Here is a 71,573-nt window from a genome sequence, read left to right as displayed (position 1 = left end):
ACATCACCACTACTACCATCACCATCATCACCCTCACCCTCACCATCATCATCACCATCACCACCATCATTATTGTAACTATTACCATTATCATTATCATATTCACAATGAACATCTATTGGACACTTTAATTTAGAGGATGCTAAGTTAAGAACTTTGCATGCATCATCTTATTTAATCTTTCCAATAATCACTTGTTGAATGAATCAATTCATCAAACCACCAGACATCAATAGGGACCTTAAGAGTTATTTATCTTAGGCTGGGCGTGGTGGCTCACGCCTTCAATCCCAGCACTTTGGGAGGCTGAGGCAGGCGGATCACGAGGTCAGGAGATCGAGACTATTCTGGCTAACATGGTGAAACCCCATCTCTACTAAAAATAGAAAAAATTAGCCAGGCATGGTGGTGGGCACCTGTAGTCCCAGCTACTCGGGAGGCTGAGGCAGGAGAATTGTATGAACCCAGGAGGCGGAGCTTGCAGTGAGCCGAGATCATGCCACTGCACTTTAGCCTGGGTGACAGAGCGAGACTCTGCCTCAAAAAAAAAAAAAAAAAAAAAGTTATTTATCTTAAATACTGTATCTATGATAAAACTTTTCCTCCTCCTTCATCATCCTCCCACTAGCATTCATTGAGTTCGTATTGTGAACTAAGAATGATAGGTAACTTATTTCGTTTCCTCAATAATGATTTGCTGTAAGGACTGTTGTCATTCCATTTTATAAATAAGGCAGCTAAATCTCAGAGAGGTAAACTCACTCATCCCAACATCACCCAGCTATGGAGTGGTAGAGCTTGGATTTGAACCAGGGAGTCTTGCCTCACAGTCTGGGACCAAATAGGATCATGTCACTGCCTCCCGAACACACACGCCACTAACATTCTGGCCTGGCCATTCATCCTTACAAAGATTATCTTTCAGTGTGTCTGCAGACCCCGAATTAGGAAGACAGTGGGGAAAATTCATGGTCATGAAATCCTCATATGAAAGACTGTTCTTTTCCATCTTTACCTTTAATCTCTGTGGCTAGAGCTTGGGAAATGTGTATGGGCTGCACACATTTTCTGATCTGGCACTAAGTTGGCTTATTACGCAGACAACTCAGGTTTTAGCTCCAGACATTTTAGCATCTTGCCGGGAATCTCTGCATTTCATTTTCCTCTTTATTACAATTCCGTATTTTAAATCAAGGTAGGACTTGAGAGGGCCTAAAAATTTCCTTGCTACACAGGATGGATGGTGTTTTAGACAGAGAGAACAGAGTAAATTCCTGGAAAAGATGGAAACAAAAAAATAAGCCACATGTGAGCAGCTCAGGGTGGTCTCTCTGATCCTTGTCACGTTCACAGTGGTGAGACCTGCAGCTGTAGTCTGCGAGCATGTGGTCCTGTTCCACGCCTGTCTTCTATGCCCTGAGGGTCTGGAGGTCCCGTACTCAGTCTCCAGAGAGGGTCAAGCTTAGAGACTCTGCAGGACTCGAACCCATTAGAGTCCCTAGTTAAATGGAGGCTTAATGTCTGTACTCGTCAAGAACGGGTGCTGGCTGACTCCCACGGTCTGCTTTGCTCTGCAGAGGGAGACCTCTGTGCTCTCAGGGATTATCTGCAGTATTTCCAGAGCCTGTCACTGGTGCCAGGCTGCATGTGTGAAATCCTGGAGTGTGTTCACAATGGACTTCAGGGGCTGGGTTATCCAAGAACAGGGCCTCAGGGGCATCAGCGTCCTCCTGATGAGGCAAACTTGTGGGCTCAGCTGTTTGCACCTGCCCAGGTACCCGCTCTGCACCTGAAACCAGTTTCCTCACACTGCGCCATGGCTGCAGCCGTAGGTCTACTCTAGACCCTGTGCTGGGACTCCTGAGCCTTCCACTGGCCATCAAGTTGGAGAAGTTATTTATCAAGTTATTTACTAATGATTTCCTGAGATGGGGTGACACCAGTTCATTGAACTGACAGGCACTCATTAATCATGCTGCTGTTAAAACAATAAAATTGAAAATGGTTTCATGTCAAGCAGTTAGAAAAGTTGCCACATTTTTGAAAAACAGGACGGCAATCATAAAACACTTGTACCCTGGAAGGCAATAAGCAAGATGACATTTTATTGTGTTATGCTGCTGGTATTTGGGTACCATTTCCCCTCTGTTCCGTAGACTTTCTGTAATGTAGTTGTTCCATTCAACAATTAAAGCAAGCACATTTTTCAGGCCAGGAAAGCTCCAGGAAGCTTCTTTTCCAGGTAATTAAATCTAATACTCAAGAGGTTGCCTGAAGCTGACTCTGCCACCAGAAGCCCCTGGAGAACTCCAGCTTTGAGGCCTCCAGGTCCTGGAGCCAGGAGCAACCTTCCTGTCTCCTCACTTTCCTCCTGCCACCTGGAGGGGCCAGGCTGAGGCTTCTGCCAGGGTGAGTGCCCTTGGGTTGGCAGGACCCTTGGTCAGGGGTGGCAACCAGAGCTGCACGGCCTGTGGCCATGCTCAGTTGGTTTCTTCTGCTCCCCTCTTTATTCCAGGAAGCCAAGATGTGCAATTTCCTCATTGGGAGCTGCTTTTCTGGAGCATCCCCCTGGGGGAGAGGCTCTGTGGGTAGAGAAAGGAGCTGGTCCTTTGCCATCTCTCCACCTCACTCCTGGCCTTCCTTGATGGGAGGAGCAGAGAGCAGAGGCTCAGGGTGGCAGCACCACACACAGACCCTGTGGACGATGCCCCACTTCCAAAGCAGCCAGGAGTGTGTTTTCAGATTTAGAATCAGATTCATGAGGGGTCGGCCTCAAAGTTCATAATGGTGAGGGGAAGCGGGCAGGGCTGTGTTTCCGTGTGTGTGCCAGATCAAGCGCCCCCAGCACCTGTGGTGGGAAACGCCACCTTCTTATGCCCTTGAGAGTCATGAGACACATCAGCCCATAAACAAGCTACACAGTGTTCTCTGGTGGAGAAAGTGGTCCCCCGTGGTTAGGCCCAGTCCATAAACACCTCCAAGCTACACGGTGTTCTCTGGAAGAGAAAGCGGCCCCTGTGGTTAGGCCAGAGTTCCCAGAGCTGTTTTTAAATGTGGAGCCTTTTCTTGGGGGTGATCCAGATCAAGTTTGGAAAAGTTTATTCTTAATACTAGAACTTTCTTCCAACTCTCAATCCTCAAACAGACTCTTACATGGCATTGCAAAGTATCAGGCAGATTTATTTGGTTTTAATTCAATCTGAAGTGGCAGAAACAAAACACAAAGCAGCTTTTGCAAAAACTATAATTTACTGGCTCATATAACAAAAATATCCGAAGAGATGGCCTCAGGGATGGCTAGATCTAGGGGCTCAAGTGACAGTATTAAGATGTTGTCTTGTTCCATCTCACAGATCTGATTTCTCATTTGTGCCTTGGCTGTCCCCAGTGATACCAAGATAGCTGCCTGGATCTGAGTTTCACTAATACAGCTGTCCCTCAGTATCCTCAGGCGATTGGTTCCAGGAGCCCCCAAGGATGCCAGAATCCATGGATGTTCAAGTCCCTTTTATAAATGGCATAGTATCAGCATAGAATGCACACACATCCTCCTGGCATAGGATCTGCATAGAATACACACACATCTTCCTGTATACTTTAAATCATCTCCAGATTATGTATAGTACCTAATACAATGTAAATGCTACATCAATAGTTATTACACTGTAGTTTAAAAATTTGTGATTTTTATTGTTGTATTATTATTTTTTCTTTTTTGAAAATTTTCTGCCTGTGGTTGGTTGAATCCACAGATGCAGACTCTTGCAGACACAGAAGGCCAACTGTATTTGCATCTTCCTAGAAAGCCCAGAATTCTTCTTTTTTGACAGTTTCAATGAAATTCAGGACAGACATGTCTGTCCCTGAGTCTATCTCTGGTAAGGACTTTGATGATGCAGTTAGCCAGGTGTGAGTCACATGACCATCTTAGATCCAGGAAAATGATCAGCCCTGCTAAACACATAGAATGATGAGATGGGTGACTCATCAAGGAAAATGAGGCTCAGTTGTAGGAGAAGGGGGACTGCATGCGGTTCCAGCCACACCAACAGACACTCATCGTTTTTCAAGTTCCAGATAATCTTGTCTTCTCCAACCTCCTCCTCATGTCTTTAGACCAGCTGGTCTCCCTCCTCCATCACCCCAGGGCCACACCTGGCCCAGGTCGTTCATTGTCATGCACATTATCCCTTGTGTTGTGTGGGGCTGTGTCTTTCTTATCTATCTGATTAGATTCTAAGCTCTTTGGAGAGCCGTATCTTACTTCACATTTGCTCTGTGCACATAGTGTATTAGCACTTAGTGTCTATATCTATCAAGTGTTAAGTTCATTCTCAACACAGAATGAGAAAAAAGGAGAATGATTGAAAGGCAACTTGAAACAAACCAACATAATTTTCTGTTCTGTTTTTTTTACAGATTCTCATCTTTCAGTCTGTATCATTTCAATGTCATCTGCTACAGAGAGGCAATTAGATAAGGAAACAGGAGTTTTCTGATCACCCCCACCCCCCGATGGCCGTGACTTCCACAGGTAAGATCACATCAGGGTCTGAATATTCATGACCTTGGTCCAGTGCATTGTTCCCGTGTGGGAGTGGGGGTGGCGTATAAGGCTGGTTTTTCCCGGGCCCTGGACAATAAGGACGAGAAGGATTGAGAAACAACTCCAGCTCTGCTCTTCCCAGAAACAGATGTGGTCACACATGGAGCCCAATATCATGATCCTGTAGCCCTTTTTTGGGCAGTCAGCATAGTGCCTAGTACAAAAAAGCTGCCCAGTAAATCACAGTCGTGTGACTATATGAATGCACAGATGATACGGTCTCTTGTGCACCAGGCAGGTGGTTACTGTTACTTGGTTAGGAGGGGAGGGAATCTATGGGGTCTGGGGTCTGTACTTGGTTAGAAGGGAAGGGAATCTATGGGTCTGCGGTCTGTGCTGCCATTTTGAAACTGCAGCTGATAGGGCCATAGTTGAATCAGGAAAGGAATGAGAAGGTGGGGGTAAGGCCAGGTCAGGTGTTCAAGCTCTTAAAAGATTACTTCCCTTCCTTTTTGGAAAATTAAAAGAAGCTTTAGCTCAAATGTCTTTAGGAAGCTGCTGCTGGTTTCAGCCAAGCTGAGGAACCACTGAGTGGAAGCATGAAAGGACTCATTGAGAGTGCCTTTGAGACGAGAAAGGAAGTTGGGCATTTTCACAGCTTCAGGATGAGACAACGTTTCAGCTGAATAATGAAACTGGGAGAAATCTAGTCTTTTCTGCATTGGTGCAGGCTGCCGGAAGGCGAAGCATTTACAGAAGGCAGCGTTTGAGTGCGCACTGAAACAAGCGTGGTTACGCAGACCACTGTTCTGGCCTGTTCTTTTCATTCTGGATGCTGTTAGAAGTTGAGGGACTAATTATGAGAAGAATGTTCTCCTCAAACACAGCTCGACAGCATTTGTTCCCTTTTATCCCATCTGGAGCGTGGGGATGCTGGGCTCACCCACAGTCCTGAGTCCCAGGGTCTGACTCTAATATAAGCCTTTCCCCATACTCAGCATGAAAGCCAGGCAGCACCAGCTGGGTTCAGGAAGCTCACTGGGTTTCTGAACAGGATAGAGTATCCATCAGAAGCCCCTCGTTGACTTAAAATTCTGCATGAAATGCTGGAAAGCACAATCTCTCTCATTGCAGAAGCATCCCATTCTCTAGAGAGCCTGGTTTGAATTGCACGTTTGCAGAGGTACCGTTCAGACTTGCGGTGCATTTTCCTTTTCAACGGTGCATCCTCAGATGAGAGGTTTCTTCTCTCCTGCTCTGGGTGTCTTACAGGTGCTGTCATCTGTTTGGAGGCACTTAGTGACTCCTGGTCTGGGAGGTGTCATGGGAGGAATGCGGGCAGAGAGGCAGCCATGCCCATGAGTGCTCCTGGCAGCCACTTGAGCTTTCTGGGCCTCAGCTTCCTCTGCAGGATGGAGTGGTCACAGCGCCCACTTTGGGGGCAGCAGGGGATGAGGTGAGATGATGCAGCACCTGGGGTTGAAGTGACATGAACAGGCCCGCTGCTCAGTGAGCGGTCACTGGGGGAATAAACTAAGGCAGCCCCGTGGAGACACCACCTCGTGTGCTAGTGAGGACTGCGCCACACACCTGTCCAAAGCCCAGGCACCCGGAAGCTATTCCCAGATCCAGGGAGATGAGATGTCCTTAGGGAACCCCAGGCTCTTGGCAGTTCTGATGCTCTGGAAATGAAATTGTAAGGAGCTGGCGTTTTTGCCTGAGTTCCAGGAGTCACATCCCATCAACTCTTGCTGGTTAATTTCACTTCAAACTAAATCTGCCATCCATCCTCCCCCAGTTCCAGAAACCTCTTTCAGAGTATCTGGGAAGCTCCCCTCACTGGAGCCACAAAATCCCATCTCCACATGCAGTTTTGTCCCGGCGTGTTTGATGGGGCTGAATCGCTGGTCACGGCCTCGCAGGAAGCCCTCCTGGAGTGCAGACAGTTGTTAAAGGGCCTGAATAAATCTGTCCTTGGACAACTATTAGATTATTTCTGGCGGACGGTAGTTACATCCAGAGAATTTGAAGTGGTGACTGTTACATGTTTGCATACAAATCTATGATAAGGCAACTCTGGACCAATTCTGCCACATATACACGGACATTCATTAGGAGGCAAACACGGAATGGCCCATATCAAACTCTTCTGTAAGCCCAGGAAGATCCTGATCTCCTTCTTTAAACCTGACCCAGCGTCACCCTGCCGGAAGGGTTTACTAGAGGAAGGAAAAGGGAAGTCCTGGGGCAGGGTCTTTTCTTCTTAGGCAGCACCATGCTCAGCCATCCTCTGATCCACAGGCTGAACAGGGCCATGTGGGGACTGTGGACACAGGCCAGCAGGCCTGTTGTTTCCTCTACCTGTACATTCAGGGTTGGGGGCATATCCCAAAATATATTAGAAAGTCCCCTCATCGCTAACAGAAATGCTTTTCTAAGACCTGTAATGGTTTGTAATAAGTTAGCAACTTCACCCATAGATACCCAGTTCTAGTATTCATTACGCAAGTAACAACACATCTGGTATTGATCACACTTAGCATTGGTAATGGCTGCTCTATAAACTCACCAACCCAGGGTGCAAACTCCTGGGGGCAATAGACTCACCCAGGATAGAGGAGAAACAATCCTCCTCTGCAGTCCTTCTTTGTGTCTAGGGGAGGCAGATGGCAGCTCACAGGTAGAAGATGGAGGGAGGACGTCTGAGTGTGGTTGGGTGTGAGGGAGACAAGTCAGATGGGCTGGGGCTAAATATGGGTTTGGCCTCTGAGATTCCAGTCATGAACTGCCTCTTATTCTAGGTGGGGGGTTTCAGAAAACCTGAGTCCAGAAGGTTCAATAAACACACATCCAGAGCCAGTGAAACCTGCTCTACCTGTGAATTTTAACTTCAGAGAATGGTAACTTGAGATTTAAGGAGAGTTCTTCATAGGATGGAAAGACTGGGAGCAATATCACCCCCACCTCCCTAAGGAAAGACAGGTGTTTCCAAGGAAAGGCATGATGTGAGCATGTACTTTCTGGGGGGCCTGGGGGTGCCAGATGCCCTAAAAGCCAGTGAGGAGAATTCTTCTCAAACACTGTTCAGATCGCTGAGAGCCTGGATGAGGATGCAGAACCCCAGGGGCCAGAGACACAAAGGGGTCACATGCTAGTGGGCTGTCTTCCCTGGACCCTTACTTGGTGCTCCCAAGAGAGATGGAGGCAGGATGTGAGTGTGGGAGAGCCCCTTGGTGTGTATTTTAATAAACTCAGTTTATTGATGTGGTGAGGGAGAACACATACCTTGGGGAAGTGTGGACTTCTCAGTAGGAGAGCATCAGAAGGACTTAGCGTAGGACTTGGACCTGTGTTAAGTGACTTGCGAAGTGGAATTTCTCTGAATTAGATGCTGTGAGGAAGTGGGGGGTATTTCTGTGATTAAGCATTGCTATGGTTTGAATGTTTGCCCCCGTCAAATCTCACGTGAGAGCGTTGGGAAGTGGGACTGTTAAGAGGTGTTCAGCTTATGAATGGATTCATGCTATTATGGTGGTTTACCTCCTCTCTGTCTCTCTGCCATGTTATGATACAGCAAGAAAGTCCTCACCACATGCCAGCAACTTGATATTGGACTTCCTAGACTCTAGAACTGTGAGCCAATATGCTTCTGTTTATTATAAATTTCCTCGTTTGTGGTATTCCTTTTTTGTTGTTGTTGTTGAGACGGAGTCTCACTCTGTCACTCAGGCTGGAGTGCAGTGGCATAATCTCAGCTCACTGCAACCTCCACCTCCTGGGTTCAAGCTATTCTCCCACCTCAGCCTCCCTAGTAGCTGGGATTATAGGCACCCATCATTATGCTTGGCTATTTTTTTTTTTTTTAAGTAGAGACAGGGTTTTGCCATGTTGGCCAGGCTGGTCTTGAACTCCTGGCCTCAAGTGATCCGCCCGCCTCATCCTCCGAAAGTGCTGAGATTACAGGTGCGAGCCACTGTAGGTCCCAATCTGTGGTATTCTGTTATAGCAGCAGAAAATGGATGAAGACAGGCATCTTAACAATTCTTAGATAGAAGCTAAGAAGAGCAGAGCAAGGCTGCAGCTGTGCTTGGTGCTGAGGCTGCGGTCTCTCACACTGGCCAAGATAGAGGGAATGTTGATTGTTTTGTGGTTTGGAACATGCTCGTGTTTTGTCTGTCATCTGATATGATCACAGTTGTTCTTGTTTTTGTCTTGCTTCATCATGTCACAGATGGCTCTGTGTGATTCAGGTGTTCCGTAAAGTGTGGGTTCACCAGGAGAACAGCTTCGCCTGACTGTGAGCACCAGGACGGCTCCCATCTGATGACATAACGACTTGGACAGATTGCAAGAGAATAGTGCAAAAGGCTGGTCTCAAAAGGCTGGTCTCAAAATGCTCCAGGCTGAATGCTTCCATTTGTGTAATATTCTTCAAATGACACAGTTACAGAGAGGAAGCTTTTAAAGAACAGCAGATCAGCTTCAACTCCATAAGTAAAACGGACTTAAGTTCCGAGAAGGTGGGGGATCAGGGGCGGCTGGCTCCAGGCTCAGTGGAGGTAGCAGGTATTTCTGCTCAGCCTCGGCTGATCTGCATTGGCTTGGTCTTGTGACCCCATACCCCCACTTTGTGGCACCTCCTGTCCTGGCTCTGACCCGCTGCCCAGCCCCCATCTGGGCCCTGATCCATCCCGGGTCTCTCCCAGCATGGACACCTGAGGGCGACTGGTACCCACTTGCAGCTCTGAGGGTCCTGGATAGAGACGGTCCTGGATAGAGCCACTCTCTGGGGGAGCCACAAACAAGGACAGCTTCCTCCACTAGAGGAATTTCTGATTAGCTGGACGTGGTCATGACCCAAATGCGTGGAGTGTGCACGTCCAGGGCAAGGCGCACACCTGCGCTGAGGCGAGATCTGCCTGCCAGGCAGTGACTGTTTCCCAGCACTCCCTGTGCAACTCCCAGCCTGGTTCTGATTGGCCACAGTGGGTCACATGTTTGTCCCAGAACCAATCGCTGGCAATGGGATGGCGTCGCTTGATTGGTCAGACCTGCATCACATGACCCCCTTATGAGGTCAGCACCTAACCACAGAAAAGTGGGGGGTGGTCGCTGTGCAGAGAAGAGGTGCCTGCAGCAGAGCCTGCAGCGTCTCCCCTTTGTGGTTCCACATCCCTGCCTCTGAGGACCTTGGACTCCCAGAGCGAGGCCGCAGGGTGCGGAGAATGCCTGACAGGCTCCCTTGCCCTGCCTGTGGCCTGCGGAGGACCCCCAGGGACAGTGAGGAGGGCGCCTTGCCAGTCCTGACGTCCTCCTTATTGTGGGTCTTGTGTTCCTGACCCCATTTCTTTTCTGATTTTCAAATTAAAGTTTTTTCTTTCAACTCCCACCCAAACCAAAATATTTTATTTTTAATTGACAAATAATAATAGTATATACATACGGGCTGACAGATACATGAAAAATGTTGATCATCCCAGCCCCTCCAGTCAGGGCAGAGCTGAGGTTAGCCTGGGGCTGTGTCAGAGCGAGGGGCGTCTCTGGGCTGTGCCTGAAACCAAAACCTTCCACAGCAACCCTGCATCAGGGCCAGAGTGGCTGTACCGGGAGCTAGACACTGGTCCACAGGAAAAGCCGCCTTTGATGTGTCCCTGCCAGTGGGTGAACTGATCACCAGCACAAAGTCGTGGGCCATAGGGCAGGACCCCAGCCTGTGCTTGTGGCCTAGACTGAGGCATGGCACAGTTGGGTTTTCTGGAGGTCTTGCCCTTTGACCTGCTGCTTTTGAAGAGTGATGCTTTCAAGAGGGGATGAGGTCATGGGCATTTGCCCTCTGAATGGGATCTGTGGCCTTAGAAAAGGGGCCTGATTTGGTTTGGATCTGTGTCCCCTCCCAAATCTCATGTCAAATTATTAATCCCCCCCGTGTTGGAGGTGGGGCCTGGTGGGAGGTGATTGGATCATGGCGTGGATTGTTCATAAGTGGTTTAGCACCGGCCCTTTGCTGCTGCTGTCGTGACAGAGTTCTCATGAGATCTGGTTGTTTAAAAATGTGTGGCACCTCCCATCCCTTGGTGTTCCATTCGTGTGATATGCCGGCTTCCCCTTCGCCTTCCGCCACGATTGTGAGTTTCCTGAGGCCTCCCCAGAAGCCAAGCAGAAGCCACTATGCTTCCTCTACATCTGTGGAACCGTGAGCCAATTAAACCTCTTTTCTTTATAAATTACCCAATCTTAGGTATTTCCTTACAGCAGCGTGAGAACGGCCTAATACAAAACCCACTGAAGCTGCCTGTCCCTTCTCCCTGTGAGGACGCAGTGAGAGGGTGCGCCAGAGAGCCCTCACCAGATATGGAGTCCTCTGGCCCCTTGACCTTGGCCTTCCCGGCCTCCAGCACTGTGAGCAACACGTCTCTGTTGTTGCCAATGACTCAGTCTGAGGTTGTTTCCAATGACTCAGTCTAAGGGATTTCGTTATGGCAGCCCAAATGGACTGAGACGCCTCCTCCACGTGTGTATTTCATAAATGTTATAAAACCAGCCCTGCCTCTCCTACCTCCCCTGCTCCTTTCCCAGCTCTAACAGGAAAGCTCGTCTGCCGCTGCTCCCAGCTGGTGGCGCTGACTGAGGCCATGGGCCCTGGTGGTTGATGAGGCGCGAAGCAGGGGCAGGCGCTTAGGGACTGGGTTTACTCCCTCTTCCCTGAAGTTCTCCTCAGACACACGAGGGGCCACGTCTGGCTCATTGGCATCTTCTGGGCTGAGGAGTTAGCAGGGGGACAGAGGATGAGAGGCCATCATTGCTGCTGTTCGGGATGTGGGCAGGTTGGGGTGGTGCCAGCTGTGTGCATATGACCCCCACCATCCTGGCCACATTGACTGGGCTCCCTTCCATGCCCTGTCTCCTGCTGGGAGCCCTGTGTTCTGAGGGTCCACAGGCAGCAGTGGGCTGTGTGGGAGGGGACCCTGAACAGCACTGAGGTCACCAGCTGGGCGGGGTCCTGGCTGCAGCCGTCTCTTAGCCCAGGTTCCCTCTTACACATCAGTCAGGGCCTGGCCACACCCTCCAGGGCTGAGCCACTCTCTGGGGGAGCCACAAACAAGGACAGCTTCCTCCACTAGAGGAATTTCTGATTAGCTGGACGTGGTCATGACCCAAATGGGTGGAGTGCGCACGTCCATTGCAAGGCGCACACCTGCTCTGAGGCGAGATCTGCCTGCGAGGCAGTGACTGTTGCAAAGGGAAAGGATTGTGGAATTTGAGCTTCCATCAGTGGCGTCTATGAAGAGCTCTGAGCAAGGCTGGTCTTTCTTTTTAAAATTTTTAAAGTATTATTTTTTAGAGTCAGGGTCTTGCTCTGTCACTCAGGCTGGAGTGCAGTGGTGCCATCACAGCTCACTGCAGCTTTGCCTTCCTGGGCTTAGGGGGTCCTCCCACCTCAACCTCCCAAGTAGCTGGGACCACAGGCGCGTGCCACCCCACCTGGCTAAGTTTTGTATTTTTTATAGACAGAGTCCTGCCATGTTGCCCAGGCTGGTCTCGAACTCCAGGCTTCAAACTATCCTCCTGCTTCACCGTCTTAAAGTTCTGGGATTACAGGTGTGAGTGATTTTTCTTTCAGTGAATCGCTGTCAGCTGCGGGGAGGAGATGCCTTTGGGGCTGTGCGGTTGAGCTCCTCCGGTTCAGGGGCCGCAGCACCTCCCGGGGGCTGTGTGAGGATCACCTGCCATCACTTTACCAACCCAGCCCTTTAAAGAGTGTCAGAGGCTTCAGTGAGAGGTCCTCGCGCTTCCTGGAGGTTTGGGAGGACCATTCATCTTGTCAACCAAAATGCAGGAACGAAATGTCTTCAGAACAGACTCCAGGCCCCTCGGTCACCAAACTCCTGGCTGAAGCATGGTCAGTTGGGAGGGGGTTTAAGGGATGTTCAGTGACAGAGGGTGGGAAGCAGAAGTTGTATTCAAGTCTGCTGTTCCTTGTTCTCCCTTTCTCCCTGCTGACTTAAACCTTCTAGAACCTCAGGGCCTGGGCAGAACAGGCCCCTGTCTCAGACGTTGCCCTGGTCATCTGGCTTTTACTTGTGACCGTGGTCAGTGACAGCTGGGGTTCCGAGGTGGCTCTGCCTGGCTCCTTCACCACCCACACGGCGTGGGGCCCGGCGCCAAGAACCCAGCACCCCTGTGTCTCCCAGCCTTTCTAGAGCCCCTGTTGTCATTCCTGTGGAGATATTACTTCCAGGGTAATGGGGGCTCTCACCCCCGGAGCCCCTGGTCACGCTGTGTTAATATCCATCAACCCTGGGACAATGGTTGTGGGGCTCGTGTGCAGAGGGCATCACCAGGGAGATTTAAAATTTGAAGGCAGGCTGGGCGTGGTGGCTCACGCCTGTAATCCCAGCACTTTGGGAGGTTGAGGCAGGTGGATTGCTTGAACTTGGGAGTTTGAGATCAGCCTAGCAACTTTTAAGAATCAGGTTTCAGGTCAAAACCTGGATTTTTGGCTTTGCTTGAACATTCAGAAACCTGACAGCGCCAAGCCTGCAAGGAGCGGAATGAACCTTCCAAGACAGGTTATTCCTCCTTAAAGATGAAGAGTGTGTTTCACTCAGCCCTGTTGGGGAGTTTTAATTACTAGCCTTTCTTGGGTTTGTGTGTCTGAGGCACCACAAGTGGCCCCGGAATGTTCTATGCAGTGACAACCATTTGTTGGGGAAGGCCAGCAAAGCCAGAAAATCTAAGGGTGTCCTTCCACAGCCAGAGTCCAGCTGGGACAGATCAATCCCACCCCATGCTCTAGCGGGAGGAGTGCTGGCTGCTTAGGAATCACATCCTTGTTTATTTACAAAAAAAAAAAAAAATTCAATTCCATAGTAAGCCATTCAGAGAAGAAAATGTACTAACTGTCCAAACCCAGACTCTACCTGTGGGCACATCAGATGTGGTTTGCTTTGTTGAGGACGGCAGGTTGCCACTGAAAAGTGGACTGTGTGCTCTCTCGAAGGTCTACCTGAGAAGATGAAGTGATTCTGAAGTTCTGCTTCGGGAGAATAAATGACTGCCACATCTTCCTTCGAGGTACAGTGAAGCTGAGAAGGTAGTTAAGTTTGCAGCCTTGGTGAATAATGGTACAGTTTCTTCTTTTAAGTCTGTGCTTGTGATGGTCTAAAAGTCCAGTACTGCTTTAAACGCAACTCACATATTTTCATGTTTTATGTTTTTATTTATATATTTACTTATTATGTATATTTATGTGCTTAATTTTTTTGAGACTTCCTCTTTGATTTTAGATTATTTAGACATGTGTTGTTCAATTTCCAAATATTTGGGGATTTTCCAGATGTCTTGCTGTTACTGATTTCCACTTGAATTCCATTATGCCTCAAGAACACACTTTCATGAGTTACATGTTTCCATTGGATGGCCTGACTTCGCGAGTGCCTCTGTGCACTGGAGAACGATGCTCACTCTGCAGTTACCGACTGCAGTGTCCTGGAATGTCTGTGAAGTCAAGGTGGTCAGTTGATATTGCTGCTCAGGTCATCAATAGCCTTACTGATTTTCTGCCTACTTGTTTTATCAATTTCCGAGAGTGCAGAATAGAGGAGTCCTCCTCCAATTGTGAATTTGTCAGTTTTCCCTTTCAGTCCTGGCAGTTTTTGCCTCATGTAATTTGAAGCTCTGTTGTTGGGCAGTGGATATTTAGGATCGTCCTGTCTTCCTGGCATGTGTACCTGTTTGTCAGTGTAGAATCTCCTTGTTCCGAAGTCCACTTAGCCTGAAATCAATGTTTCACTCCAGCTTTCTTTCAGGTGGTGTTAGCATAGTATTCCTTCTCCTTGGTTTACTCCTGGCAGATGTATGTTTTCATGTTTAAAATGGGTTTCTTGTAAACAGCCTGTATTTGATGCTTGCCTATTTCTGACCAGTCTGGCATTCTCTGCATGTTAACTGGTGGCTTTGACCACCCACATTTAAAGGATTATTGATGGAATGAGAGTAGTAACTGCCATCTTGTCAGTTGTCTTGTATTTTTCCATTTGTTCTGTTTTTTCCCTTTCTTTCTGCCTTGCCTGAGTTTAATGGTACATTTGTTATTATTCCATTTCATCTTCTCAGTTGATATTATGTAAAACCTGTTTTAAAACATTTGGTTGTGAATTGTGGTTTGTAATATTCATTTTTTAAGGAATCCGAGTCCACCTCCAAGTAATATACTATTGCTTCACTGGAAGCATGCAGACCTGGTAGCGGGATGTCCCCACTCCCCTCTGCCACCGTGCGGACCTCGTAGCGGGATGTCCCCAACCCCTCTGCCATCGTGCAGACCTTATGGCAGGATGTCCCCACCCTGCTCTGCCATCCCCGTGCCACTGTCGTTCCTGTGCATTTCCATTTTCCATGTTGTACACACAATTCATTGGTGCTATTTGTCATAATCTGTTTGGGCTGCTCTAACAAAATACCATCAGCTTGGTGGCTTCTAAACACAAACGCTTATTTCTTGCAGTTTTGGAGGCTGGGAAGTCCCAGATCAAGGCATGGGCAGATTTGGCATCTGGCAAGAGCCCAGCTCCTGGCTTACCAGCAGCAACTTCGCACTGTGTCCGCAGTGGTGGGAGGGGAGGCAGCTCTCTGGGTACCTTTCATGAGGCACTAATCCCACTCATGAAGCCTCCTCTACCCTCATGACCTCATCACCTGCCGAAGACCCCACCTCCTAATGACACCACTTCAGGGGTTAGGATTTCAAAAAATGAGGTGTACAGGGGACACCAGCATTCCAACCATAGCACTATTATTGCTTAGTCGTTGATCTTTCAGAGCAATTAAAAATAGAAAAAATATGTTATCTTCGTTTTTTCCGTTCTTATGATATTTATACCTGTTTCGCTCTAAGTTTCTGACCTATATCATACTCCCTTTGCTTGGAGAACTTCTTTCGCCATTTCTCACAGGGCAGGTCTGCTGAGTGCGTGCCCTCCGTTTTGTTCACCTGGGAGAGTCTTTCTTTCTCCTTCACTTTTGAAGGATACTTTCAATAGATGTAGAATTCTGAGAACTTTTTCTTCTGTTAGCACTTTAAAGATGTTACTTGTCTTTTTGCTTGCATAACTTCTTTTTTTTCTTCAGCTTTTCAGTTTGGGGGTACATGTGCAGGATGTGCAGTTTTGTTACATTGGTAAATGTGTGCCATGGTGGTTTACTGCACAGATCGTCCCATCATCTGGATATTGAGCCCAGCATGCATTAGTGATTCTTCCGGATGCTCTCCCTCCCCCTTCACCCCTTCTTCTTCCGGATGCTCTCCCTCCCCCTTCACCCCTTCTTCTGGATGCTCTCCCTCCCCCTTCACCCCTTCTCCAGCAGGACCCAGTGTTTGTGGTTCCCTCAGGTGTCCATGTGTTCTCATCGTTCAGCTCCCACTTACAAGTGAGAACACGCAGCAGCTGGTTTTCTGTTCCTGCGTTAGTTTGCTGAGGATAATGGCTTCCAACTCCATCCATGTCCCTGCAAAGGACATGATCTCGTTCCTTCTTATGACTGCATAGTGTTCCATAGTGTATATGTACCACATTTTCTTTATCTAGTCTATCACTGATGGGCATTTAGATTGATTTCATGTCTTGGCTATTGTGAATAGTGCCGTGGTGAACATACACATGCATGTATCTTTAAAATAGAATGATTTATATTCCTTTAGGTGCATACCCAGCAATGGGATTGCTGGGTCAAATGGCGTTTGTGCCTCGAGGTCTTTGAGGGATCGCCACACTGTCTTCTACAATGGCTGAACTAATTTTCACTCTCACCAACTGCATGAAAGTGTTCCTTTTTCTCTGCAACCTCGCCAGCATCTGTTGTTTATTGACTTTTTAATAGTAGTCATTCTGACTGGTCTGAGATGGTATCTCATTGTGGCTTTGATTTGCGTTTCTCTAATGATCAGTGATGTTGAGTTTTAAAGACTTAAATGTAAAACCCGAAACTATGAAATCCCTAGAAGAAAATCTAGGCAGTACCATTTAGGACATAGGCATGGGCAAAGACTTCATGACAAAAATGCCAAAAGCAATTGCAGCAAAAGCAAAAACTGACAAATGGGATCTAATTAAACGAAAGGGCTTCTGCACAGCAAAAGAAACTAACATCAGAGTGAACAGGCAACTGACAGAATGGGAGAAAATGTTTGCAGTTTATTCATCTGACAAAGGTCTAATATTCAGAGTCTGCAAGGAACTTAAACACATTTACCAGAATAAACCAAACAACCCCATTAAAAAGTGGGCCAAGGACGTGAACAGACACTTCACAAGAAGACGTACACGTGGCCAACAAACATATGAAAAAAAGCTTGCATAATTTCTCTGAGAAGTATTCCATAACTTTTATCCCTGTTTCTCCAGGGGGAATGCTTCCCGTTCGCCCCCTTTCTGGTTGTGTTCAGGATTTTCTTTCTGTCTGGTTTTCAGCAGTTTGAGTGTGGTGTGCCTCGGTGTTGTTTTTGGTGCTGTCATTGTTCATCCTTCTTGCTGTTCTTTAGTTTCTTAGGTTTGTGATTTGTTCTCGCTAATTTTGGTAAATTCGCAGTGATCATTCTTTCAAATATTCTTTTTGTCCCATTCTCTCTTCTCCATCTACAATTCCAATTACAGCCATTTTAGACTTGCTGATTTTGTTTCACTATGTGTGGAATTTTTTCCTTCTGGGCGCCTAGGGTGAGGGCCTGTGCTGACCTAGTTGGGAACCCGGTTGGGTTTGAAGTTTGTTGTTGCTATGGTTACTGTGCTCCACTGGGGACTTCCCACTCCTCTAGAGACCAGAGACACCTTGCATTTTCTCTCTTTGCCTTGGGTCCCCCTTCCATGCTGCCCTTCAGAGCAGCTGCCATCCACTGATCATCTTATTCATGGCTTCTTATCACGGTGGTGGGATGTGGGGGCACATTCTGTGATGCTCTGGTCAGGCCTTACGGGGGTGGGGAGCTGTAAAATGGGATCTGGGGTCTGGCATCCCAAGTGACCCTTCCCCTCTCTCAGGGCAGAGCTGCTTTTGTTTCCTTGTTCCCCTCCCTTTCTGCAGTGGGATCCCTGGGGTCCCCAGCACTGGTGCCGTGGTCCCATCCGCCCTGGGTGGTGTCTCCACAGCAGCCCAGCCCTCCCCACTGCAGCGCTGCTTTGGGATGGGTCCCAGTTCTCCCTGTGGGCCCAGGCTGGGTTTCCCAGAGAAAAGGCCTGGAACCTGCAGGTGTGGAGCCCCAGGTCTGCTGCTGTGTGTGCCTCTGAGTCTCCCACCAGCCCGCAGTCCATGGCTAGCACGTTTCCAGTTTCACTTCGGCCTCCTAGGCAGGTGCTCGGGCCTCTTCTCCCTGCAGGCGCCGATCTCTTTCCCCCTCTAGGTTCCGGGTCAGTCTCAGGTCCCACAGACTCAAGGAGAGCAGTCCTGCAGCTTTCTTCTTGTTGTCGGGGTGGGAGCAACACCCTTTCCTACTTTCTGCTTCCCTAAACTTCAGCCATAGTTCAGGACAAGCTTCTAAAATAGCTTCTGCTGAGATGTAAAACAAAACAAAAGACGAGAATTCCATCCAGCTTCAATCACCAGCTGAAATACAACATCACATTGTGTTCATGCTCCAGCATCCAGAGAAGTGCAGCCTCCGTTTTCACCTGAGCTGAAATGAGGATCCTGAGTGGCCCCTCAAGCCGTTTCTTCCACATCTGGGTAAGTAGCTTGTGGCTGTTCTGAGGAGATGAGGAAAGGCCCTGGTGTTTGGCTCACGCACTCCTCGCCGCCAGGGCCTCTTCCGACTTGTAGTAGGATGAGCCCGCACTGTCCAGCCAGGCAAGGGTGAGGACAAGGGAAGAGCGGCCAGGCCTGCTGTTTGGCATTTTCCGGAAATGCCAGATTTGTGCCACTCTCAGCTGCTGTCTCCCACTTAACTGCGCTGATGCAGGAACAGAGGCCGTGGTGAGCCGCCACTCCTCCCGTGATGCCACAGCTGGTGTGATTGTCCTGGTGAGGTGGAAGACACGTGCACGTCGAATGAGACCAGACGGACCCAGGCTGGTGAGCAGGGGGATAAATACCCTCAGCAAAGTCTCTAGAGAATTCGAAGGGATGATGGATTGTAACAGCGCACAATGCGAGCAGCACCAGCGTTATGGAAATGCTTCCTTCTGGGTCTTAAATACAGAGGGCCAGAAACAACAAAGGGTCCACTGTCCCTCGTTCATCACTCGGACACACTCTGGAGTTTCTGGAATGTGCAGCCAGCATTTATTATTCCCACAGAAGTCGGGAACCCATTGGCTTCCATTCCAGTTGTCCAGACAGCAGCAGGGTCGTCTTTGCCAGGGGTCTGATTTGCTCTCTCTTCTCCCACCGTCTTCTGTCCAGCCCAGGCAGCAGGGCCATGGATGCTGTTGGTCCAGGTTTCCCAGGGCCGGCGGGAGGTCCACTCTGCCCTGTTGCTCCAGAAACTTCCAGTGTCTTTGAGACTATGCTGCTGCTGGCAGGAGGGCGGTAGGCATGAGTCGGGACTTCCTGTGGCAGGTGCTGGAAATCCCGGCAGGTTCGCTTAGGGGGAACTGCAGAAGACAGTGGGACAGACAGGGTCCTGCCCTCTGGAGTTGACATTCTAGCTGCAAAGATGGTCCTTAAGCCAGGCGATCCACAGAGAGGCCCATCATCACAGAGGGAGGTGGGAGTGATGAGCGGAGGCCCAACGCAAGGGCCTGCACTGTGTTCCCAGGGCATCTGGGGACGAGACAGTTACCCTGAGACCCAAGGAATGAAACAGGGAAGGAGGGCTTCCTAGGCAGAGGACAGTGAGCACAAGGACCCTGAGGTTCAAGCCCCCAGAAGGAGGCCTCTGAGGCTGCAGCAGAGTGAGCTGGGGTGAGGGGTGCGAGGGGAGGCTGGTGTGGGCTCGGCTGTATCTTACGTGGTCTCTGGGAAGTGGTGTGGGCTCGGCCGTGGCTGACCTGGCCCCTGGGAGGTGGTGTGGGCTCGGCCGTGGCTGACCTGGCCCCTGGGAGGTGATGTGGGCTCGGCCGTGGCTGACCTGGTCTCTGGGAGGTGGTGTGGGCTCGGCCGTGGCTGATCCGGTCTCTGGGAGGTGATGGGTGAGGACTTCTTCCCTGCCGTTCCAACCTCCAGACCCATCTACTCCAGAGGAGACCTCTGTTTCCCACACTTGCTCATCTCCCCGGACCCCTGACTTTCAGGTTCCTTGGGACACACCTGGGCCTGCCTTCCTGCTTCAGGGGCAGGTGTGGGGAAAGCAGACGCTCAGCCCTGCTGCCCTGTCCTGCAGTGTAGTCTTTTGGTGAGAGTCATAGGAACTGATTCTGAAATGGTAGGAATTGGGACCCTGACCAGTTGAGGGAGACACCAGGAGCAACTTTAAAGTACCATCATCCTCATTTAAATATGTCCCTTTCATTTTGAGTTCCTGACAATTTAGGCATAACCTGAATTGAATCTGACCCTCGCATTAGAGACAAACAAAGGTACCAGGCAGATGCCTGCCTGATTTAAGAGAACTGCCATCCCCAGGCATCATAAACACTGATTTTCTTGTTGTTGTATTAAATTTTCATTATAAATTGGTTTTATTCACTAAAGCAATGATCCTGTTAGTAATCCTAGCTCTGGTTACCACTGCACGACTTGGGAGTGAGGAAGCCAGGCTTTTAGGAACAGCGAGTATCTTTATTGTGGTTGTACCATAGTGTTCCAGTGGGAGGGTCGGGAGGGTACCAGTGTTACTGACACTCACCACGTGCAGACACCCTATGGCGGCGATGCCTGGGACCTCGTCTCACTCGCTCAAGATCCTGGGAGAGGTGTCATTATCCTCATCTTACAAACACAGAACAGGCAAATAAGGCCATTCAGATTTTCCAGAGGACCTCAGAATTTTTAAAAGAGGAAGAAAAGGGCCCTGGCCACAGCACAGCCCCTGAACACAGCTGTGGACCCCGTAGCAGAAGGAAATTACTGGGCCTTCACTTCCCCTTGCTGTCTGTTGCCTTGCAACCCCCGCCCCCATTCAGGACGCTGTGGTGCTAACCCCCCCAAGGGAGCAAGGGACAGGATGTACTGGAGCCTCTGCCAGAGACGCCCTCAGTGCTCAGCCCAGCCCCAGCACGTTCCCAGCAAGCAGGGGGCATTGGCAGGAGATGATGTCCTCTCTGCCATGGCTCACACAGCCGAAGGCCCAGGGTGGGGCAGGAGGTGAGAGCCAGGCACTGTGCTGGGGTACACACACGAGCACCCACGCACACACACACACACACGAGCACACGCACACATATATGCATTCTTAACCCTTTCAACAACGAGAATAACGTCCTGGCGTGCTCTGGGCTGCCCACCTGGAGAAGGGGCAGGGGCCTCTGAGAGGGATTCCACCGACACAACTCACTGCCGTCGGGGTGTCCTGACCCACATCTGTAAGGGCCCAGCCAATTGCGGGTGACAGAAATCCCAGCATGCACTGGCTTAAGCAGAAGGGGGACTTACTGACGCAGGTGACTGTAAAGTCCAGAACTGAGAAGCTTTGGCGTGGCAGGAATTGTTTGGTAATTGCAGCACCAGGGCCCAGCTTCTCCTTCATGTCCTCCGTGTTGGCTTCAGACTGAGGTCGACTCTGCCCCCTCAGTGGCAGAATGGCTGTGGCAGGGGTTCAGGCCCATGGGAGAGTCCCTGTCCCACCTGCTTAGACAGAGGCCTGCTCCTGGAGGAGGAGGGGGACTCAGGCTGGGCCTGTGCCCTACCTGAGCCAGACCCTGTAGAGGGGGATTCACTCATCACCCTGACCTGAATCTCATCTTCCACGTTGGCTCTGGGGTGCAGCCAGCACCCCTAAACCACAGGGCCTGAAACCTGGGACACTGTTCCTCACAGGGAATTTGGAGCAGTTACGAACTTTTTGGCCTGAACGCTGGGTAGCCATGACCAATAAATGGACGTCACACTTGGGATGAGGCCTTCACTTCTGGAGCAAGAGGGAGCGTCAGGCAAGCCTACCCTGGAGGCGTTGATGGAGCACAGGTGACCCCCGTCCTGGGGTCGGGACACAGAGCGGGGCTGAAATGTGAAGACAGAGCATGTGACTTCCACTGACCCCACCGTACTGAAATTTTGTTGTGGATGGTCATTTCCATCTTACAGAATTTAAACTAAAACTATTTAAAGTGCCAGCAACTTTCAGGTCTCCCAGGTCTGACATAAAGTTACTTTTGCATCTCCATATCTTTCCTAATCTGAAAAGAAAAACAGTAAATATGTCAGCAGCAAATCGATGAGAGAATTATTCTGTAATGAATTCAAAACACTGTAAATTAAATAGACAAGTGACTCCAGCCTTCCTGGGCTTGTTCAGCCCCTGGAAACCTTTGAGGGCTGTGCCCTGTGTGAGAAAAGATGCTCGTGGGGTCAGAAGCCTTGTCCTTCCCTCTTCCATCGGCCACAGGGGCTGGTCCCCTGGCCCTCTGGCGACCTGGCCAGGGAGGAGCCTGACCCTTGCTCACTCCAACCCTCAACTCCTGAGGCCCTCATTCCAGCATTCAAGATTGGCCAGTCTGTCCCTAGCTCTTTGTTGTTGTTGTTAATGTTTAAAATTTTTAATCTTTTAAATTGATACATAATAGATGTACATATTTTGGGGATACATGTGATAATTTCATACATTCATATAATCAAATCAAGGTAATTGGGATGTCCATCACCTGAAATATTTATCTTTTCTTTATGCTGGGGACATTCAAATTGTTCTCTTCTGGCTATTTGGAAATGTAGAACAGATTAATGTTAACGGTAGCCACCCTACTGATCTACCAGACACCAGCTCTTCCTGCTTATATTACACTGCAGATTGTACCAACTCATCCACCTCTCTTCCCTACCGTTTCCTCCCTCTGGAATTTGTACTCACTCATTCACCTCTCTTCCCTACCCTTCCCACCCTCTGGTAACCACCAGTCTACTCTCCGTCTTCATGAGATCCACTGTTTTAGCTCCCACAAAGGAGTGAGAACATATGTGACATTTGTCTTTCTGTGCTTGGCTTGTTTCACGTAACATAATGACCTCCAGTTCCATCTGTGTTGCTGCAAATGACAGGATCTCATTCTTGTTTCTGGCTGAATAGCACTCCACTGTGTATGTATGCTGCCTTCCCTCTCTGCTTCAGCTACCTAAAAGGGAAGGGCCCCCTGTCCCATGATCATGTGACTTGCTTGACCTTCTCAATCACTTGGACAACTCACCCTCCTTACCCTGCCCCCTTGTCTTGTATGCAATAAATATCAGCACGCCTAGTCATTTGGGGCCACTACCGGTCTCTGCGTCTTGGTGGTAGTGGTCCCCTGGGCCCAGCTGTTTTCTCTTTATCTCTTTGTCTTGTGTCTTTATTTCTTACAGTCTCACATCTCCACACATGAGGAGAACAGCTGCAAAGCCCCATAGGGCTGGACCCTACATATACCTTGAGGTAGTTTTATTTGGGTCAAATCTGTTTGGTGTTCTTTGATCTTCCTGAATATGGATATGTATTAGTCCATTCTCACGCTACTATAAAGAATTGCATGAGACTGGGTAATTTATTTAATGGACTCACAGTTCCACCTGGCTGGGGAGAGCGCAGGAAACTTACATTTATGGTGGAAGGCAAAAGGGAACTTGGGCATCTCCTTCACAAGGGAGAACAAACACAGCAGAAACTACCACACACTTCTAAAACCATCAGATCTCATGAGAACCCCCTCGCTGTAATGAGAACAGCATGGAGGAAACTGTCCCCTTGGTCCAATGACCTGTACCTCATCTCTCCACTGACACATGGGGATTGTAGGGATTATAATTCAAGATAAGATTTGGGTGGGGACGCAAAGCCTAGCCATATCAGGATATTTATGTCTTTCTCAAGTTTTGAAAAGCTTTTTGTAGTATTTCTTTGAATAATCTTTCCACTCCTTGCTTTTGCTCAACTTCCTCTTGAACACCAATAATTCTTAGATTTGAGCCAGGTGTGGTTGCTCAAATCTGTAATTCTGGTACTTTGGGAGGCTGAGGTGGGAGTGAGAGGATCGCTTGAGCCCAGGAGTTCGGGATCAGCCTGGGCAACATAATGTGACCTGGTCTCTACAAAAATCTAAATAAATTAGCTGGGCATGGTGGTTGCATGCCTGTGGTTCCAGCTATTCAGCATGCTGAGGTGGGAGGGTCCTTTCAGCCTGGGTGGTCAAGGCTGCAGTAAGCCGTGATTGCACTACTGCACTCCAGCCCGAGCAACGAAGGTGAGACCTGTCTCTCAAATTCTTAGATTTGGTCTTTTGAGGTAATTTTCTGTATCTTGTAGGCGGTCTTCATTTCTTTTCATCCTTTTTTTCTCCTCTATAATTTCAAATAGCCTGTCTTCAAGCTCACTGATTATTTTCTCTGCTTGACTCATTCTGCTGTTGAGAGCCTCTAATAAATTTTTCAGTTCAGTAAATGTATTTCTCAGTTTTAAGATTTCTGTTTGATTTTTAAAATTATTTCAATGTTTTAGTTCAATTTCTCTGACAGATGTCGTAAGTGTTATGTTGGAGGTCACTGAGTTTCCTTAAGACTGTAATTTTGAATTCTTGGTAAGAGAGCTTGTATCACTCACTGTCTCGTATGGAGCCAGTCACTGGTTTCTTGCTTTGTCCATTTAGGGAGACCATGGTTCCCTGTTTGCTGTTGTTTCTTGTGAATGTATATTTATGTCTTTGCACTGAAGATTATTTATTCCAGTGTTCTCTATCTGGCTTGGCTTGTGCTTTTATTGCGTATGTTTGCAATTTACCTGTTGAATTTCTGATTTTTTTTTCCTGCTAGGTTGCTGCCCCTTTTTAGTAGTACATGATCCCTTAACCTCAGGTTTGCCTTGGCTCTAGCAAATTATCAGAGTGCTCCCTGTCTGAATGGGGAAGGTTCCAAAAGGGATATCCCAGTAGTGTGGGAAGGCTGGCTCGGGGTCGTGCCCAGGGGTCCTGTGGAACATACCTCCTACGGCGTTGTGCGGTTGAATAGTAACTCTGGCTTGGTGTCTCCTTTGATGAGTTACAGAGCAGAGTTTCCGGGGCTGGGATGGTAGTCCCACCTCCACGCTTTGTCTCTGGCTGTCCTCAGGAATATTTCTGCCTTCAGGCACTCTCTCAATGCTTCCATGGACTGAGACAGACAAGTTTCCTGCCAGGGACTCTAAGGTGGGGGGAAGGTAATTGCCCACCTCAAGTTCACTTTTTCCAGTGCAGAAACTGAGACGGGAAGTTTTTCATGTGCTTAGTGCTGGGTCATGGAAGGCAGGGGCTCATGGATATGAAAATTTGATTCTCTTACCATCTTCTCAGAGTCTTGTCACTTCTCTGTGGCCCTGGGAAGTGGCCCATCCTCACATTTGAGTTCTAGGATATTGCTGGGGATCATCTTGGCTCTGTATGTTCGTTTTTAGTTTTCTGTGGCAGTGGGTGGGGTTGGGGGATAGTGAAGCCAGCTTGCTTCTATGTCACCACTTTTTAAAAAAATTGAGACAGAGTCTCACTCTGTCACCCAGCCTGGAGTGCAGTGGCATGATCTCACTGCAGCCTCCACCTCCTGGGTTCAAGCAATTCTCCTGCTTCAGCCTCCCAAGTAGCTGGGATTACAGGTGTGAGCCCTTGGACCTGGCTCTATGCCACCATTTTGGAACCAGAAGTCTGTCCCCAGCTCTTGTCTGCAGCAAAGTCTCTCACTCTCCTTTCTAAACCTGCCACCCTTGAGACCACTACTTTCACTGTCTCCAGAGAGACATACCTGTGTGTCCACCCTGCACCTGTGTGCCACCTGTCTCTAACCTGCTGCTCCCTCCCTCTCTGCCGTCAGTGCCCACCTGCTCCTCAGGTCCAGTTCAGACCTTGTTTGTACAAGGTCATTCGGAACTCCTGGGGTGCTCAGTGTCAGCTAATGTAGGTAATGGGTGGCAGGTGTGCAGAACACCCCAGGCAGGCACTGAGCTAAGCCTTTGATCTACCGTCGTCTCAGTTAATCCTCTCAATACTCTGTGAGATAGGACGTGTGTGTGGCCCTGCCTCCGAAGAGTCATTCACCAACTTAGCAAATATTTATGGAAGACTCACTGGGGATTTGTTAAAGTCACTGCTTTATTTGAGCTTTCATTCTAGTCAGGGATGATAGACAAATGATGCCCATCATAAATAAGTATTGAAACTGTTAGAAGTCTGAACGTGCCTTGGATGAATACAGCCATGGCGCTGTTCACAGGTAGATGAGGCCATCAGGGCTGAGGAAGTTCCATTTAAATTATCTGGTCAGTCAAGGTGTTGCTGAAGTGATATCTGAGCAAACATAAAGGCACACATTAGCCCCATGGACAGCTAGGGCGTGGACCTTGGGCAGATGCAGGTTGTAGGGAGAGGGGGCAGTCAGGGCCCAGATGCTGGGCGTGCAGAGTGAGGGGCAGAGGAGCAGGAAGTGAGGCCAGAGGCAGCATGGCCCTGGGATGCCGCACCTTGCTGTGAATGCTACAACCAGGTCCTCTGAGAACAATCCCAACACAGGAGTGTCTTAACATCTCAGTTCCCAGAGCACTTTTCATTTCATTTCATTCACTCAGGTATCCATTAACACCCTTCTTCGTATGTGCTGTGTTAGGGCTCTCTAGAGGGACAGAATTAATGGAACACACACACACACACACACACATATATTATATATATATAAAGGGGAGCTTATTAAATATTAACTCGCACGATTACAAGATCCCACAATAGGCCATCTGCAGGCTGAGGAGCAAGGAGAACCAGTCTGAGTTCTCAAACTGAAGAACTTGGAGTCCAATGTTTGAGGGCAGGGAGCATCCAGCGCGGGAGAAAGGTGTAGGCTGGTGTCTCTTTTCACATTTTTCTGCCTGTTTGTATTCAAGTCAAGCTGGCAGCTGATGAGATGGTACCCACCCAGATTGAGGGTGGGTCTGCCTTTCTCAGTTCACTGACTCAAATGTGAATCTCCTTTGGCGACACCCTCACAGACATACCCAGGATCAATACTTTGTATCTTTCAATCTGATCAGGTTGATACTAAGTAGTAACCATCACACGTGCATTCATCATGTGCACACGCTGGTTAGGATCTGAGGGTACAGACCAGACTCCTGTTCCCTGGTTAGGATCTGAGGGTACAGACCAGACCTCCTTTCCCCGGTTACGGATCTGAGGTCAGACCAGGCCTCCGTTCCCCGGTAGGGATCTGAGGGTACAGACCATACTCCGTTCCCTGGTTAGGATCTGTATTGACTGAGGACAGACAGACTCCCTGTTCCCTGGTTAGATCTGAGGGTACAGAACCAGACTCCTGTTCCCTGGTTTAGGATCTGAGGGTACAGACCAGGCTCCTGTTCCCCGGTTAGGATCTGAGAGTACAGACCAGGCTCCTGTTCTCTGGGAACTGGCATCCCAGCAAGGACAGGTAGTAAACAAATAAGAACATTTGAGAACAGTGTGGGGAGGGCCTAACACTGCTGTGTGGTGGTAAGCAGGACGCAGGCTACTGTAGACTGGGTGGTTGTGGGGAGGGGGTGGCTGTGGGGAGGTGACATTGATCTGAGCCCTGGATGCCAACAAAGAGCCAGCTGTGCATGGATGGAGGTGAGAGCGGCACCAGGCTGAGCCTGCAGGAGGTCAGGGTGCTGGTGGGAGCTCATGTGGCTGGAGACAGTGAGCGTGGGCGGAACAGAGGTGGTACTTGTGCCGAAGTAATTAATTGTGAAGGCCAAAGATGCGCTCCCTGCAGAGGCCTGCTGGCAAGGTTGGCCCTCAGCTGGGGCCTGGGAGCTTTGCTGATAAACAGGCCCCCCACACTGATTCACCGAATGGTAAGAGGGGCTGACGCTGCCCAGGCTGCGTGTACAAACAATAGGGTTTATGCTGAGGCTCTGCTTTCCTTTCGAGAGGCTGGGATTCTGTACTGTGCCAGGCACGGGTGCTGACATGACCAGACCCCAGTAAACCCTGGGCGCCGAGTCTCCAGTGAGTGTCCCTCATAGACAGCACCCCCAGGTGCTGTCACATCTCGTCGCTGGGGAATTAAACGTGCTGTGAAACCCCCTAGGGAGGAGACTCTGGGAGCTTGTGCCTGGTTCCCCTTGTACCTTTCTCTTTACTGTTTTTGCGGCTTGTCCTTTCACTGTCATAAATTGCAGCCTGAGTCCTGGGAGTCTCTGAACCTGGGGATGGTCCTGGAATCCCTGACGCAGATGTGGCCAGAGAAGGGATAGGGCCAGTCCTGCGGGGCCCTTTAGGGAATAGTGCGGTGCAGTGTGAGGGTTGCAGCGACCCATGGGCTGCTCAGCCCAGCCTGGGGTGACGGTCTCACTTTCCCTGGGACACAGGGTGGGTCCCACCTGCAGACTCTGAGAAGTCCTCACTCAGTGTCCATGTGCACAGGGCCTAGGCGGTGCTCTGGGTGCTGGTGGGCGGCTCTGCCACATGCCACCCTCACAGTCTTCCCCTGCGTCTGTTCTTTCCTCTTGCTTGTCCCGGGTCTCTCAGCAGCACCTTCCTCTGTGTGTGTCAGATGCTACTGACCTCATGTACTTCCTGTCTATTCAGAGACAGGACACGGGGTGGGAAATTGGTATCATTTGCATGACGCTCAGCTCCTGAGGATGGTGAAGAGCTTGCAGGCATCAGAGCTAGCCAGGAAGTGAGCAATTGTAGCATTTTTAGGAAACTGACTTGGCCCTTTCTGAGTCTGTCTCTTGGTTTTCTTCGTGCCCAGGATTCAGAGGATGATGAGAGGGATCCTCCCTCGGGCCCTATGGCCTGGCTTTGAATTTGGCATTTTCAAAAAAAGTCTGGACTAACGGATCATGATTCCAGACTCCCGAGAAAGAAGCAGAGAATGTTCGGGTTTTAGGAGTGGGATCTGGGATCCTGGGGGTGGGGGACTGAGGGTGAGAGCCCCACGGAAGTGCACCCATGAGCAGGTGGATGTGGGAGGCCGGAGCCCCCCAGACCAGGGCTGGCCTTGGGGAAACAGAAGGGGTCATGGCATCAGAGAGGAAAGTGCATCTTAGCTACGATCTCCCCTGCCCAGAGCCTCCTCCAGACCCAGGGACCCCTCTCCTTCTGTGTTTGACAGGGACACTGACAGCTCTGCCTATGTTGAGAGTCCTCAGAGAGCTTCAGCTAGGCCTGTTCCCCCAAGATCTTTTCTTGTTCATTTTAAGAAACAACAGACCATCACTTTAAAAGTAGCACATTTTGGTGCCTATTTCTCAGTGATTGATCCTTTCAAATATGGTTTCCCGGGATCTAAAGATTGTAGCTGAATAATGCATGATATTTTTGTTTCCCGGAAACAGGTGTTTTGTTTTTATTGCGTTAGCATTATGAGAACAAGCTGGCTGCAGTTTCTCTGAGCGCTGAAGTGCTGGAACAGTTCTGGGTTTTATAGGCACCCGTTGCCAGTCGCTGTCAGTGCCAGCCTCTTGGTTTCTTGACAAGGAAGCTCATGGCCGCGTCTCACCTCCTCCGGGGAGATGCCAGATCCGTGTGCAGCAGTTTTACACGTCCGTCCATTTGTTCACCATTCACTCATTCACTCATTCTTTCAATGTGCATTTCCTGAGAGCTGCTGAGTCCTGGTGCTGGGATGCACTTCGGGGTTACAGAGACAAAAAGACCGAGTCCCAGCCTTTAGGAAACCTGCAGTCTATGAGGGAGACAGAGTCTCAGTCATTGGGCCAGGTGATGAGGGGTAAACTGAGGCACACACCAGGTGTGATGGGCTGTGAAGGATCAAGCCTTGGAGCTCACCTGTGGGCGGGAGGAAGCCCCCACTGAGGAGAGGAGAGAATCCGTGCGTGACAGGGAGTAGATGGGGCTCATCAGGTGGCTGTGTGGTGGGCGGGGACCCCAAGGGGCCTGAACAGAAGTGTGACTACAGTGACTCAGAACTCGGGAGGGGCTGCCCTCGGGCCCCACCTGATTTACGACCTGGACCCTTTGTGATTTTGGCTGAAGAGAGGCGGTCGACGCCTTTAAAACATGGAATGAAACCCCAGAAGCAGGAAGAGGCCCGCGGTGGTTAATGAGTGAAACAGATGGGAGTCTTAATTAGAGCAAGAGCAGGGCTAATTTGACGATCAGCGCTTCCCCGAGCATATGGCCCAGACATACTTCCACCCACGCTGAGGGAGACAGTGTGCAGAGTGGGAACGGCCACGTGTGTGGGAAGTGGGGTTTGGAAGGGTTTGTTCCCCTGCCCATGCCCTCTACTCCACTGCCAGCTTCTACATTTTGTTAGCTTCTTTTTCATCCTCTGACTGTGTCAGAGGGAGGGCTTCTCTGAGGAACTGACTTGCAGGGCGTGGCCTCGAACTGACATGTGGGGATTTTGCCACACAACCCTAAGGAAAGCCGATGATGACTTAGTGACTCTCACCACATGCTTCCAACTGCTAAGACCCTGAGTGTGGGCCTGTGCAAAGGGCAGGTGGGAGAGGGATGCTTGCCAGAGCCACCTCTGACTCCAGGTTAACTGGGGCCACATCTCCCAAGAACCCTGGGTGGCCTCTCACAAATCCCTCAGGTCAGCAGCCAGCCCTACAGGGCCTGCTTTTCGGATAATAGTTCTTTAGGAGGAGCATAGCACTGGATCCTGTGCCATCTGGCAATATTGCTCCTTTCCCACTAAATCCAGTGGTTCTCAAAGTGGGGTTCCTGGGCCAGCAGCATCAGCATCACCTGGAAGCTTGGTAGAAATACAAATTGTCAGTCCTGCTTCCCAGACCTACTCAGACACTCTGGGGGTAGAACCCAGTAATCTATGTTTTAACAGACCCTCTGGGTGATTCCCATGCATGCTAAAGACTCTGCTAGAATAAGCCCTAGGAGATTTCTTCACACTAAATAGTGCTTGGAAGGATCAGTGTATCCTGACAACATCCTGTACTCTTTAGAGAAATGGAACTGGGCGCTCTGAGATTCTGCGTTTTCATCTTCTGCGACAAGTGGAACCTTTGGACTCTCCTCAAATCCTGTCAATGAGCAGGTAGGCAGCACTGATGGGCATGGGAGACAGGGTTTGTGTCCGTCCTCCTGGAAACCATTTTATCTTTGCCCTCAGTGAAGGATTGACCACCAGAATGAGCAAATGATTGTTAAGGTCTAAGGAAACAAATCTCTGTGACTGTGGTATATGGCCTCCACCTGCTAAAAATGGCTTCAGCCACTGTGTGTCATTCTGAGAGCTTATTCCTTTGGAAAGAGGCCATAGCCATCAATACTAACCATTGGGGAAATGTATGCCCCATCACCCAGCACTAGCAGCCCTATTAATTTCTCTAGCATGCACAGATGTAGACTCCCCTGAGTGAGTGAGAGGCCATGTAACAAACAACCGATTTGATGGTCTGCTTGGTTTCTAAAGTTCTGTATCACGATTCCTTCTTAGCTGCAAGAGATCTCCTACCAAAGCTGACATATCTCAGTGGCACATGCATTAACTCAGTCACCTTTCCCGGTAAGAGGGAGTAATTAACTGTGCCAAGATGTTCCAAATGGCTCTTTGTGGAGGTCAGGGCACCTCCAGGGGATGCATGACACATTTCAACCTTAGATACTTGTTTTTTGCATGTGAAATGCTTGGATGCCTTGGTATTGGGAGCTGATCTTTTGCATTTACTAAGTGGCCACCCAGCTAAGAAGGGCGAGAGACTTCAGTCTGCTTCCCATCTCAATCACACCTCCTCCACGTGGGGTTTTAGATGCTTGTGAGTCCCTAGGGTGGACCTTTAGGCAGTGTTTCCCCATCTCTTATGAGAGAACAGTGCTCAGTGGAAGGAGACAGCCCTGTTTTTCAGGAAGTTGAGACTTGAAGAATTCTAGCTGTTGGTGCCATCAAGTGCCATCAATGACATCCAATTTGTCAATGACCATCAGACTAGTTGTTTGTTCCACAGCCTCTCATCGGTCAAGAGTCCACGTCTGTGCTGCAGAAGTTAAGGGGGCTGCTGGTGCTGGGTGGTCAATTCTCCCAGTGGTCAGATCCAAGACACTCCTAAACCTTCGTTGTGGATCATGAGGCGATGTGGACCTGGGTGTTGGAGTGTCGGGTGACTGGATGCTCATGCCACACAGCAGGGCTTCAGAGGAGGCAGAGTGTGGGGAGAGAGTCGAACTGGAGATGCAGGGAAGGAAATTTTTCAAATTGGGGAGATGGAGTTCCAAGTGAGAGTTTCCAAAGAGAGGGTGGCTGATAATCGAGCCTTGGGGAATATCTGCGTTTAGGTGTCATGAGGCGGAGACAAGACAATAATGGAGACAGATAAAAAGTCACAGAGGCAGGAGGAAAATTGAGAATGCAGTACCAGAGAAAACAATGGATAGTTCATTTGCAAGGTGGAAGAACTAGTCAGCTGTGTAAAATGTTTCTGAGACAATGAAGAAGACAGAATCAAAGAGGAGCCACAGGCTGGAGTGACCATTAGCAGGAACAATGCTCCTCACAGTGGTCAAGGGCAGAGGTTAGGGGTGAAACCAACTCAAGGCCCCAGGGCTGGGGGAGAGGCTCCGAGGTGCTGGTCCTTGGGGACACCACCTGCCACCCTCACATCTCCTCCAGCAGATGCAATTATTCTCTCCCTCCCTGGACAGACATCGTTAGAGAAGATTTAATCAAGAAAGAGCAATGGCGTCATGGAGTCCATCCAGATGAGTGAGATAATGGCCTGACTCCTGGCCAGCCTGCTCACATAATTGAATATGCAGGCAATTCCTCTGCTTCTATTAGGTTAACAAGCTGTGATTGTCAGGGAGGTTGTAAACAGCACCTTCCCTCCGTTCCACTCCCTGTCCTGCAGATCTCCTGGGTTTTGAGAGACGTTTCCTAAGTGAAGTGACTTTCTCTTTCCTCCCTGGTGGGTCCTGTAGATGGATGCCGCCCAGGCTCTTTCCATGTGGGGTTGGGGACACAGGGCACACAGATCCTCCTGCCGGGCTCCACGGGAGAATTACTTAGGCTTTCCCAGGGCTCGTCCCAGGATGCCGGCCATGGCTACCGGGCTTTGCGTGAAGCTGCACCCAAGTGTGGAGGTGACTGGAGAAGGTGGGAGAGTAGAGTCAGATAAGGATGGTGGCCTCCCTGTCAGACTGGTGGAGTGCAGTGCAGAGGCTGGAGCTCAAGCAGCCATCTTGGAACATGAGGAGGATCAAATATTGAGGACGCGTGGGAAGCAAGATGGAGGAGTCCCCCTCCTTGGTGAAGGTGAACAATGACACCAGCTTGGGACTGTATTTCTCTATACTGTTTCATGAGAGAGAAGGAAACTCCTGTCTTGTTTAAGCTCCTGTGTTGGTGGTTTTCAGTGGCTCACAGCTGATCTCACCTTAACCAACATGGCGATAGCATGTGCATTTCCTGACCCACTGTGTGGTGCTGACTAGAGAAAGCAGCTTCCCTCCTGGCTGTGTCTCAGCCTTGTGCTCCTCAGAGCAGGGTGCTCATGACCCACCTGATGCTGACTGCTAGGCCTGGGACTCTGCATTTCTGACAGGCTCCCAGGGGATCCTGTGCTGCATGTCCCAGTGCCACACCTGGAGCAGCAGGGGCTTAGAACTCACCTGCTTTCTGCAGTCCCAGCCCAGGCGTCCTCATCCGTCCTACCCAGGACATGTTCTGTCCAGCCCTGCCTGCAAGGGCAGTATCCAGAAAAAAGCAATCAGCAAAGAGGATTCTGACGTAGACGTGCCTGGTGGGGAGTGAGGGCTCTGCAACGACTGAGTCCTGGAGGCCGCCCCATTACTCTTCAGTTGCAAGTGACAGGTAATATATTACTTCTCCTCACCTGGCTGCCCCTGTAAGCTTCACTTCACAGCAGTCTTCTTGTACCCGTAAGACAGGAAGCTGGGGTGTCAGTGGGGTTACATACTAAAGGCCCAGCATGCACCAGCAGGTGCATTAGCAGTCGATTCCCGCTGTTCCTAATCTGGCAGGTGGGTTATCAGGTTGCTCGCTTAAGATCAGCTTCATTTATCCCTTCCCGATGCTAGGTTAGAAACTGGAGGCTGCAGCCCAGGAACCCTAATTGTACTTGAAGATGCTAAGCACTCTTCAAGACAGCGCATCTGCCCGCAGTCGGAAGAGCTTCCTCTCCCGCACCTCCTTCTGTTCCTCCCTTTGGCTCCTGCACAGGCTCTTGCTGTAAACACTGATGGGGAAGCTGCAGTCCTGGGCTGGAGGGCTGGGCCTGGGGGAACTGTCACCCCGGCTTCTCTTTGGTTGGGGCCCGTAGTTGTCAGTGTCCTTTCCTCATTACTCAGTGCCCTGCAGTCAGCTGGCCTGGGCCTCGCCTGGCTTCTGTGATGCATCCTCAGGCTTCTCTGCTTGTGCCTGTTCAGTCTTCCTGGCTTAAAGATTTCTGCTGCTGTCCGAGCCAAACACTCCCACACATTTTTTTTTTAATTGAATCAAGTTTTAACTTTATGCTGATAGCACAATTTATTATTTTTAATTTAAAAAAGTAGGTGCTTAAGCAATTTCATAACCAGCTTATGAACATCATACTTCTACTACATTTATTTCTTTAAATTTTCTTCCAATTCTCATCAGTTGCCATGGTTGTAATTGGGGTATAACCTCAAGCTTTTGGGTTCTGGTCTTTTCCCAGTTGGTCTGTGTAGTCCCTGGTATCCTGTTGCCAGTCACTATTTGAAAGGTCATCTGCTATTTTTAAAAATAACATTTTATTACAAGTTACATATTTACTGTAGAAAAATGTAGTCTCTATATGCCAAAAAGAAGAAAAAATCATCTATATCACTAGGAGGCAACCACTGGAGATATTTTGGCGCAGGGATTTTCAGATCATCGTTGTGAACATGTATGTGTGTGACACAATATATTTGAGTGAAGTTTTTTGAATGAAACTTGGCTCACTTTATGCACACTTTGCTGTAGCCTGTGTTTTTGTTCAATAATACGTGACTTTGTCTTCAAGTCATTAAACATCCTCCTTTGACAATGAAGATTTCCTCAGGTGAAAGTCAGAATTACCCAGGGTGTTTTTAAATAATAAATGGCTGTAGGCACCTCATTGCAGAGAGTAAATCTAATGGGTGGATCAGAGCATCTTCTCCTATGACTTCTGAGTTTTTATTCATTCAATACCCTGTTGCTGAAAATGGAGGCTTTCCCAAATGGTTTCCTGTTGTAGATTAAAAAAAATGTTTCTATCTGCATACATCAGGTATTGTGGATGGAAACTGGATCAGTGGGCCAAAGAATCTTTGTCATATCTGTTGCAAACTGTCATTGACACTCCGGAAAGAAGAGACCAGTGAGCACTGCACAGTAGGGAGTGGCAATGCCCGTCTGCCCACAGCTTAGCCAGCACTGTGTTAAATGTTTTTCCTATCTTCCAATTTTATAGGTTCAGTCACTTATTCACTCATTCATTGGGTCTGTTTTGGTCAACTGCTCTGGGCCACGCTCATTCGGGTGATGGGGCCTCTATGGTGATTCAGGACAGACATAGCCCCTGATCTTGTGCTGCTCGATTTTGTGGGAGAGTACAGTTGTCCCTTGGAATCTGCAGGGGATTGGTTCCAGGACTCCCTGTGGACATAAAAATCTGCAGATGCTCAAGTCCCTTATATAAATGGTGTAGTATTTGCAGACAATGTACGTATATCCTCCCATATACAGATGCTCTTCAACTTATGATGGGGCTATGTCCTAATAAACCCATTGTAAGTAGAAAATTTCATTTAGTCAAAACTGCAGTTAATAATACCCTGATAAACCCGTGGTAAAGTTGAACAATTATAAGTGAAACTATCGTAAGTCCGTGTGCTTGTCTGTTTACCATGGGGTTATATCCCAATAAACCCATCGTAACGTCAAAAAATCATAAGTTGAACCATTGTAAGCCAGGGACCATCTCTACTTTAAATCATCTCTAGATTACTTGTAATGCCTAAGACAATGTAAACGCTATGTAAATAGTTGTTATACTGGCTGTATGCAGTGGCTCATGCCTGTAATCCCAGCTGTTCAGGAAGCTGGGGTAGGAAGATTACTGGAGACCAGAAGTTTGAGACCAGCCTGAGCAATATAGTGAGATCCTGTCTCTTAAAAGAAAGAAAAGTTGTTATACTTTATTGTTTAGGGAGTAATGGCAAGGAAAAGGAAGTCTGTGCACATGAAGTACAGATGCAACCATCATAGGCCTAACCACATTTTGTATCTGAGGTTGGCTGAATCTGTAGATGGAGAACCTGCAGATACATAGGACCAACTCTACTCAGAGGAGGACCTACTTAGGGTAGGCCCCCAGTCAGTGCGGGTGGTCATGACTAGGTAACTCGTGATGGGGCGTATGATGTGTAAGTTTCTCTGCGGGTTGGGTTGTCACTCAATTCCATCTTTTCTCTGGGAAGGCATGGGTTTGATGCATCTGGTTTCTGGCCCATCATCTCCCTCCCTCACAGACCTCTGGAGAAATGTCCATCATCATCTGGTTCTTGCAAATTGATGGGTGGATGGACAGATGGATGGAAGGAAGAGGAGGAGACAGCTCAGTTATGCCAAATGCACTGAGGGCCTCTCCACAAGCCCCACTCAGGGTTGCCTGGGAGGGTATTAATCATCTTCTCTCCCAGTCATTTCCTCTCCTGGCAAGACTTGGAAAGGTGAAGACTGACCTCACACCAACCACAGCCTCACTATCACCTGAAACATCTTGAGCAAATCAGCACAGCAAAGAGAAAAAGGAGCTCCCAGGTCAGATACTGGTTTCTCCTAGTTACTATGAAGGAGCCCCAGGGAGGATTTGAAAAATTAACAATAGACAGTTAAGTGGGTGAACTACTAATTTTTTTTTAACAAATGGATAGAAATGAGATGAATTAAAATAGAGTGATATCCCTGGGTGGCGTTTGAGGAGTAGACACTGTTGGTGCATATAGAGAATGACTCAGGCTGTAGATTATAGTCTTGGCTGCACCTAAGAGTCACCTGGAGAGATTTAACAATCCTGATTTCCAAACTGTGTCCCAGCCCAGTTACATCAGGATCTGTGAAAATGAGGCCAGCCAGGATCCAGTCATTGCAAAGCTTCCCAGATTATTCCAGTGGGCAGCCTCTTGGAGAGCCACTAGTTTAAAGTCCCCTTCTTATTGGGCTCTGTGGGTTTCTGTCCCACCCAGGCCTGGGTGCAAGGTGGGTGGGGTATGGGTGAATTCTGGGGGCAGTCTACAGCTCTCCTGCTTCTAGAGCTGCTGCCTCCCTTGGGCCATCCTTCTTTCCTCTTTCCTCTTCAAAGCCATGGTCTCGGTTGACAGAGAACCTGGAAGATACCCTCTTCTTGGTGCTGGGTCCTCAACAGCTGAAGTCCTGGATGGGCCTGAAGAGTGACATTTGTTTGTTGGACATTCAGTCTTCACATTATTCTTCCATATCTGGGTCTACATTCCCTGCCAGATTCTCTCCCCCAGTCCAGGACTCCAGATGTGACTTTGCTCTGGGCTCCAGGGAATGGGTCGTGCATCCTAGCCTGGATCAATCAGAGCTTCCATTTGGGCTATGGTGATGGGTTCAGGAACGAGCATGCAATTCAAGCAAGGACTCTGCCATCCAAACAGAAGAAACCCTGGTCTTCTGCTTCAATGGTTGAGGAAAGGTGGTGGACCTTTCTTGAGATTTTGAATCATAAACTGGGGATGTTAAGGTTGGAGTTACTGGAGAGAGCTGCTCTGAGAATAAAGCTAGCACAGAGAAGGAGAGCAGAGACTGGACTCTGGTGATGTCACCTGGGCACTTGGATCAAGCCAGGCCTGAAGTCACCACACTTTCCAGGTAACTGTACCATTAACGTCTCTTCTTATTTATGCTGGGTTGGTTTTGGTTTGCTGTTGCTTACGACAGAAAGGATCCTGACAGATGCGATGGTCTACAGGTTCTCATGATCTGGCTCTGGCCCTATCCAACTCTAGTTTCTTTGCAAACCATGCTGCATCTCCTCTTGGGGTTCAGATCACTTGGAGGGATCTTAAAGAAGTTCAGCATGGAGCCAGATGGCCTAGTTCAAATTCTGGCACTGCTGCTCATGAGCTGTATAACCGTAGGCAAGTTACTTATCTGTGCCTGCCTCAATATCCTCCTCTACAGTATGGGAATCGTGATTGTACTAGGTTCATTAAGGTGTCTTTACTCCTGAGGCTAGACTGAGGATTAAATGGGGAGATTAATTTAAAGCAGTGGAAAGTAATTATAGACACAGTGAGCCTCCTGTCAGTGTCAGCTCTTGCTATGACAACAACTTTTGTACCTAAAGGGTTTGCATCCTCCTACTTTGGGCCTTTGTACCTGTTGGTCCCACTCCCTGGAATGCCATATCCTTCAATTGCATTTCCTTCAAATGTTAGCTCCTTAAGCCTCGTTATATGTTCCCAAAACTCCCTGTAATTTTCCATCCTGACATCTATTATAGTTGGTAATTCTGTTTTTAGAGTAGGTATTCGTCTTCTGTATCCTTCTCTAGACTGTGAATTTGAGGGCAGGGGATGAGTCTGTGTCGCTGCGGCTTCTGTCTTCAAAACCAATAACACAACCCAGCACATCAGAAAATACATGTTGAATGAATGAAAAATAGAATGGTCTGGCCATTCAACCAAAAATAGAATGGGCTGGCCACTCCTTCACTGGGAAAATGTTGCCCAACTACTACTCAGATGTTGCTCTGACAGAAATGGTCCTGACAGATGCAGTAGCCTACAGGTTCTCATGATCTGGCTCTGGCCCTACCCAACTCTAGTTTCTTTACATACCATGTTGTATCTCCTCTTGGGGCTCGAGTGACTCAGAGAGATCATCCAACATTCCAGAGATTCTAGGGCAAAGGGATGCCTTGGTGTGCAGACTGGGAGATGCCATCCCATACTTCCTTCCTCACTAGCCCTCAAGGCTGAAGCAGGGGGGCATGTAGACACCCCTTCAGCCTGTAGTGGGCTTGGGGATGTGGATGGGGTCCATATTCTTGGTCACCTGACCAGGAGGGTGCTCACTGCTGGACTTCAACACCTGCAACTAGCAGCAAAGCTCCAGTAAGGTCCATGTGGAGCACATGGGCCAAGTTAAACACACAGCGGGGTGTAGGAAATGGGCTTTAATAAGCATATAATTATCCTTAAAGGGGATCTGAGTCCTTTTCCCTTCTAAATATATTTGTGCATTATGAGCTTTTAATTAAAACTAAGGTATCACTCTGCTCTAAGATCATGCATAAGAAATGAGAAGGTGGAGATGGTGCTAAAAGGGTTTGGGTGTTTATAATGCAAGGTAATTGCAATGCTGTTCCATGAAACCCATTTTGTTCTTGGAAGCTGAAATTAGACTTTGATGTCTTTTGAGGTTCTTACTGCGTTTCTAACTCATGGTGAATCTCCTTTCTCAGTTCTCTGCTCCACTGAAAGCGTTAGGGACAGTTAACATTCTGGGAGAGAGACACTGTAACGGGATAGGCTAGCTCCCAAGTCATCCTATAGTGGGCAGCCTTGGAAGCATCTGAAGCCTGGATGCAAAGCAAGAGGGGTGCCAGTCCTATCATGGCTGCAACGTTACAGTCAGGGAAGATTGCAGAAGTGTCTTTCACTTCCTAAGGAACTAGATAGAGTCCAAGGCTGTGCTGCACCACGGGCTGTGGTCTCTGCCAGGGACAGATCATGGTTCTTCGAGTCCAAGTTGCAGACTGGACTCTGGCCCTTGAAAAGCATCAGAAAATTGAAACACTTTGAAATGTAATGATTTTCACTCAGAACTTTGAGTCTTTCCTCTTGTTCTGACACCCTGTGCACGTAGTGTAAAGGAAAGAGGAGGAGAGAGCTTGGCTTAGCGTGGTCTCTTTGTGTCCTCGCCCATTCTGGTTGGGTGTTCCCCTCAGGGTCCTGGCAGAAGACACCACCAACCAGGGACAGCTTCTTCTACAGCCCCACCTTGATGAATTATCCACAGCTTCACAAGTGTGGACCCGCAGCAGGGAGAACATCCCCAAGTCACTTTAAAGGTGAAGGACAGAAAAGACTCCCAAGATAGAAAGTCAAGGTGCAACATCATTTTCCATCCACCTTTTCATGAACAGCCTTGCGAGATTCCTGGGCTTCGTCTTTTCTTTGAGTTCTTCAGAATGGATGTGGTAAACAAGTGCTCCCTCCTGTAACACCAGCTCCATCCTGATTCCTGGAGATGCCTAAGGCATCCCATCTCAGGATTTCTCTACATCACAGCTCAGCAGTTATGACATCCCAATTAAGCCCCACTTCCAGTAATGGGAGGGAGGTTGAGGACTTGGCAGCAGGATGTAACTGGGAAGATTTATGAAGCAAGTCAAGGGGGAACGTCTGCATAAGCTCTTTTTTTATCTAAGAGATAAAGGCTTCACTACAAGGTATTTACTGCACCCGTGAAGCTGGAGAAGAAATCGACTCAGGAGGGTTATTTTATTTAAACATCATGGTGTTCTTCACTGTGGAAGATCGAAGGATGATGATTTAGATTGTGACATGCTGTATAAAGGAGGGGTCACACCAGCTCGACAAAGCCCTCCTCCCTCCCTTAGGACCAAGCACTAAAGCCAAATGGATTAACCTTCTCTACCCCATGCCCCAGTTTCCAAACATGCTTCTCCCAGAGCATCTGCCCTCAGGTTAGAAGGAACACTGGGCTCATATATGGTCCTTCTTCAGTCCTGTATCTGAGCCTGGGTCCAGAGTAAGCCCGTGTATGTGTTACATGTGTGCTGCCTGTGTGAGTGGCCTGTGCCTTACCTGTCTGGTTCCCATGTGAATTGCCCATGGGTGTGACTTAGGGACTGCCGATGTGTGACACATAGGTATGGCCTACATGCATAATGCTGTGTGTCACCTGTGAGTGCCATATGTGTGCTGTTTCCTTGTGTTTGATGTGCTGCCTGTGTGTGCTGCCTGTGACTGTATTACCTGTGAGTGCTTCCTGTGCACTGGTGTCCATTATCTTTGTACGTGGTTTGTTACATTTATGCTGATGTACGTTAAATCTGTGTTACCTGACCACCACACGCTGCCCTGTGCTACTTGGTGTATGTGTGTGTGCATGTGTGTGCATGTGTGATCTATATGTGTACCGTTTGGCTGCATTTCTTTTGGTGTTTTCCACGTGTTTAAGTTCACGGTGTACTACGACTAACATGGTTGACCTGAATGTGCTGCCTCTGTGTCTACTTTCCGTTTGTTGTGCAAGCCTGCACGGTGCACTCGCTGGTCACCTTGGTGGGTCACGCCGTGTGGTGTGTCAGTGTTCTTATTTGTGGGCTCTCCTGGTGTGTTGTCGACGTTACCTTGTGTCATGCCGCAGTGTTACTCGCGAATGTATCAGCCCATCTTGCTTCGTCCACTTGTACATGTCCCTTGCATGTGTGCTGCTTATTTGTGTTGCTCTGTGAGTCTCCTTTGTATCCTCTCCTGTGTGTCACTGGTCCATGCATGCTGCTGAGGTGTGATTCCTGTGTATTTCCTCTGTGACCTGTGTGTGCCACCCCATGTGTCCTGTGCCTCTGCTCTGTGTGTTAACAGTTTCATATGTTCCTCTATGTGAACTACTGATCTAATTTTGTGGGTTATTTGCCTGTACTGGCTGTGTGGCGGCGTCTGTGTGGTGATGTCTGTCTCATGAGCCTCACTTGTGTGTTTTGCCGTCACAATGAGTACCCCGATGTGACGTCTGGGTTTATTCCAGGCATGGGGCCTCATGAATACCCATGTGCTCCCACCACCCTTCCCTCTACTATGGCAAGAGGGGCAGGCAGAGACGAAGGCTGGCAGGAGAATCCTGGGAACTCCGGGTCCTCAAGCTGCTTCCGACAGGGCCCTCCGGGTCATGGGAAGAGCCGGCTGCTGTCCTCGCTGGGGCCAGGACTGCATTTCCTCAGCTGTCCCTGGGCCCCTCCTTCCGCTGGCCAGGACCCTTGGGAGCGAGCCTGAGCCACTCGCCCTCCAACCAGGGACGTCAGAGGCCCGGCTCGGGCGGCGCCCCTACTGCCCAGGTGGTGAGCACAGTGGGCCTTCTGTGCACTCGGCCCCGCCTGACCCTGTCCCTCTGTCTGGCGCCGACATGCGAGGGGACAGCGGGCTCCACGGGCTTGGGGCTGGCATCGAGGCAGGGTTGGCCCAGGGCCACCTGCGCTGTCCTGAGGCCCCTCACGCTCCTGACGCCCGCCCTTTCCCGGCTCCTTTCACAGCCAGGGAAACTGAGGCCATGAGCCCAGGCTCAGGATGACAGAGGGGGAAGGGGTGAGATCCGGGTTCTGGATCCTGATCCGGCTTTGTGTGGATGAGAACTCTCCGGGCTGGAAGCCACAGAAACCCTCGAATGAGCTCAAGGAAATAAAAGCAAGCAGGGGACCTGGCCTTGGCCACACTGCAGCACAGGCCCGGCTGCCGGCTCGGCTGGATCCAGGGCTCCAGTGATGTTTTTTTCCATCTCAAATCTGGGCCTTCAGCTGCTCTGGTCCCGCTAATGACCCAATCTAGGGCCTGCGCCCCTCAGAGTGCCCCTCAGGGGCCCCTCCATAGGACAAGATGGCAGCTACAGTCGCTTCCAGTTCCTCCCATAGGAGAGGGTCTCCCGCTGCCCCCGGGGTAAGTCCTGGCCTGCACTCTGATTGGACTGGCTGGGCCATGTGGCCCCACCTGCACCAATCACAGGTCCAGAGCACAACCAGTGGTAAGTGTAAGAGCCTTTCCCACTGGCCAGGGAACAAGCCCTGATGCTCACTCTGATTGGACTGGCTGGGCCATGTGACCAGCCGTGCACCAATCACAGAGCCAGAATACAGTGGCTTCCCACCACAGCCGGGGCCACAGGCCTCTCCATAGACCAAGGGCATCCGTGGGGATGCCAGGGTCCCTGCCAGGGGTGGGCGGGCTCCTGAGTGAAACTCCGGCGGTCCTGGAAGGAGGGAGCGAGACCCTCCGCGTATCTGGAGTCTGTGCCCCGAGGCCCCACATGGGGACTGGGAACGAAGAGAGGGGCTGCTGTCGGGGGCTCAGCTCCTCACGCCTGCCCGGGCAGCGGGCACCACGTTCAGGCCGGCGGGACGGTCCTGGTGGGGCTCGGCGCCCCTCGTCCTGCGCCTCCTCCCAGCCCACGGGTCCCGGCTCCCCCAGCCCCGCCGCGGGCCGCACCTGTCTGGACGGCGCTGTCAGTAGGTGTTCATCCCCAGTGCATCCGCGCCAGGACCCGGGCTCCGTGGCCACTGAGTGCAGAACACGCCGAGCTTCGGAGGTCTGGGAGTTCCAAGTGGAATTTGAATTTTTAATCTATTTGTCTGATTCGTGAACTTGGAAACTGACATCACGCCCAGACGTCCCAAGGTATCAGCTGCAGCTATGCACGTGAACGCCGGCAGGAGGCTCCAGGCCTGGGATTTCCGCTCCATCTGGGAATGAGAAATGCAATCTAATGACATCCGGAGCTCCTGAATCACCCGGAGAAAATGACGAGAGACACTCTCTGGTGGGAACGTCTCCTAGAAACAAGGCCTAAGATGGGGCCACAACAGCCTCACAGCTGTGTCCAGATGGGTGCTGCCCGTGCTGACAGGTCTGTCCAGATGCTGCCCATGCTGACAGGTCAGTCCAATGGTGGAGAAAGGGCCCAGACCCCACGGCCCTGCGGTCCACCCTTAGTGCAGGGGGAGAGAGGGAATCCATGTCAGCAGTCAAAGAGCTGGAATCTGAAATGGCCAAGGCTGAGCCCTGCACAGAACCCAGACCTCCATGTGCCTCCAGGAACATCCGAGGTTGGGCCTTCCTTGAGATACTGTTCAACTTCAAGGCTCTTTTCACCTGAGCTCCCTGGAAGCTGTTCCAGATCCCCAGTCAACCCTGCTGCTCCCCTCTCTGTCCCTACAATGCAGAGTGTGGCCCCATTGGAGAGACTGCTTTTCCCCCGTGTATTGGAGTCAGTCACCCCCACCTGGAAGAATGGGATTGTTGAATTGAGGTATCGTGGGTGAATTGAGGCTTCCATCCCAGAGCGTTTGATTTGAGTGGTGAGTCTCTCCAGAACCCACTCCCTCTGGCACGCAGAGGGCAGCAGCAGCAGGGGCCCTGCAGTGGTTACAGTGAGCAGAGAATCCCTGTGAATCTGCCATGGACACCGCACAGGGAAGAAACTGACAGTGGCCTTTTAAACCCTGGAGATTTGGGGATTGCTTGTTACTGCCTGAAACCTTTGCTTTGCATAGATTAGCCAAAGGCAGCTCTTGTAATAGAAGAGCAGTCTTGGACAGCAGTCAGACATAGTTTCTTTCTAGTCACATTTGGCTTGTCTGTTGCCCAGGTCCAGCTGTTGTCCTGTTATCTTGCATTCCAGGGCCCAGAGCTGTCACTCATCTGTATTCGCTATAACAACCTCTTTTGCAAGGATTAGGGTTCATTTATTATTTGCAACTGGCACATCTGTTTCATTAATTCTGATTTATTCTCCTTATCATTCTGTTTATTCTTATTTCCAACTACTTTTTAAATGTTTTATTTATATTTTGTTTCAATTTCTCCTGTTTATGCCATAGAATTGGGGTTTCGTTCTGGCGTTGTTGTCCATTAATCTCTCCTCTGGGCTCTCAGATGGCTTTTCAAAGCTCATGAACATGGGTTAGAGCATCTCTAATGAGTTATCACCTCTGAATGAAGAGTTCGCGATTTATAAACAGGGGATCTTAGGCTCAGAGTGTGTGCTCTCTAAATCTGTGAGACCTGTACTTAGGTCAGTAAGACTGAGGGGCAGGTACACAACTATTTCATTAATTTAAAAGTTTAGAAAAACAAATCTTGTAACACTGGTTGGCACTGTATAAATTTTAAAGAAGACATACATGTTTAAAGCTATACACTGTAGAAATAAATTTAGAAGAGATCAAATAAAACCAATATTCAGAATCACATTCAGACTTTACACAGAACCATTCGACATCTGCCACTCGTCAGTGTCTACATTTATAAGGTAACACGAGTGGTTTCCATTAATCACTGGGATGTGCACACTCCCTGCCTAGAGTGATTACATGAAAATCTACCCCACAAACGCTGACGAACAGGCTTCAGACTGATGTGTGGAAATGACCCATATTGGTGAGAGCTTCCCGTGTGCTGGAGCACCAGGCACTCATATGCCTTGCCTGGTCTCAGTGGATCCTCCCATTGGCCTATAGAACAGGTATGATGTTATCCCTATTTGTAGATGAAGAATCGAAGTTCCAGAATTGGCCATGGTCTTGTGTTTAATGGGGAAGACAGGACAGCTCTCTACTAGCACATATCCTTAGGATACTGTGATTGGTGGGTACACAGAATTGGAAAAGGAAGACACTGTGGGAACCATGAGGATGGTATTGAATGGATGTGGTTCATCCCATTCATCCCCAGGGTGTGAGGTCACTGGTACCCTCCTGGACCTTGTTGAAGCCTCATTTATCACCCAACAGCTCTTCATTGAGCACCTACCACGTGCTAGGGAATGTTCTGGAAAGTGGGGATGAGACACTGAACAGGTCAGACACAGTTCCTGCCCTTATGGAGTTAATGTTATGGGGGCAGAAGCTGACAATAAGCAAGTAACAGAATCATGGACACAGTGATTGCAGGTGGTGATGTGTGTTCTGAGGACAGTGTTGCAGGGTAGCAGTAGGGAGTGTGTCTGTGCGTGTGTGTGTAAGTGTGTAGATGTGTGTTTATATGCAAACATAAATGCAGTTTGTGTGGGTGGACTTGTAAGTAGGTGTGTGTGTGTATATGTGAATTTATAGGGGTATGTGTGTATCCGTAAGTGTGGAGGTGTGTGGAGGTGTTTGTGTTTTTATGTGTGTGTGTGTACATGCATGCTAATTTAGAAAGAATGGTCAAGGGGAGCTTTCTGGGAGTTCAGTCAAGCTGAGGTGTTGGGGAAAAGTATTACAGGAAGAGCAAATGGCAAGAACAAACGAGCTGAGGTGGGACCTGGGCTGGAGTGTGGAGAGAAGAGAAACTTTCATTAGAGATGTGGAAAGCAATGTACATGGGGCCAGGTCCTATGAGGAGCAGCAGCCTGAAGTAAGGAGTTTAGGTTTCTCTTCTGATTCCCATGAGAAGCCCTTGGGGTTTTTTCAAAACCACATTTATTAAGGGTAATTGATATGTAATAATCTGCACATTAAGTTTGATAAAGCTTGATAAGGTTTGACACATGCACACACCCATGAAACCATCATCACAATCAAGGTCGTGAACATAGCCCATTACTCTCCAAACCTTCCTCCAACCACGTCCTCACTTGCATGACAAACAGAGAGTGCGGGCATTTGACACCCTCCGGGAACAGCCTCCCACTGTTGACTGATGGGAACTGGTGTATCGGTACCCCAACTCCCTCATCCTTGGGAGGAGGATAACTCTGAGGCATGTGTCCTGCCTGGATTCTCAGATTTCCCAGTGGGATAAAGCTCTGGTTGCCCCAGAGGTAACACTTGAAAACAAATTATTTACTAACTGCCCCTCATCCTGCCCCATTCTCCCTTCTCTTACCAGTACTTCCTGGGGTCACCTACCAAATACACTGCTAGTACTGAATCTTTGTCCCAGGCCTGCTTGTTCCTGGAGGGCAAAAACTAAGATGATATATATTAGAGGCAGACCTTGTAGGACCTACAGGAGAGTAGACATGGGGTGTAAGATGATGAGGGAGGTAATGGATGAAGTCTACAGTTTTTGGCCTGAACATGAAGGCAGCACTGCTGTAGACTCGTGGATTTTATAAAAGGAAAACATTCCAGAATTGGGAAAATACCAGTAAAATCTCAAGAGTCACATTATCTAAATTCTTCCTTGGCAGCCCCAGTACGACGGGCTGTGAATATTCCGTCAGTTCAGTTGCCCCAAACTGCAGATGCCTTCTGTGGGTCTTTTCATTCCTGCCTTACAGCATTAGAAAATCTCTTTCTATCATCTGTTGGCAGTGGAATATCCAAATAACTTCCAATGAGCAGGATTTGTGTGTGAAATGTTCAGACACTGTCCTCAAAATAATTTCATTAGCCACCTCATTTTCAGTCACACATGACTTTATTAAAAGGTTCCTCTTAAGAATTAAATTTTCATGCTTGGTTTGCACTGATGGTGAATCCATTGCAGAGTTTAGTTAAATTTATTTCAGTGCTTTGGGAGTTAGCACAGTGTGTGCTTCTAACTGGTAAATGGATTTCTTCAACTTTACTTTTGACCATGCCTGGGAATTATCAAAGGTATTCTGATTAATAGACAATTAAAATACTGCAATTCTTTCCCTAATGGAATGTGTCAATGGTGAAATTAGCACAGTCGGTAGGCAGGTGTGGGAAGGTGAAGAGCCTGGGGCTCAGTCTACAGCCCCCTTCTCACCCTGGCTTTGCGCTGTCCTTAGGCGAGCTCACCCAGCTGCTGCTCTGAGCAACCCTTGATTCAAGTCCATCATGGTGTGTTTGGCAGAACAATGGCCCCAAATATGCCCAGACCCTAATCTCTGCAACTGTGATTATGTCACCTCACATAGGATAAAGGGCTTTGCAGATGCGATGAGGGGTTTGGACCCTGAGATCGGGAGAGCATCCTGGGTTGTCAGGTGAGCCCAGTGTCCAGGTGAGCCCCATGTCATCATGTGAGTCCCTAAAATAGGATAACTTTCCCAGCTGGGCCAGAGAGATGAGCCAGAAGCAAGGGAGATTGAGAGCCTTACCCTATTGCTGGCCCGGTAGGTAGAGGAGGGTGCCAAGGCATACACACGGCCCCTTGAAGTTGGGAAGGCCCTGAGCCAGCCAGCCAACGAGGAAACAGGGATCTCAGTTCGATAACCACAAGGGAATTCTGCCAGCAACCTGAGTTCACCAGCAAATGATCTTCCCCTAGGGGCTCCAGAAAGGAAAACAGCCTGTGGATACCTTGATGTTAGTCCAGTGAGGTCCACATCAGACTTCTGACCTACAGAACTGCAAGAAAATATATTTGTGTTGTCTAAGCCACTAAGTTTGTGGTGATTTGTTATGGCAGCAGTGGGAATGTAATACAGGTGGTTATAGTTCTGGAAGTAAAGGGAAGCTGCCCTTCAGCTTGCAGAGACTGGAAGGCCGCTCCACCTGAGGCCAGGGGTATATGTGCAAGGTATTGGGTGGGGAGAGTTGACCTTAGGATGGAGAATAGAAACAGATGTGGTGAGAAGGATGCATCCATCTGCCCAGGAGAGAACGTTGGCGGTGTTCACCAGTATCCTGAAAGGTAGAACAGGGTGAGTCAGCCCCGAATAACCACCACCGTGAAGTGGAATCCTGAGAGCTAATTACCCACTTAGCAGAGTACTGACGCTGCCATTTGCTTAGCAGACTTGGCAGAGGATCAGCAGAATGGCTTCCTAGAAATGCTGGGGCAAAGGAACAGGTTGGAAAGTGTGTGATCTGCTGAAATGTTTTTCTTTTCTATCGAGAATGTTGTGTTTGTGCTTTTTATGTCCTGACTGTGAAATGATACATCGAAAGATTGGTTTTAAGAAACTGTGCTTTGCTTGCTGTGATCTGATACTTTTGAAAGGTTCTCAGGGAGGGGGTCTTGTTTTTTTCGTTGGCAGGTCTGAATCACACACCATTATTTATAGAGTAGTTGGGCAATTTCTCTCAGCTTCCCTGGTGATCACCAGCTCGACCAGCTCTGGTGTGGATCCTGGAACATTGTCTGTGACCTGTGGCAGGTGACGACTTCCTGGAAGGAGCCCACATTGAGTTCTTATGATGATTTGGAGCCTGTGTACAAGTCTATGTCTGTGACAAGGACATGACGGAATGGTTCTGGGAACCTGGGCCCGTCCTCCACTTCTCTGACATTCATTCTTTCACCTGATCTTTCCTGAGTGTGGATTGTGGGCCAGGCCCTCCCTTGGATGCTGGGTGTGAGCATCAGTGGGGAGATCAAGTCCTGTAAACCAACTCACATGTCAGAGACTTGGGGAGCAGAGACAGTGGGATGGTGGCAGGATGAAGTCGGTACCATCTGAATACCAGGAGGGGGGTATTTTATTTTGACTTTGCCCCAGTGTTATAAACTAGGTTCTGCAGTGGACTGAATGTTTGTGTCTCTTTAAATTCATAAGTTAAAATCCTAACCACCACCAGGAAGTGGGGCCATTTGGGGAGTGATGAGGTTGTGCAGGTGGAATCCTCATGAGCCGGGTTAGTGCCCTTATAAAAGAGGCCCCAGCAAGTTTCCACCATGCAAGGGAATGGTGAGAAGTCTGCTCTCTGCAACCTGGTAGAGCCCTCACCCTGCTGGCACCCTGATCTCAGACTTCTGGCCTCCAGAACTGCGAGGAATACATTGCTGTTGCTTATCCACCCAGTCTGTGATATTTTCTTATAGCAACCTGGGCTAAGACAGAGATCCTAGAGAGATGTCCCCTTGCATTTGGGGTTAAGTTTGCTTTGTGTAAGCAAGTGTGAGAAAGAGAAGGCAAAGAGGAGGGAGAGAAAGCTGCTATTGGCTGACGTAGAGCTTGAGGGAATACTGGGGAAGGCTGAGCAATTTTAGCTCTCACTCAGGGATAAATCAAAAATCACCTAAAGGGGGTTGATGGAAAACTCAGGAGAATTTTCTTCCAGTTGGTAGGCAGAGGAAATGGGGTATAGAAATGAAACAGATGTTCTGAGTAAATGTTAATGACCCATAGACATGTGTGAAAGGCAAGATTGTATAACATCAAAAAATCAATTTTAATCTGAAGGAAAAAATGCAATGATACTTCCTGTTGCTGTTATTCTTCTAAAGTCTAGGTTGAAGCATTAGGACTGAAGTGATAAGAGAAACAGGTTAATGCAGCCAGGAGAGGAAGAAAAATGTACATTCAACAGGAAGAAATATTTGCATCCAGGGTCCTAGTAATGAGAAAGATGAGAAAGTATTTGACAAAAGCCTTCAACTGCAGTGCTTTATTCACAAAAGCCTTGGAACAAGGCATGACAAATTAAATAATCATTTCTGCATCCTTTACTGCAGAGTCCATCTTGTGAACTTGAAGTGAATAACCACAGCATTTATTGTGCACCTACTGTGTGGCAGGCCTTGTGCTAAAGGCCTTAGATGGATTATCTCATCTAATCTTCACCTAGTGAGGTACGTACTATTATCATCCACATTTTACTTGAGGAAACCGAGGCGCAGAGAGGGTGTACAGTTGACAAAGGCCACACATCCAGCAAAGGAGAGAGCCAGGATTCCCACACAAGTCTGTCCCACTCCGAGTTGGGTCCTTAACACCCAGAATGTGGCACAGTGGCATGGTGACACACAATATGCGGGGGTTTTAAAAATACGGACAATGCAGTTGAGCCAGGGATCAGGTTTACATCACTCGGATTAGGTTTACATCACTCAGGGATTAGGTTTACACTCAGGGCCTTTGAACAGCACCATTTGCCTGGCATTAGAGCAGATTGCAGTGTTTTGCTTTTGTTTTCTGTCCAGTATCAGATGAAGTAGGTTCCTTTTTATAGGGCTATTTTGAATGAAAAACTTAATTTTAAACATGAAGATCAGTTTCTGAATGGTGAGGTGTTCACCCCCTGGAGAGACAGATGAGGGACAGCTCCTCTCCATTTGGGGGACTGGGCTTCTTGACTTGAATTAGCTGAACAGTTCAAATTACATTCATTCTCTCTCTCTCTCTCTCTCTCTCTCTCTGTTTTTGGGTATATATATTTGGACTTAGTAATCACATGAGTGTGGCAGGATTCCACTGTGTACCGTATAATAATAACTTAGTGGAAGGTTCCTTGGTCGATATTCACAGAGCAACCCCCCCACGTTGACTTTCTGTTCCCTCTGCACATGCTGACTACAGCCCAGGGCATGCGACCATGTATGGGGTCAGTCCCTCTCCATTCCCAGCCACGTCTGTTCCTGCCAGGGAAGGTGCTGGTTGGCCAGAAGTCAGCGTGTCTAATTCCTAACTTGCTTATGCTGGTTGTGTGTGTTACTGAATGTAGGTGCTTCAATAAAGCATCATAAGTCAATGAGATAAGAGGGCAAAATAGGGTTATTTCTATGAAAACTAAATTGAAAGCAGTAGGTTTACTTAATAGACAAACTAAAAAAAATTCTTTTGTCTTAAGTGTAGCTGAAGCAACCGTAGAGAACTAGGTATAATTATTGGAGGATTTTGTAGTGGAATTATCAGTTTAGTTGCTTTATTTAAAAACATGAACAAAAACCCCTAAAACTCTTGTTTCCTGAGTACCATACTGTGGCTGTGGTTGATGGAAGAGAAAGTGAGTAGACCTCAGTTACGAAACCCACACTGAAAACACTGACAAACAATTGTACATTTCCATGCATTGTGTGAAAATATTTTAAAGAAGTATAGATCTTGGCCGGGCGCGGTGGCTCAAGCCTGTAATCCCAGCACTTTGGGAGGCCGAGACGGGCGGATCATGAGGTCAGGAGATCGAGACCATCCTGGCTAACACGGTGAAACCCTGTCTCTACTAAAAAATGCAAAAAACTAGCCGGGCAAGGTGGCGGGCGCCTGTAGTCCCAGCTACTCGGGAGGCTGAGGCAGGAGAATGGCGTAAACCCGGGAGGTGGAGCTTGTAGTGAGCTGAGATCCGGCCACTGCACTCCAGCCCGGGCGACAGAGTGAGACTCCATCTCAGAAAAAAAAAAAAAAAAAAACAAGTATAGATCTTATTTTTTTCTCAGGATTTGCCACTTTCCCCAGCTTTATTCAGTTAACCAACTAAAGAGATGTCTATTCTGATATGAAGCTCATAGGCAGGAAAAAGAGTCTTACTTTTAGAACTGAGATTCGTCTGTCCTTTATGCTTTGACCTTTAGTTCCATTAAGCTCAACACTGGGTGACCTCTGACTCCTCCATCATCCCAGTAAGACGGGAAAGGTTCCCTTGTCCCCCTCACAGGTGTGCAGTGGGGGAGTGGCTCGCTTCTTCAGCGCCCTGCTGCTCGAACCTCTAGGGGAGCATACAGACGGGCAGGCTGTGGGGCTCCAACCCCACGGCAGTGTCTAGGGGAGAATGTTTACAGCTGAAGCTGCAGTGGGTGTGTGTTCCAGCGTGCTCTTTTAGTTTAGCTGTCTGTAGGTGGCTTGTGTCAGTCAGCTCAGTTAGACCCCGGCCTTATCGCAAGGACAGAGGGCTTTCTGTATCCCAGGGTTCTTGCCTGGGTGTACCAGAAGAATCAAATCACATGTCGTCTTGGAGAATGAGTGCAAGGTTTTATTGAGTGGAAGTAGCTCCCAGCAGATGGGGGAGCCAGAAGGGAGATTGGGCCTGGAGTTGGGCCGCTTGGGGTCTGGGCTGTCCTCCAACTGCCCCAGCCAAACTTCGCATCCTTCTGCTGGTGGGTGGCCTGCGGCTTGCCGGTGCCTGTCAGTGCGTTCCTCTCAACGTCCAGCCATTCCTGTGTTTCTCCGCTGATGTGTTCCTCCTAACGTCCAGCCACTTGTGTGTCTGCCTTGCTAGGGTCTTGGGTTTTTGTAGGCACAGGATGGGGGCATGGCAGGCCAGGGTGGTCCTGGGAAATGCAACATTTGGGCAGGAAATGCCTGTCCTCACCTACTTCCGTGGGGCCAGGGACCATGCCCTTCTCTACCCAGCACTTCCCCACTTCCATATCATTTAAAGGGACCATGCCCTTCCCTGCCCAGTGCCCCACTCCCGTATCACCAACAGCTCTGCCCTCATCTTCCCCCTCCCCATCTCTAGCTTCCATCTTCATGGCTCCCAGCTGCCTCCAGACTTACTTTCCACTCACCTGGGTGATGCTGCAACTTCCTCCTCTGTCCACTCCCTTCTCTTTCTCTCCCCAACCCCATCCATTCCATCCTCCACATTACTGAGCCGTGGCTCACTTTGCCCAAACCTAGTAAGGGAGTGAGTGCATGGAGAGATGAGGGGAGCCCCCAGCAGTCCCTTAGCATCCAGCACCACGCCAGTTTTTCCTGTGGCTCAGCCCCAGCAGGCATCTCTTCTACCCACTGTCCATGCTCTTCAAGTGTGATCCATTCTTTGCACACAGAGGGGCTCCAGGCCCCTGGATACATCCTGCCAGAGCCAGTGCCGTTCCTGGAGACACCAGCTAGAGGTCTCCAGTTCGTGCAGGAGATGTCAGATGGTTGTTTAGCTGTTCCTGAGAGTGGCTGTGGAGATGGACTCACTGTTCTCCACGGCCCCTCCCACAACAGGCAGCAGCTGAGAGCCCCAGCATGCCCAGCACCACTGGCCTCTATCTTCCTTCCTTCCCTGAATTACTGGACTTATTTCTTTGAGCATGGGGAAATGATTTGCTGTTCAAATACAGAAGAGTATTTCCGTCACCCTGCTTCAGGCAATCAGGCAGGCAGACAGACCCCACAGACCCCAATCCCAAGGCTTCCTTCCCACCCTGGGCACCTGCATTGCCAACAGCATTTGTGTTGGTTGAGGGGAAGACCCTTTAAAAGTGTCATGCATGGACAGTGGATTCTTATTAAATGCTGGGGCCAAGAACACTGACCACGCCAGCGGAGAAGGGCACTGGCAAAGAAACCAGACCTCTGAAGGAGCTGCGCACGTGGACACAGTTAGCAGCACAGACTCAGCTTCATCTCCAGAACACTTCTTCTGGGAGGACCCCGCCTCTGTTTGGGAGACGCCTGGGAGCATCCATGGGCCAGATCCACTGGCATCATGGTGTCTCGCTGGGCTGGCCCAGGAAAGTCATTTTAGTTTTGTGTTGAAAGGGGGTAGGGCATTGGGGAATCTTCTGGGCAGTTTTCTCAGTGCTGCAGCCTTGGATTTGGGTATCATGTTCTGAAATGACTGGAATGCTCAGGAAAGCTCTCTGAGGAGGTGACATTCGGGCTGAGGCCTGGGTAGAGATGTGGGGGGAGAATATTCTAGACCAAGCCCATGGGGATGGGCCGAGTTCAGGCCCATCTTCTTTGAGTTCAGGGTTTGGGTGAAGCTGCCATGGGCGTTTTGTGGCCTCTGATGGTCCCTGTGAGCGCCCTTCCTATGGCACACATCCCTCATGATGTCTCTCACAGTTCCAAGGGGGAAACCAGACTCCATTTCCCAGGATTGCTTGCAGCCAGGTCCCTCATGTGACCTGAGCCTGGTCATGTGATTCAGGCTCAACCAATCAGAAACCTCCCATGAGCCTTTGCCTTGGAAAAGAACTGGAGGAAGATGGCAGCTGGGTGGATCCCTGTGTGGGCACGGGGGCTGGCGGGGCTGGTGGACTCAGTGGGAGTGGGAAAGAAGAAGGTTGATGTCCCCTCCTGGGGCCAGCAGGGCGAGCTGTGGGGTCAGGTTGAGTGGCCTTCCTTGGAGCAGCCCCTGGTGTGGGCCGGGCATTGTAGCCATGGAGTCTTTGCCCGCATGAAGCGTTGAGACCTTCCTGATGTCCACACTGGCCCCAAAGAATCTGCTTCCCCTGGGTCTTGTTGGAAATGCACCATCTCATACCCCAGCCCAGACCTTCTGAGTCAGGGCCTGCATTTTATGAAGACCCCTGGGTATTTGTGTGTAATGGGAGTTGGAGAAGCGTGATCTGTAATGAGCTCCTCCTGCTTAATGCAGCTGGAGGGGTGGGCTTCTGTGGTTACAGCAAAGAACCAGATGGTACAGAAGCCCTGGGAGGGATGTGACCAGGGAGTGAGATGATCGGGTTCATCCTTTATCCATCCTGCTGCTGGACTGCAGAGGGGCGAGACAGGAGGCCAGCACATATCCAGAGAAAACACATCTCTGACCAGACAAACACGCAAAACCTGTGAAAAGACCCAGACACACATACCTGCAGGTGAAACTGAGACACACATGCACACACACAAACCCAGAAACAACCATCTACACAGGCGCACAGGACCACAAAGACACAAGCAGGGCTGGGGTGACTTCACCCCAGAACATCTCCTTTCTTGTTTCCCTGGATCTGCAGGAGGGAGCCGAGCCTGCCTGACTTTGGTCCCTCACTCACCACTAGACCTTGAAAGTGAAATTGAACATCCACAAGCCCCGTGACCTTGGGGTTCTGGAGAATGGGTCCTGTAATGAGTGTCACGGCTCCAGGCCAGATGAAATGCAGGCTTCCAGCCTCTGTCCGGGAGGGTCACTTGGCCCACTTGCTGAGGGCCACAGATCGATGTGGATCAAATGCTAATGACTTTTCAGCTGGGGCTGCTAGAGCCCAGTGCTGGACCATGGGCAGTGTGTTTGCTGGGGGCACTTTTGCCCTCCACAGGGCATCTCAGGCTACCTGCTGAGACCCAGGTTGGCACAATGTGATACATGCCATTTGTGCAGCATCAGGGGACTGGGCACAGAGACAGGGGACATCAGCCTGTGCCCATGATCCAGCTGTAAACACAGATTTATACCCAGGCCAAATCTATCCATGAATCCTTTTCAGAGGAATAAAATTGCACTGGAGGGATAGTAATTGTGCAATATATTGCACTTGAAATTAGAATTCTATGAAATCTCATTATTTATGTCTAGACTAAAAGAGATTGAGTTTTGATTATTTAACTATATTTCCTGTTGCTCTGATGAGGAATGGTGTTTCTCTAAGGGCCGACTGTCTCATTCCTGAAGAGTAGGGTTTTCAGAGCAGCACCATGAGGGGCTTCTGGAAGTCTCTGGGACTCAGAGTTGGTCTGGAGGGACATGGGGGCTGCCCTGGGCCTGCTTGTCCTCAGGCCCCTTCATCCCCCTTCCCATGAGTCTCTGGGCTCACCCCCCTGGGCTGCATTTCCCAGGCTCTGACTGGGCTGGTGTCTGCCTGGATTAGCGGTTGGGGGCTCTGGTGGAGAGTGGGGGCAGGAGGACCCAGGGTGCCCCCCTCTGCAGTGGCTGCATCTCCCCCATGGCTTCAGTTCCCGCTGTGGCCTGTGAGCTGGGGACCCTACTCCCTCTCATGGTCTACCCCAGGGTCAGTGACAGGTTGCTGTGCTGGCTGATCCTCACCTCACAAGCCGCCTTTTGCCTTCTCAGCTTTCCATGCAGATCCCTGCATTGCCCCTTCATGGCTGAAGCACCTGCAGTGACCCCTCTTTCCTTGGACCATGGTGCAGATGTGCCCCTCACCAGGACACTCAGGCCTCTACCCCACCCGTTTCATCCTCCTCTCACCCTCACACACCCTCTGCCCTGGTGCCCAAACTCCCTGCTGTCCTCCACGCCAGCCCCAGTACCTTCGCTCCTGCTGCCTGCTTGTCTGGAGTCCCCGCCATAGAAACATCCCCTGTGTGAAGTCCCTGCTCACGGGTCATCTCCGAGGTCACCAGTCCTGAGCCTCCCACCTGCCGATGGCACCTACTGGGACCTTCCAGAGCTGTTTTCTGTCCTTGCTTAAGTGCTCAGCAAGAGTGCATCTTGCAGTAGTCAAACGTGTTCATTTGCATGTGCATCCTGCGGTAGTCAAACGTGTTCATTTGCATTCTTCCTTTTATTCAGTTATTCACCAAGTATTCACTGAGGCTAACTATATGTAAATCACTGTGATACAGCAGGGTAATCAGGACCTTTTCCATTGTAGGTGGCAGAAATCTCAACTCAAACTGGCTTGAGTAAGAAGGAAAGATTTTTGACATATAACCATCCATAGATACGTCAGCTTCAGGCATGGCTGGATCTAGATCAGCTTAGGTCTCTGAAGGCTGTCTCTTTGCCCTTCTTGGCTCTACTTCATGTTGGTGATGGAGCTGCAACAGTATAATGATAATTTATTTTCAGTTCTAAGTGGCAGAAATCTCTAGAATTGGCTTAAACACCATTGTTTGTTGATGCAAATAACCACCCAGGGATAGTTTATCTTCAGGCATGGCTGAATCCAGGAGATCTCCAGAATTCTCTCTTGTTGTCTCTTACTGTGCTTCCTCTATTAGCTGCATCCTCAGACAGAATCCCACACTGTGGTGTCAAGTTATCTTCTAGGGATCGTGAGGCTTGCGTCTCAGCCTCCCAGGAACCCTGCTGGAAGGGGAGGTGCTTGATTTCTCCAGTCCTTCAAAACCTCCTCTGAGTTTCAGATTTTAGTTTCCTTGTCTCCCAAAGGTCTGGTCTGGGTCACACATCCATCTGTGTTCCTGTAAGTGGCCAGGGGAATGCAGGGTTTTGATTGTGCATGACTCACAGGCCCAATGAACCAAGCATACATTTCAGGCAAGTCAAATACATGTGTGTAAACAATGAAAGATTACATATATTCAATTCAAACTTTGATTTTGAGAAAATTGTAGATTCATGTGCTGTTGTAAGAAGTAATACAGGACCTTTTGCACCTTTTACCCAGTTTCCCCAGTAGTAACTTCTGGCAAAACTGCAGCCCAATATCACAGCCAGAGCATCGCCAGTGAGGCCTTGTTGGGTGGAAAAATGTCAGCAGATAGTTCTTGGTTGTGTTGTCAGATGCGCCATATGCTTCTGTGCATGCATCAGTGTGTTTGTAAAAACACCGCACAGGGTGGCAGAGGTTCGCCACAGAGGCCACAGGTTACAGGGGTTTTGTGAGGTGTGGTTAGATTGGAGGAGTTACGGGTTAGCTTTAGAGGAGAAAATGTTCTTACACGGGTGTGCAACTGCAAATTAGTTTCCCAAGATGGTGGACTAGGAATGTGTTCATGCATCTCTGTTAATTAAAATTATTTTTAAAATAGAAATAAAATAGTGTCCATTTCCCTGAAGGCAGAATGTCTCTTATCTAGTGTGATGTTTGTCACATGAGTGGCACAGAGTATATGATTTTATCGCATCTCCTCAGTAGATCGCTGGAAAAATTTTCCAACACAATAAGGTTAAGAGCTTCTTTATTATAGCTTTGTGTAATTGCAGCATTTTATTGATGACATAAACTAGCAGGAACTCTCAGTCTATAAACAGTCCCCTCCCTGCCTATAGCAGAAAACACCCTCCCTGTGGTTAATGGGGATGTATCCCTGGCTTCAGAAGGGAGGAACTATCCTCAGAGGGTGGTCAGTTCCTCAGATCCTGGTCGTGCAGGCAGTGGGCACTGTTGCCCTGTCCTGGGAGGGTGAAAGTCAAGGGTGCTTTTCTACAGGGCAGGGGAGAAGGGAATACATGTACAAGATGCAGCACGCATAGCCCCTGCTCCAGGATCTGCAATGGCTTCCTACTGACATTCATGATGGAAGAACTACAGGCGGAGGAGAGGGAAGCCCATGTGGGCACCATTTATTTCTCTGGTGTGTGTGTGTGTGTGTGTGTGCGCACGTCAGATGCTGACTGTGTTTTGTGCATCCTCTGATGCATATTTAAGGTAATCCTGTGGCCAGGTATGATGATTATCTTATCCCCATTCTACAGAGGCGGGAGCTAGGCTCAGCTCCTGATAGTGGGGCCTGCAGCCATACCCAAGTCTGATTTAACCAGAGCCTGTGCCTCTTTCCACAGCCATGTAAGGCCTCAGTACAACATTGGTTCTAGCTTGCAAGCAGGTTGCCTGAGTTCATGGATGGGACATGGGTCCCAAGCCCATGCCCCGTTTTTTGTTGCCTCAGGGAAATGGAAGGATATAGATAGGAATAGAGTTGAGGATGGAGGTCTGGAAGGCAAAGGGGGAGGAGTTCAAGCATTTTATTCTGACCTCCTAGTTATTCCCCAATATTACCATTATCATCATCATCCTCATTACCACCATCATCCCCACCATTGTCATTGTCATGGCCACTGTTATATTGTCATTCTCTTCATTATCATTATATCATTTACCATCATCATTATCATTATCTTTGTCATCATCAAGATCTCCTTCATCACTGTTAACATCACCATCATCATCACTATCACCATTACCATCATCACCACCATTACCATGACGACCACCACTACTATCATCACCACCATTACCATCACCACCACCATTACCATTACCACCACTATTACCATCACCACCACCATTACCATTACCACCACTATTACCATCACCACCACCATTACCATTACCACCACTATTACCATTACCACCACCATTACCATCACCACCACCATTACCATTACCACCACTATTACCATCACCACCACCATTACCATCACCACCACTATTACTATCACCACCACCATTACCATCACCACCACCATTACCATCACCACCACCATTACCATCACCACCACCATTACCATCACCACCACCATTACCATCACCACCACCATTACCATCACCACCACCATTACCATCACCACCACCATTACCATCACCACCACCATTACCATCACCACCACCATTACCATCACCACCACCATTACCATCACCACCACCATTACCATCACCACCACCATTACCATCACCACCACCATTACCATCACCACCACCATTACCATCACCACCACCATTACCATCACCACCACCATTACCATCACCACCACCATTACCATCACCACCACCATTACCATCACCACCACCATTACCATCACCACCACCATTACCATCACCACCACCATTACCATCACCACCACCATTACCATCACCACCACCATTACCATCACCACCACCATTACCATCACCACCACCATTACCATCACCACCATTACCATCACCACCACCACTACCATCACCACCACCATTATCATCATCACCACCATTACCATCACCACCACCATTACCATCATCACCATTACCATGACCACCACAACTACCATCACCACTACTATTACCATCACCACTGCCGTTACCATCACCACCACGGTTACCATCACCACCATTACCATCATTACCATTACCATCACCACCACCATTACTGTCACCACCACCATTACCGTCACCACCATTACCGTCACCACCACCATTGCTGTCACCACCATTACCATCACCACCATTACCATCACCACCACCATTACCATCACCATTACCATCACCACCACCATTACCATCACCACCATTACCATCACCGCCATTACCACCACCACCACCATTACCACCACCACCACCATTACAACCACCACCGTTACCATCACCACCACCATTACCATCACCACCACCACTACCATCACCACCATTACCATCACCACCGTTACCATCACCACCATTACCATTACCATCACCACCATTACCGTCATACCACCACTGTCACCACCACCACCACCGTCACCACCACCAGTACCATCACCACCATTACCATCACCACCACCACCATTACCATCACCACCATTACCATCACCACCACCACCACCATTACCATCACCACCATTACCACCGCCACCATTACCACCACCACCATTACCATCATCACCATTACCACCACCACCATTACTGCCACCATTACCATCATCACCATTACCACCACCACCACTACTACCATCACCACCGCCACCATTACTGCCACCACCATTACCATCATCACCATTACCACCACCACTACCACCACCACCACCACCATCACCACCACCACTACTGTCACCACCATTAACATCACCACCATTACCATCAGCACCACCATTACCATCACCACCACCGTTACCATCACCACCACCATTACCATCACCACCATTACCATCACCACCATTACTATCATCACCACCATTACCATCACCACAACCACCACCATTACCATTGTCATCATCATCATCATCACAGTCACCCCTTCCTTTCTTTTACTAAATGACTTTTTTTTTTACTTTTTTATTTTTACTTTTTTGAGATGGAGTCTCACTCTGTCACCCAGGCTGGAGTGCAGTGATGTGGTTCCAGCTCACTGCAACCTCCGCCTCCCAGTTCAAGCGATTCTCCCGCTTCAGCCTCCCGAGTAGCTGGGATTACAGGCGCCTGCCACCGCATCTGGCTAATTTTTGTATTTTTAGTAGAGACAGGGTTTCACCATGTTGGCAAGCCTGGTCTCGAACTCCTGACCTCAGGTGATCCACCCGTCTCGGCTTCCCAAATATCTTTTCTATATGTCATTGATTTCTTTGAGAAAGTGAATAATTTTTCATTGTGTGTTGATTCACTTGTTTTTAAATTTTATTTAATTTATTTTAAATTTTTTTTATTGAGATAGGGTTTCACTCTGTCACCCAGGCTGGAATGCAGTGGCTCCATCCTAGCACCCTGCAGCCTTGACCCTTTGGGCTGAAGCAGTCCTTCCCCCTCAGCCTCCCACGTAGCTGGGACTACAGACGCTACCATGCCTGGCTAATGTTTTTGATTTTTATTAGAGATGAGGTCTCTCTGTGTTGCCCAGGCTGGACTCAAACTCCTGGACTCAAGAGATCATCCTGCTTTGGCCTCAAAAACTGTTGGGATTACAGGCGTGAGCCCTGATGCCCGGCCCTCTTTTTAAAAATATATATGCACTATTCAGAGATTTACAAAGGGAATATGTTCAGATAGGGTGAAATTAAAACTAGATAACTTTTTGCCTAAAATAAGAGAAGAAAAAGTCTGGTCACTCATTTTCACTAGTAGTATTTTGATAGCTCTCCTTCCAGTCTTAATTTAATGAAATGATATGCAAATAATTTTTTCACCAAATAGGGGAGAAGGCAGTCCATGATGTTTCACAATGAGCTTCCCCGACTAGGTAATATGTCATAACACATCATGCCATATCATGCCACCGTGGTCCTTGTACACATGCTTTGTGATAGGGACTCCTCACCTATGACTCTGGCCAGCCCCTCCCACCTGTCCTCATGGCTGGTCAGTGGGACAATCCTTTGTTCCCCACTTCCCTCTTTCCGTTTTTATCCCACTGTTCCTTGATATCAGCCCCTGACCTACACCAGGGGACCCTTGCTCCCTTGTCCTCTGGGATCCTCTTCCTCACTGAGGGTTTACAGACCATATGTGATCTCATCCCACACCCTTGTCACACATGTCCTGAGGCCCTCCCACTCCAGACACTGGGCTGGGTATTGGGGACATAGGGACAGCCCGGCTGACATTACTTGACGCCTTACAGGCACCAGGAATTTGCTTGTCTAATCCCCTGCATTTTCACAGCAGCCCTACGAGGCGTGTTCTGTTCTGTTCCTGAATTGAACATAGATAAAGTGAGGTGGACGTTGCACAGTGAGCGAGAGGAGAGGCTGGACTTCACCCCAGGCCATCAGAATCCAGGGTTGAGCCCCGAACTCTCATGCTAGTCCATGGCCCCAGCCTGGGAGGAGGTCACCCTGTGTCAGAGGACCCTTCCCCGTCCCTGTCTTGTGTCGTGAGGAAGGCCAGACAGGGCCCTAAGTGCTCTGAGCAGCTGGAACTCGTTGGGATACCAGTGACAGAAAAGCCAACTTTAAGGAGAGGATTTTGGATTCAAGCTCCTGCACAGTCCAGGGCTAGAGCTGGCTCCTGCAAGACTGGATTCAGGCTCCGTGGCGCCATCAGGGCCCGATGCCTCTCTCCCCACACCCCTGTCTCCTAGGTTCTTTCACGTTGACTCCTTTCTCTGACAGGCTCCTCCTTCATGGATGCAAAATGGCTGCAGCAGCTCCAGACCTCACATTGTCTCAGCTTCAAGTCCACTGGGAAGTCACCGGCCTAGGCCCCAGCATTCCCTGCAGTCATCTCATTGGATCCCACTGGGTCGGATTGGGTCACGTGTCCATCCCTGAGGCAATCACAGTGGCTGGTGGAATAAATGCCCTGATTGACTTAGGCTTGGGGAAGTCACGTGGTCTTGTCTGAGGCCTTCTGGAGCCTTTTCCAAAAGACAGGACTGAGAGCAGGAAGGGACAGCTCACCAGGGAGGCGCTGGCCTGCGCTCACCAGGGAGAGGGAGGAGACAACGCTTGGCACAGCCCACAGCACGGCCGCTCATAGACACTCACAGCCCCTCCATGGTCAGAGGACCTTCCCCGCCACTGGCATCAGGCCGGGCCGTGTGGCCGCCTTTGTCCGTGAAACTGGAGAGGAAGTGAGGGCGCCGCTCCTGGGCAGACGCTTTAGTACTTCATGAGTTATTCGCCACATTCTTCTTCCCTCTGAGCAGCATGAAGTGCAGATGGCGAGGGGGAGACGCCCAGCCAAGGGACAGTGGACGAGGAGCGTGAGCGGGGGCGAGCCTTTCCCTTCGGGAGCAGCTGGGAGGGGGATGTTTGTTACCGCAGGGCAGCCTAGCACGTCCCGGCCGGTTCCCACTTACACACACAGTGCGCGTTTGCCATGGACCAGGACCTGGGCATCTCTGGCGCTTGTTTCCCGACAGAGCCAAGTCTGCAGGGCACCCAACAAATAACCCCCAAGTCACTGTTCACGCTGCTCCTGCTTCCCTGGGCTCTGGGTCTCTCCTTCCCCCTCCAGAGCCTCCAGAGCCGCGCGTGCTCCTTACTCCGGCCTGAAGCGCCCAGGAGGCCCCAGGAGCAGGTCAGGAGCAGTGACAAGCTCACCCTACTGAACTGTGGAAATGAGTCTGGTTTCGATCAATTTCCTCGGAGCCTCTGTGATATTTTCACGGCCTCTGGGCTTGGGTGTGATGAATTTCTGCCCTGGATCAAATAGCAGGTGGGGAGAGCTGGCCCCAGATGTGTACTGATGGCCAGAATGTTCCGCAGAGTGTTCCTGCAGGTGCCACGCTCCGTGGTCCCGCTCCACCCACGTCCTCCATCCCAGGACAGATGCTCTCCTCTGTTCAAGCCCAGAGGTGACAAAGTTCACCGTGACCTCATTTCCCTTTAATGCTTGGGCAGGTTCCTTCCTAAAGCATGTCTTGGCGTGGCTACACCACTCGGGGGCCTTCGCCTATCTAGAGCCCAGGCCATCTGGCTTCAGGGAGGTATGGAGAAGTGTGACCACAGGCACAGCAGGAGCTCTGGGAGAGCAGGAGCAGGCCCTGGCAGCACCACTGTCTCCTCTCCCGACTCCTCCTCCTCTGTCCTGGCAGTGTCCCATCTCCTCGGGATGTGCTCAGGAGTGCCCGTCTCAAGGGAACTCCTCCCTAAGCCCACATTCTCTCCTGGCATGTCCTTTAGTTCTCCTCCAGTTTACAGCCACACTTTTCCATTCTCTTAAATGATGGGTTTTAAAATTAATTTTCACCAGGAAGAATATGCTGTGATTTTAAATGAATGTCCTCTTTCTCTAACAACTACCACTTAGATAGGAAGCTCCACGTTCCCTCCGTGGACAACCCTGTCTTTTGTGAACCTCCAGAGAGATGTTAAACACATACAGAAACATGGAGATGTGTTTTCTAAGACAATATAGCGCAGCATGGACTTGTCTTCCTCAGAATTTTTTTCATTCTTTTCCTTCCCCTACTGGTTTTTAGGATGGACATTCTGCATCTCTTGTTGCTTACCTTTTGACAAGTGCATTTAGTTCATTACACGTTCATTAATAGCCATCTCTGCCTTCTTTCTGAATTATGATTATTAATTTCAACTATTGCCCTCTGGCTGACAGGCTGTTAACATACAGTCTTCTAGCTGGGTTTGGTTTTATTTCCTCTGTCGATATTATTATTTAATAATTATTTAATATTGTACAACATACATCATTTTCTTTCTCACCGTAACTTACTGTATTTCAAACTACTTCTCAGCAAATTATCTTCTTTACGCGTTTCCTTCAGGAATTCTAGTAGGGAGAGGGTCCTGGAGTTAATCCCTCCTTTTTCTGTATCTTTGAAAACAGTTCTAGTCTCATCGACTCCTCATATTTTCTACTTTCCATCTGGCCCTGTTCAGAAACGTGTGGCTGCCTCCGGGATGCTGGGAGATGGTGTCCTCCTAAGAGGTTGACTTGGAGTCACCTTGCAGGGCCTGTTCCTCCCCAGGGACCCCTCGGGGATGTCTCAGCTCCTCTCTCGCCCCCACCTGTAAATAACCCTCTGTGGGGGCTGCGATAGACTCAGCTCGTGGCCCCAGGGCTTCACCCCTCTCTGCAGAGCCCCCATCCTCTGCCCTTGGCTTCGGGCTTGAGCCTGGGAGTGGCTCTGGCCAGCAGAAAGGATGGGGACAGTGTAGAATCCCTCAGGCTTCCCGTGTCCATGTCCCTGGCTCCTCACCGCACTGGAACAGGACTCCTGCCAGCAGCTGGGGAGACCGTTCTCTAGGGCATCCTCTGAAGGCAGCAGGCTGCTGTCGGCTGAGACGCTTTTTAGACACAAGATAATTCACAGCTCATCAGGAACACTGCATCACTGCTTATGGGTGTCTCACGACTGCAGTGGGGAAAATAGGTGTCTTACCGGAAGATTAAGGAGAAAGATTCTCTCCCTACAGACTCCTCCTGAGCAGCCATGCACGTGGCGTTCGCTCACAATGGGCGATGGGATTTTAACAGCTTTTATGTGCAGAAGGCAGGGCACACCTGGAAGCCATCGTCAGGGGATGGCCTGACTGAGCTGGTGAAGCACCGGGCGTGTGGGTAAGGTCCATTCCTGATCAGGAGCGTTCTCAGCGTCGTGAGTTGGGACTCAGGAGGCCTCGTGCCCCAGGAGACAACCCCTGCAGCCGATGGGGCAAAGGGAATGGACACAAATGCTTGAGCCATGTGTTGTTGGTCGCCTTGAGAGGTCTTGGCAGCAGCGGCGTCAGCACACAGGCATCATGCGGTATGCTTCCCTGCTGGCGGCTGCGGGGGAGTGGAGCTCCTTTTCAGGTCCAGCAGGGACACAGGGCAGGTGTGTGGCTGTGAGTGCTGGGGAGGAGGGGGGTGGCCCATCGGCCCTGGCAGCCCCAGCGCCCACACCCTGCTGTGTTCTGGGGGAGATGAGATGATGTTTCCTGCCAATGTTCTTTCTCCTTTCCTGGGCTCCGCTTCCTCCAGGTGCTGATATCGCTGCTCCAACTCCCTCAGCCCTGGGCCTGCGCCATGTCACCTACTTTGGTCTAGCTTGAAACGTCGCGGTGGAAGGCGCTGCCCGGGGCTCCAGGGAGGCTCCTCCCTGAGGCCTCATTCCCTATGCCTGCTGCCATCAGCACGGAAGGACCTGCCCAGCTGCCTCCGGTGGTCAGGAGGACACGGCGGCGTGCGGGGAGAGAGCTGGCCCCACTGCCAGCCTGCCGGGCGCCTGTTCATCTGAGTGCGGCGGCTAGGTCAGCTGACACCCGGTCCGCCGACCCTCAGAACCCCAAGGCCAAAGCCCTCCTTGAGATCTGGAGGCCACCGCGGGCCAAACTGCAGTCACCTGAAAGGAAGCCCCCCGCATTCACCCCTGGCGATGTGCGGCCCCTTTGCTCTGCAGCAGGCTGCTGCATGTTGCGCCTCCAGCTGCTCCCCGCCCTCCCTGGCTTTTGGAAGCCCTTCCCTTTCCTGGGGCCTCACGGTGCTAAGATCCACCACGAGCCATCACTGTGGTTGCTTTCTCAAGTTCCAGGAGAAGGAGGAGTTTGCTGTTGAAGCTGCAAAACTTCCTTGTTTAACACTGACCAGAGGCTCCGTGCTGCATTTGGCTGCCAGCCATGAAGGCAGGCCTCTGAGCTTCCCCTGGGGTGTGCGGTCTCCATTTCAGGTGGATTTGGCAGGGGGCTTTCCTGGGTGCATTTGGGCCCCCCTGGGTGGGTGCCGTGGCAAGTTAAATCAAAGGCAATGTGAACACTAATCTCGATCACAACGGGCTGCCCTCAAACACACTCTTGTCCCCCTGGGGCTCTGGGCTGTCCAAGAGCGTCTTTGTGTTGATCTCAGAAAACAGGATCAACAGGATCATAAATTAAAGACCCTCTAGGACTCCTCTGTGTGGTTTAAACAGGAGGATGGGTGGAGGTGTGGCGCCCGCCTGACCTTCCCTCTATCCACATATGTCCCACCCCCCTGCTGATGGGCAGAGTCATGTGACTGGTGCTGGCCAATGGGCTGAGGGCAGGAGGGACCTGGTGACACCTGGCTGAGGTGGAGAAAAGCTCCCCAGGCCCCTCCAGCTGCATATTTCCTGCTGCCCTAAGGGGCCACATGCTCTCTTGAGTGTGGGCATGAGGAGTGCAGCCTTGGTCATCAGGGCCCCCAGTAACCATGAGGAGCCAAGCTGAGTCCCGGCCCACTGTGCTCATGGGATGTGAGTGAGAAAGAGCTGAGGTTTTGTGCTGCTGCTGGGATTTCAGGGCCATTTGTTACTAGAGAAGCTGTCCCAGGGGTCCCAGACCTGGGCCTCCTCCTAGCTTGGTGCATCTTGGTAACTCTGGATATTACCATCCTCATCTCTATAGTGAGAATCATCATGGTCATCAAACCTCATTCACTTATAGTGAAGATTAAATGAGTTAGCATAGTAAAGCTTTAGATCAGTGTGTAGCCAATGTAGTCACTGTGTTGGTGTTGGCCATAATGAGGGGAGTCAAACTTTTGAAGGCCTTCAATACCAGGCTCAGGAGTTTGGTCTTCATCTCAAAGGCCTGCTTTGGCCAGGCACGTTGGGTCATGCCTATAATCCCAGCACTTTGGGAGGCCGAGGTAGGAGGATCACTTGAGCTCATGAATTTGAGACCAGCTGGGCAATGTAGGGAGACCCTGTCTTTACAAATATAATAAAAAACTATTAGCTGTGCATGGTGGTGCATGCTCATAGTGCCAGCTACTTGGGAGGCTGATGTGGGAGGATCACTTGAGCCCAGGAGGTTGAGGCTGCAGTGAGCTGTGATCACACCACTGCACTCCAGCCTGGATGACAGAATGAGACCCTGTCTCTTAAAAGAAGAAGAAGAAAAAAAGGCCTGACTTTTTCACAGTGTCTCCTGCAAACACTAATTCTTCAGAATGCTAAGACACTGCACAAAAACAGTATTCTGTGTTTTTTTTTTTTTTTTTTTCATTTTTTACAAGTAGTGGATTAGCAAAGTGAATGCATTACTTTTTTTTTTTAACTGCAGAACTTGTCAGTGCCTTTAATATGAGGGATGAGTCTCCAGGAGAGTTTGTTGTCAGGATTTAACACTTATTCTTGGCAAAGCAGTGATTTGTGCTGGAAATGAACTGGGCAGACCCTGCTCCCATCTCTGTCTGCCCCAATCTCCATGCTACCCACTCCCCATTAACAGTGCCTATAAACCAAATCACTGCAAAACACCCACAAATGGAGAGTGGAGGAGCATCACTTTCCACCCCAGGATCATGACGAGGGCTCTGTAACTTTGACAACCAGTCAGAAGACACCTAGGCTTGGGCTTGTGCAGCAGCTCCGAAGCCTGCTCTCCCTTGTCACCCATGGCACTATGACTTTGGAGGGTCTCAGCTCAGTCCTCCCTGCAGAGGGGCTGTCAGTGCTGGGCAAGAAATGATGCACGTTCAGGGATGGGCCCTAAACCTCCTGTGGAGGCACCTGACATGCCCCTCCCATCTTCCTGTTGACTGAGGTGGTGATGCCCAGGTGACCCTGGAAGCCGCATGTTGGTGGTAGCTGAGCAGCCATCAGCCTGGGCCCCTGAATGACCACGTGGAGCAGAGTCTTCCTACTGACTGGAATGACCACTCTGTATTCCTGTGAGAGAGAAACGAGTGTTTTCCTCATGAGGTTGTTGAGTTTTGGATGTTTCTGTGCCAACACAGTGAAGCCTGGCCCAATACACAGGGTGAGGGCAGACTTTCCCCAAGAAGAGAAAAAGGGTGTTGGGCAGAGGAAGAGGTGAGTCCGGAGAGCAGGTGTAGGAGGGTGACTGGCTCTTCCTTGAGTGGAGGCGGGGGCGGGATGGAGCCGTGGGCCTGTGGGCAGGTAGGCGGGGGAGTTGGTGGCTGCCTTCCCACTTCCTCTGGAAAGGCAGCCCCAGGCTTCTGAGAGCTGGCTCTCTCTGTCCAACAGGAAAAGGCAGCCCTGTCTTCTTGCAGAGGGGAGAATACACCTGTGCCTTCCTCCCCACAGGCTCCTGTGGCTGAGCAGTGGGTACAGCCCCTTCAGTCCTGTATCCTTCCCTCTGCCAGCATCCCCTGAACTGCTGGGTTGACGTGGGATGTGGACCAGGAGCCCTGTTGTCACCACTCGAGCTCAGGGACTAAAGCCGGCCTGGCTCACTTGCCAGGTCTGGGGGAGACACTGAGGATTCCAAAAGCTGATTGAACAAGTCCCTTCCCAAAACGAATGGGCTGAGTGGCCAGCACCCCTAGGCCTTGTTTCATTTGTCCTGAGGCAGAATTGTCCTCGTAAATACAACCCGGGAACATGCACTTTGGGGACAAGGGCCGTGCTCTAGGTTTAGATCAGCCTCGTCCAAACCGTGGCGTGTGGGCCACGTGTGGCCCAGGATACCTTTGAATGCAGCCCAACACAAATATGTAAAATTTCTTAAAACATGAGATTTTTTTGCAATTTCTTAAAGCTCATTAGCTATTGTTAGTATATTTTATGTGTGGCCCAGGACAATTCTTCTTCCAGTGTGGCCCAGGGAAGCCAAAAGATGAGACAGCCCTGGTTTGGATGGACAAAGTCTCCAGGAATGAAGTGCATTTGGGATGAGCACAGGACAGGCTGAGGCTCGGTGACTAGAAACCACAGCTAAGCAGGATGCCGGGCCGTACAGACCGTAAACTCAGCTGCCAGAAGGTGCATTTCCTTCTTTTCCTGTAATTGGATCCATTTCATACCTTGAGCCAATATTATGACTGATGTAAAAGTATAATTTATTAAATTCTAAAGAAACTTACACAAGATCAAAGTAATGTGGTAGACAGAACATGAGTAGGAGTTTTGCAGAAAAAAATCCAAGGAGAGAATCGCGTGTGTGTGTGTGTGTGTGTGTGTGTGTGTGTGTGTGTGTGTGTGTGTGTGTTTATATATATACAGTTCACCCTTGAACCACACAGGGATTGGGAGTGCTGACCTCCCATGCAGTTGAAAAATCCATGTATAATTTTTGACTCTCCCAAAACTTAACTATTAATAGCCTACTGTTGACCAGAAGCATTACTGATAACACAGTAGATTTACATATATTTTGTAAATTATATTATATACTGTATTCTTACAATACAGTAAACTAGCATACAGAGAATGTTATTTGAAATCATAAAGAGAAAATCTGTTTGCTCTTCACTAGTGGAAGTGCATCATTGTAAAGATCTTCATCCTCATTGTCTTTGTGTTGAGTAGGCTGAGAAGAGGAGGAAAGGGAGGGGTTGGTTGTGCTGTCTTAGAGGTGGCAGAGATGTAAGAGGTGGAGGAGGTAGAAGGAGGGAAGGCAAGAGAGGCAGGCACACTCAGTGCAATTTCATGAAAATTTTGTCTGACCTGTTTGCTTTTCATTTTCTAAAATATTTTATGTGAATCCTTCTGCCACTGTGTGCTTTGGATTCAGTGCCTGCGTCATAGAAGGGCCCATGTCAGTAAGGAAGGGAAAAGCAGGATGGAATACTGGAACCCTCCTGGCAGATTGTCTGTGGTCAATGTATTTTCTGGTATGGCTTCTTCTTTGTCTTCTTCCTCATCATCTGTCACTGGTTCAGAAGCACTCACCTCCTTCAAGTCGTCTTCTGGTTTTTGTCTTCTGTGAATTCCTCTGGTGTGGTGTCTGTTAGCTCTTGGATTTCTCCAAGATCCATATCTTGAAATTCTTCAATCCCCCATCATTTTTTTTTCTTTTTGCCAGATGCACAATCGCATTCATGATTTTTTTTGATTGGCTCTGTTTTAAACCCTGTGAAGTCATGTACAACATCTAGACATAGTTTTCTCCAGCAGGAATTTATAGTTTCAGGCTTGATGACTTTCACAGCTTTTTCTAACAATGGCATCTTCCACGGTGTAATCCTTGCAGACTTACATGACATTCTTGCTATTGGAATTCTGTTCCATAATGTTGACAATCCTTGCCATACAGTACGGAGCTTAATGGGCCTTAATGGTCCTTATGACTCCTGATCTAGAGGCTGAACTAGAGACATCGTATTTGTCTTGTATTGTATTGTATTAGAGACATTGTATTGTATTTGGGGACAAGACCACTTTGATGCCTTTGGTGTTGAACCCAAGGCATTCTGGGTGGCCAGGGGCCTTATCCAACATCAAACAGACTTTAAAAGCCAGTCCCTTACTGGCAAGGTACTTCCTTACATCAGCGACAAAGCACCCATGAAATCAGTCCAGGAAAAGGGTGCTCACTGTCCAGACCTCCATGTTGTACAAAAGACTGGTGGCTGCTGTTTATCTTTTCTCTTCAAGGCTCGGGAGTTAGTGGCTTTGTAGAGAAAGGCAGTTCTGACCATAAACCCAACTGCATTTGCACAAAACAATAGAGTTGGCCTCTCCCTGCCTGGCTTCAGTGCTGGTGCTCACTTCTCTTTCTTACTAATAAATGTCATTTGTGGCATTTTCCTCCCAGAATAGAGCACTTTCATCAGCATTAAACATCTGTTCAGGCAGATAGCCTTTATGCTCATTGATTTTCTTAATGGTATCTGGTAACTTGTCTGCTACTTCTTGGTAAGCAGAAGTTGCTTCTCCTGTTATCCTGACATTTTTTGAAAGCCAAACCTCTCTCTCTTTCTAAAATTATCAAACCATCTTTGGCTGGCATTAAACTCTCCAGCTTTAGCTTCTTCACCTTCCTTTTGCTTTAAGTTGTCAGATAATGCTTTAAGTTGTCAGATTTTCTCAAATCTTATTAAAGTCTACATGTATGCCTTTCTCATAGTCATCCTACACCCACACAGAAGCTGCGTTTTCAATACAAAATTCAAACGTCTGCCACAAAAAGTGTGAGGTGTTTGTGCTTGCTGGCAGAGCTGCAGCAACAGCTTCGTGGGTTTCCTTTTCTTTCTTTCTTTTTTTGTAATGGTCCTTATGCTAAATTCATTTATCTCGAATTGGCAAGCAATCTCAGCTGCAGACCTTGACCTAGAGTACATATCAGGCAATTCAACTTTGTATTGTAATGTCATGACTTTTCTCTGCTTCTTGGAACACTTCCAGCACCACTAGTGGCACTTCTCGTGGGTCTCATGGTGTTATTCAAGGTTGATGGTATTGCAGTAAATATGATTTAAAAAATACATGAGAACCACAAGAGATCACGCTTTACTGCAATATGTAATTTACT

General features: G+C 49.3%; 2 long non-coding RNA genes across 5 annotated transcripts; both read left to right on the top strand.

Annotated features, from left to right (window-relative positions):
- The first annotated feature begins 12,148 nt into the window (after positions 1-12,148).
- LOC108527500 (uncharacterized) lies at positions 12,149-21,906 on the top strand. Of its 2 annotated transcripts, none has more exons than XR_001884833.1 (4): positions 12,149-12,446; positions 13,548-13,621; positions 18,181-18,265; positions 21,455-21,906. It is a non-coding gene; the product is annotated as an uncharacterized LOC108527500 (long non-coding RNA). The 2 variants fall into 2 exon arrangements; XR_001884832.1 differs by lacking the exon at positions 21,455-21,906 and adding an exon at positions 18,498-18,601.
- An 8,655-nt stretch (positions 21,907-30,561) lies between these two features.
- Positions 30,562-62,257, top strand: LOC108527501 (uncharacterized). 3 transcript variants are annotated; one of them, XR_001884835.1, is made up of 3 exons: positions 30,562-30,628; positions 49,657-49,773; positions 62,064-62,257. It is a non-coding gene; the product is annotated as an uncharacterized LOC108527501 (long non-coding RNA). The 3 variants fall into 3 exon arrangements; XR_001884834.1 differs by lacking the exon at positions 30,562-30,628 and adding an exon at positions 42,979-43,239; XR_001884836.1 differs by lacking the exon at positions 30,562-30,628 and adding an exon at positions 47,191-47,242.
- Positions 62,258-71,573: the final 9,316 nt, after the last annotated feature.

The sequence above is a fragment of the Rhinopithecus bieti genome, unplaced genomic scaffold, assembly GCF_001698545.2.
Source record: "Rhinopithecus bieti isolate Rb0 unplaced genomic scaffold, ASM169854v2 scaffold_4907, whole genome shotgun sequence".
Lineage (NCBI taxonomy): Eukaryota > Metazoa > Chordata > Mammalia > Primates > Cercopithecidae > Rhinopithecus > Rhinopithecus bieti.
This window is presented reverse-complemented; position numbering and strand designations above follow the sequence as displayed.